Source organism: Humulus lupulus, chromosome 6 (assembly GCF_963169125.1).
Source record: "Humulus lupulus chromosome 6, drHumLupu1.1, whole genome shotgun sequence".
NCBI lineage: Eukaryota > Viridiplantae > Streptophyta > Magnoliopsida > Rosales > Cannabaceae > Humulus > Humulus lupulus.
The window spans coordinates 6,158,971-6,231,059 of record NC_084798.1 but is presented as its reverse complement, the minus strand read 5'-3'; the positions used below and the strand labels follow the sequence as shown (position 1 = coordinate 6,231,059).

The 72,089-nt window shown below is 33.0% G+C and overlaps 4 protein-coding genes and 1 pseudogene across 5 annotated transcripts; 3 read left to right on the top strand and 2 right to left on the bottom strand.

Annotated features, from left to right (window-relative positions):
* Window positions 1-12,035: 12,035 nt before the first annotated feature.
* On the top strand, window positions 12,036-14,759 carry LOC133784583 (receptor-like protein EIX1). The gene has a single exon (XM_062223878.1). The coding sequence runs from the start codon at window positions 12,036-12,038 to the stop codon at window positions 14,757-14,759; it is 2,724 nt and encodes a 907-aa protein (XP_062079862.1).
* A 9,555-nt stretch (window positions 14,760-24,314) lies between these two features.
* On the top strand, window positions 24,315-26,364 carry LOC133783744 (uncharacterized). Its single transcript, XM_062223382.1, has one exon. It carries the CDS (start codon window positions 24,722-24,724, stop codon window positions 26,132-26,134), a length of 1,413 nt encoding a protein of 470 aa, XP_062079366.1. The 5' UTR covers window positions 24,315-24,721; the 3' UTR covers window positions 26,135-26,364.
* A 4,580-nt stretch (window positions 26,365-30,944) lies between these two features.
* Window positions 30,945-34,551, bottom strand: LOC133781530 (receptor-like protein EIX2). 2 transcript variants are annotated; one of them, XR_009870144.1, is made up of 3 exons: window positions 34,104-34,551; window positions 31,435-33,885; window positions 30,945-31,217 (listed from the first exon to the last, which is right to left on the bottom strand). XR_009870144.1 is itself a non-coding variant. In XM_062220564.1 (2 exons), exons 1-2 carry the CDS (start codon window positions 34,291-34,293, stop codon window positions 32,312-32,314), a joined length of 1,764 nt encoding a protein of 587 aa, XP_062076548.1. In that variant the 5' UTR covers window positions 34,294-34,551; the 3' UTR covers window positions 30,945-32,311. The 2 variants fall into 2 exon arrangements, 1 of the variants encoding a protein (XP_062076548.1); XM_062220564.1 differs by having other exon boundaries at window positions 30,945-33,885.
* A 9,248-nt stretch (window positions 34,552-43,799) lies between these two features.
* Window positions 43,800-46,940, top strand: LOC133784582 (receptor-like protein EIX2). The gene is made up of 2 exons (XM_062223877.1): window positions 43,800-46,618; window positions 46,928-46,940. The coding sequence occupies exons 1-2, from the start codon at window positions 43,800-43,802 to the stop codon at window positions 46,938-46,940; spliced, it is 2,832 nt and encodes a 943-aa protein (XP_062079861.1).
* A 1,184-nt stretch (window positions 46,941-48,124) lies between these two features.
* LOC133783743 (beta-fructofuranosidase, insoluble isoenzyme 1-like) lies at window positions 48,125-71,065 on the bottom strand (annotated as a pseudogene).
* Window positions 71,066-72,089: the final 1,024 nt, after the last annotated feature.

Below are 72,089 nucleotides of genomic sequence, written 5' to 3'. Positions count from 1 at the left end.
ACAGTACGTTGTTCAGAGTCAGCTCATTTCCAGAAGTCATTTTTAGGATCACACTTCCTTGACCCGCAATTTTAGATGTGGCAGAATTTCCCATGAAAATCTTCTCGCCATTATCTACCTGTTCAAAAGATTTGAACAGACTCTTGTCTGAGCATACATGCCGAGTGGCACCAGTATCAATCCACCACTCCATTGGGTTGGAATTGACTATGTTTATCTCAGACACCATGGCTGATAGATTTATTAGATCAAACTTAAAGAAATTTCTTAGGTTAGCCTGGAAGGGTAAAAAAACCCAACCATTCGTGGTCTAGCCTCTCGTAGAATATTTCTATTAAGTATTTATCCAGCCTCAAATATCTCTACTAGATAATTTCCAAAGAACACTAGAAGAAGGGTCTAGCCCCTGCCTCAGCAGTCTAGTTTCATTTGAAAATATTCAGTTCCCAGAACTTCTCTAGTGAGATTTAAGTTCAAACGAACTTTTCACAATAACAATATCTTTCAATATATAGATATAGAAATATCACTGATTTATTCAAATATTATATTTAAATAATAATCTGTTTTAAGATTGTAGGAAAAACATAACTTATATAATACTTGAATAAACGCAATATGATAAATACAATATTTATATCTACTAAATTAAAGATACATAAATATTATAATTATAAATAATACAATATAAATAACTTATAATATATATAACAATATTATAATTATAAATAACTTATAATATATATATAACAATATAATATTATAATTATAAATAACAATATATAAATAACTATAATATAAATAACAATATTATAATTATAAATAACTTATAATATATATAACAATATAATATTATAATTATAAATAACTTATAATATATATAACAATATAATATTATAATTATAAATAACAATATATAAATAACTATAATATAAATAGCAATTATAATTAATTTATACAATAATTATAAAGAATATATATAACAATATAATATTATAATTATAAATAACAATATATAAATAACTATAATATAAATAGCAATTATAATTAATTTATACAATAATTATAAAGAACAAAATTAAAAGCCAAGGCCTGTGTAACACACAGTTTCCTTAAAACAGATTCGCCGCCTCTACGAGGTTTCGACGTCTATCTCCCAGGATACAACGGTGAACAACAAGTAACTCAATTACTTCGCCGAACCAAATATGCTCGAACTCTATCACACTAGAACAAATCTAAGAACTCTAAAGAGTAAAAAGGAAAAAACAATATTGAAAATATATATATCACAATCTTCAAAGGAAGACAAATATATATAAGTAAATATGTTTTGGTGTAAATAAAACTAAGGTCTCTAATCTCTATATATAGGCTATTCTATGAGACACTTTTATTCACAAAAGATGTGGGACAAAAACCAATTGGTTTTTTCATTCAAAAAAAAAAATATCCAACAATAATTCCTTATTTTGTGATATTTAGAAATGTTAGCTCGAAAACTAAGCATAACACTATTATATGACACTTTCTTTCTCCAGCCATACACGTCCAGCACAACATATTATTCTATTATATCTAGATATTCTATTTTAAATAAACAATTTCAACATTAATCTATTAATTTCTTTCTTAAATTTCAATACTTATTAAAATATTATTCGTTATATTCTAAATTAAAAAAAGAAAAAAGGGACACTAAATTTGACTGGTATATAATATAATCACACTTTTTTCCTATTGAGGCCGATCACGTAATCTATCAAAATTGTTTGTTAGTGGGCAGTGGTCATTATCAAGGCCACCAACAACTTTTCATAGAAATTTAACAATGAATACTTTCTTTTCTTTTCTTTGAAATTTATATATATATATAATTTTTTGGATATGGGCTTTGCTTTAAGCTTTACCGGTGGGGTTCTAAGTGTTCTAGACTTTCGAACAGTTTTCAGCGCGATTTTTTTTTATGACCGTGTATATTGTAATAACTATTTAGAGCATCGGCTCGATTTCTAGAAAATTCTGAATAATTTACAGTACTGAAAACTAAGTTCAATTATGTTGTTGTACGCGTGACTAATTTTTTTTTATGCGCGTGGAAAACAACATGTTTGAATCTAGTTTTCGGTACTGTTAACTATTCGGAATTTTCTGAAAATTTGTAGATGCTCTAAACAACTACAATATACACGGTCATAAAAAAAATCGCGCCGAAAACTGTTCACGAGTCGAGAACACTGAAGAGCCCCACCAAATAAGAAAGTTGTCCTATGTATATATGAATGTTATTATTTTACTTCTTAAAGTGTTCAACACGGTGACACCTCTAGTTAGTCATAACCTTCTTGTGGTGTTGGACATCAGTAATACTCTTTACAATTCTCTATATATATGTACTGAGTTGGATGCACAACTCATTCATTGCTGATAAACAATTCAAATTCTCAATATGATGGTTGTTGTGATTGTGTTCTTGCTAGCCACTACTCATGTTCTGGGTAGTAGTGATGATGATGAGGGACTGTATAATGGAGCTTCTGAGGTGCAATACTTGTGTATAGAAAGAGAGAGACAAACTCTTCTCACCTTCAAATTGACTTCAAATTCAAACTTTTCATGAAAAAATTGACTTTTCTTGATGGTTGCTCGAAAGTGGTTCAATGGTTGCTCGATACTACTCGATGGTGCTCGATGCGATTTTTACAAGAGATATAATTATTCATTCTCATGTCCATTTGGGGTAATTTGTTTTTTGATTTTGGGTATTTTTTTTCGAGATCTACACATTAGAGATATTTATATACACATTTGAGAAGTTTAAAACTTCAAAACATACCAAAATATGTCTTAAACATGAAGTATGTTTGTATTTTTTTCAAGCTTTACACTTCTCAAATGTGTATATAAACACTTTAGACATGTAAATCTCAAAAAATACCAAAATTAAAAAAAAATCACCCCAAATAGACACCCGAGTGAAAAGTTATGTCTCTTGCAAAAATCGCATCGAGCACCATCGAGCAATTATCGAGAAAAATATATTTTTTCATTAATATCTTGATTTTGAAGGTCTCATCGAGCAAAGTCGATTTTCTGTAGATTTCAGGTCTAAAAAAATAGCAAAAACTCCCAAAAATTGTGCCCAGATTTGTTCGAAATGTAGTATTTAGTGTTTTTAATGAAAGAAACACCACTATATTTAAGAAAATAAATTACTTACCCATATACTTATACTCTAAGATTTCTCAAATGTATGTTGGTTTGGTATTATGTTGATTTTTGCAAGATTACCGAAGTTATGGAGGCATGGGGATGGCGTGGTGGTGGCTGCTGTGGGAGAATAGAGGTTTGATGGTGGCTGCCTTGAGAGTGAACCGAGAGAGAGAAGAGAGAAGAGGAAATGAGAGGGGTATTTTGGGGAAGTTGAGAAAGTTTAACATCATTTTTTAATTTACATAATGGCTAGCATAATTTTTAATTAGTTAGAGCCATTAAGCATGTAAAAGGAAATTTTCCTTTATTATCATATAAAAAAACCCAAAATTAACTCCTTTACTTTACGTAGTGGCTTCTCTTTATTTATTTGTTCACTCTCTTAATTCGGAGAATAATGATATATGCACTAAAATATTACACCAACTGATGTGATACTGTATTTCAAAATAGTGGGCCTGTAGAAAATAAATGTATTTTCAACAAAGTGTCGATATTATACTTAGAAGTTTTAGAATTTTCGAACCAAATTAACTGTTCTATACACGGCCTTATTAATTTTAATATGGGAAGAGATGATAAATAATATATATATACTAGGTAGAAGCAACGTGCAATGTACGTCTGCTTAATTTTAAAGTTGTAAATATGCTTATTCAAACATGTATTTATTTTTATTATTATTTTTAATTATCATATAAATTTTTAAATAAATAAAATATATTTAATATAATACATGACATAAATGTATTAAAAAAAATTAGGCAAAAACACTATCTATTATTTTAATAAAAACTGGTTTATTTTTTTTAAGAAAAAATATATATAATAGAATGAATTACGATTCTATAGTATACATAAATATTTATATTAATAATATCTACATATATGACATCAAAACACAACACTAACAAATATATAGATATATATATTACAATAATATTTAAAAAGAAATTAATAATAGAATAAAATAAGAATAGTACAAGTCATAGTTTAGAGTAGTATACATGAGTAAACTATTTTTAGTTTCTAATGTATCTTGCAATGTCCTTTGATAAATTTGATAACAAAAATAGCTTCAATAAATATGATTTAATTATTTAAATTATCATAAAATATCTTAAAAATATCATATTTTAATTAATTTATTTTTGTTTAAGTTTATGTTTGTTATATTTTTTGAATTTGGCGGTGACAAGAGATTGTATATTATTATATGTTTAATATATAATATTAATATTATATATGGATTTTAAATTTTTGTTGGTTGCTAGTTTTTTTTAAAGAAGTTTGTTGCTAGTTAGTTGATAGTAGATTATATTATAATATATGTTCAAAATAATATTATTTTAATAGGTAAAGTTTAAGTTTAATTAAATTTTATTTAAGTTATAATTAATACGTATGATTTTATTATTTTTAAATAATAATTATTGTAAAATATCTAAAAAATATCCTAGATTAATTTGTTTAATTATTTATTTATTGAGTTTTAAGTCATGTTTACAATCTAGCGTTAAATATAAGAATATTTTGTTAAATATAAGAATATTTCGTTAAAGTTAAAAAAAAAAATACTATTAAAACAAAAAATTTCCGTTGTCTACACACTTTTTATATAGAAGAGATATATATTAGTGATTTATTATTTATTAAATTTCTCTAGTGTATTTGTATTTAATGTAACAAATTAGGACAGGGAAGATGACATAGTTCATTTGCTTATTTGTATAATCTATTTTCCTTGCCTATATATTTACTATATACATCATGAATGCATCTTCTTCTACACATTATTCTACATTTTCAACATAATATTCTGAATCCTTTTATTATTCTAAAGAATTAGTGAGTCACTTACAATATAACAATTCAAAATTAGAAATTATGTTCAACAGAGATGTTACTGTATATTGCGTATACAATTATTTATCATAAGAACATTAGTTACTCCGCTTCACCATTATTACTTTTACTTTTATCAATAAAATTGATTTATTATGTAATTTTTGTTATTTTTCAAAAATAGTAAAACTTTATATGTCGACAAATCAATAATAGTGGATTATTCCACATTTCAACTTCTATCCGTATAAAAACAAAAATGTTTCAATAATGAGAATTTTACATGAAGTTACAAAAATGACACAATTTTAACTTTTATACTGTTTACTTTTTTTGTTTATACGATACATTAAGTTTACATAATACAATTATACTACGCTGTCTAATCTGTGTACTTTGTAATGATTATTTGTATTTTTTTAATATTTTAAATTTCAAAACACTCTTCCCACTTTTCTTGTACACTCTTCTCTCTATTCTTTCTTTTCTCATAAATGATCACACTTTAAACTCTTCATTTTTTTTATTTTTCCCTAAAAACTTGTGTTGCTTTATTGGTTGTACTACATATTTGATCATTATCTTCTTTTATTGCTTTTAATTTGTTTGGGTTGCTTTTCATTAAAAGAAAAAAAATGTCAGTGGTATGATTTTTTTTTTATATATATTTTCTATAATTCTTATTCATAAAAGTGGATGTGGATCTTTATGGTCATTCTTGCATTGAAAATACCAAAAGTTCACATTTTTTTTTATATCTTTCTCTTTTTTATTGAACCACCAAAATTTCATAAATGCCCATGTATATATCATCTTTCATGGAAAACTTATTGGTTCCAAAAAGAAATCATAAACACGAATAGGCTTCAAGGAAGCAAGGAGCTAATGCGACCAAAACTAATGTCTTATTTTCTGATATGTTGTTTGGACTGTTGTTGTGTTGTTTATGTATGATTGTTGTGTAATTTCTTATTTTCCTTTCTGTTGTTGGACTGTTGTTGTTTTGGTGTTATTTATGTTGATCTGAGTTTTATGACTCAATGAGTTTTTCTCTAGATCTTTAATGGTTATGTTGATCCTTAGTTGTTTATAAGTTGTTTTGTTGATGCTTTCATCTTTTGATTTATTTTTGTTATTGTTGTTGCATTTGATTTCATTTATTTTGTTATTTTTGAGTTTTCCTATTGTTTTCGTTCTCATCTCATGTTGATGATTCCTTTTATGTGTTTTGTTTTGTTGCTTAAGTCTTGTTTTATGATTTATGTTGAGTTGTTTGATCATTTCTCTAACGTTTTGATAGTATTGTCCCATATTTCAATTTCGGCAATACTATCTCAACAGCAAAACAACTCAATATATACTATTAAAAAAAAACTTTCATCAACACAAAGCAAAATAAACTCTCTCTCGCTCTCCATGTCTTTTTTTCATTATTTCTTCTTCTCATTCTTCTTCAAATTTTCACAGCAACAACACCATCACCATTAGAGACCGTTGTTGACTTGATGTTGATTTTGTGTTGATCTTGCATTGTCTACTTGTCTGTGCATGTTGTATGTTAGGATCATTGACAATGCAACGTCAACACAACATGCCAACAACTCGAAAGCAACAATGTTTTAGATTTTGCTGTTGTTGCTGTCAGATCCAGATTGTCGGTCGCTATAGTGTTTTGATGTTGCTCCTTTTCTCAGATCGAGATCGGGTTGTAGTTGTGATTCTTTTTTCAGATCGAGATTTGTTGTCGTTGTGGTGTTGCTTTTCAGATCTAGATCGTCTGTAGTTGAGATGTTGTTTCAGATCGAAATGCTATTTAATTTTTTTGTTGTTTCAGGTCGAGTTTGGCTGTTGTTTGAAATTGAAATCGTCGAGGGTCACCTGAGGGAGGTCTAGTCTGTGGTTTTGTTGTTGTTTGAGGTTGAGTTTGAATGTTGTTTCAGGTGAAAATCACCATGGGTGCCACCTGAGAGAGGACGGATTGCAGCCTGCGAGAGAGAAAAAGAGCAAGTAATATTTATGTAATTTTGAAGTTTTGTTCCATGCAAATATAAAAACATCTGTGCTACAGTAAAAATGATATTTTTTTATTACTTTTTGGTTATTTAAAAAAAATCTCTTCAATAATTGAACTAGAGAGTACTCCACCGCACTAGTAATTGTCCTACTCAATAAGGACCTTTATTTTGGTCCCCTGTCACATTCAACATATTATATATATTAGTTACAAGCAATATTTGTTTACTTAATTTTAAAATTATAAATATTATTTATAATTTTATTAAAATTTGAGTCATTATTTTTTAAATATATATATAATAGATTAAATTATAGTTCTATAGTATATATAAATATTTGTATCAATAATCTCTACATATATGACATATAAACACAACATTGACATAAATATATATTTACATGGCTACATGACATATATATAAAATACAATAATATTTAAAAAGAAATTAATAATAGAAATAAAATAAGAATAGAAAAAGTCATAGTAGTATACATGCATAAACTATTTTTAGTTTCTAATGTATCTCACAATGTCATTTGGTGAATTTGATGAAGAAAAATAGTTCCAATCATTTGATAAAAAACAAACTATTTCACAAATTTATAAGAATAAAAAATGATGTATACTTTTATTATTTTTAAATAAATATAATTTAATTATTTAAATTATCATAAAATATCTTAAAAATATCATATTTTAATTAATTAATTAATTTTTTTAAGTTTATATTTGTTCTAGTTTTTGAATTTGATAGTGACAACAAAAGATTATATATTATATGTTTAATATAATATTAAGTTTAAGTTTAATTCAATTTTATTTAAGTTATAAAATATATAATTTTATTATTTTTAAATAATTATCATTGTAAAATATCTCAAAAATATCTTATTTTATTTTTTTTTAATTATTTAGTTATTTAATTTTATTCAAAATTAAATCATGTTTACAATATACAATTAAATATAAAAATATTTTGTTAAAGTTAACAGTATAAAAACCTACTGAAATCAAGAATTTCTGTTATTTATATATTTTTTATATAGAAAAGATATATATATATATATATTTATATATAGTCTATAAGAGAAATAAATGCATTCCAACTTAATTAATTATTAATAATTATTGTAAGCATTTATGTTAATTATTTCTATTAGCCTAGAGTTTAGTGGACGCTGACGGTGAAGAAAAATCTTCAAAGAACATTATAAATTGAACTTAGAATATCTAATATAAAATAAATAAATTAACAAGCCGGCAATGAAATTTCCTCAAAAAAAAAGACCAAGACAATTAAGGAAAATAAAAAGTCTTTATCCAGTAAGACAAAAACAACAAGACCACCAAATTCAAATAAAAAAAAATTAACCTTCTTTGTCATAGTATGAGTGATCCTTGTCAATTTAGGGATTTTGTGACCAATTTTTTTATTTTTATAAAGTGTTGATTTTAAGATGCTTTAATTTTTTTACTTAGAATAATACTCGAGTAATTAAGGATTTACCACTTAATCTATATAGAATCACCCATTATAAAAAATAAAACAAAAACAAAAACAAATACCACCAAATTAAAAAATAAAACAAATTAATTAACCTTCTTTTGCTTTATCTTAATTTTTTTTAAAAAATAAACAGTATTATTATTTGTCATGTTTTCGTCAAGCATAGAAAAAGAGCTATTAAGCAAATTTTTATGTAGTTGAATAATTAATAAATTATTGCACTATTAGTACTCAAATAATTTTATTTTATAGAGCTTTTGGTTATGTTTATTCCAACCAGAATTACTTTCCGAGCTGCTAATTCCTTATCTTGTGATATTTAGAAATGTTAGCTCGAAAACTAAGCATAACACTATTATATGACACTTTCTTTCTCCAGCCATACGCGTCCAGCACAACATATTATTCTATAATATATCTAGATATATTCTATTTAAATAAACAATTTCAACATTAATCTATTATAGTTTCTTTCTTAAATTTCAATACTTATTAAAATATTATCCGTTGTATTCTAAACTAAGACAGAAAAAAGGGGCACTAAATTTGACTGGTATAATATAATCACACTTTTTTTGCAATTGAGGCAGATCACCTAATCCATCAAAATTGTTTGTTAGTGGGCAGTGGTCATTATCAAGGCGACCAACTACTTTTCATGGAAATTTAACAATGAATACTTTATTTTCTTTTCTTTAGGGAGTTTCTCACATAGAGACTTCACTTTAAGTTCTACCGGTGAGATTTTCAGTATTCTCGATTGTTGAACAGTTTTCGACGCGATTTTTTTATGACCGTGCATATTGTAGCTATTTAGAGCATCGACGCGATTTAAATTTTTTTTTGAATGATTTATAGTACCGAAAACTAGATTCGAACATGTTGTTGCATGTGTGGCTAATTTTTGTATGCACGTGGAAAACAACATGTTTGAAACTAGTTTTCGGTACTGTAAACTATTCAGAATTTTCTGAAAATTTGCAAGATGTTCTAAACAACTACAATATACACGGTCATAAAAAAAATCGCACCAAAAACTATTTATGAGTCGAGAATACTGAAGAGCCCCACCAGTAGGACTTAAAGTGAAGTCCCTATAAGAGAATCGTCCTATATATATTTATGAGTGTTATTATTTGACTTCTTAAAGTGTTCAACACCTCTAGTTAGTAATACCTCATAATAGTAATCTTTTTGTGGTGTTGGACACCAATAATGTTCTTTAACAATTCTCTCTCTACACTACAACAAAAGAGAGTATTAGAGGCGGAGGCTTCCGCCGGTAATAATAGGGCATTCCGCCGGTAATGCATATTAGGGGCGGGGGTCCGCCGGTAATACTCCGCCGGTAATACTCGGTCGGTGATTAGGGGTATTACTGGCGGACTGACACTCCGCCGGTATTATATTAATACCGGCGGATTAATAGGGGCGGGACTTCGTCGGTGTAAAAAAATAGTCAACTTGTTTGGCTCATTTAATACCGGCAGGTCCCGCCCCTATTAATCCGCCGGTAATAAATTAATAATATTAAAATATAATAATTCGTTTGATTTTATTTAATAATAAATATACATATAATACTTATTTAAAGATAATAAAATTTAACATAAATTAAAATTAATTATTAATAACACAATTAATATTCATCAAACCAAATTACATATAAACTAATCATAAAATTAACATAATAAAAATATCAATTGTCTTAATTTAATTACATATAAACTAATAATAAAATAAACATAATAAAATATCAATTGTCTTAATTTAATTAAAAAACGTAAACTAATTATTATTGTTTGGATCAGGCCAACCAGACGAGAAATATTCATTATCATTCATGTCAATATCTTGATCACCAATGTTAGGGCGCGACAATAGTGGTGAAGCAAAGTGTGGTGCTGGTGGCAAAGGGCAATAAGCTTGTGGAGGCTGCTGTTGCGAAGATGATCCAAATAATTAAAACTTTTATTAAATAAAATTATCAATTACTATATTCAAATAATTTAATGCTATTTAATATTAGATAATGTTATTTAATAAAAAAATTAAATAAAATTATTTAATTAGATAATGTTATATCAAACTTTTATTATTTAATTAAAAGCTCAATTCCAATTCGAAGATATGTTCATTTGAACAATAGAGCCGATAAAAATAATTTTACAAACAAATTTTTTTAATTTCTTTTTTTTTTTTATTGAGGCAAAAATTTCAAGTTTCTTTTAAATCCAAAGTCTTTCAATACATTAAGGTACACTAAGATACATATGAGTTACGCTAAAATTAGATTTTAAAGCAATTTAATAACAAACACAACAAAACGTTAAAATGGGCGAATCAGCTAATCAAATATCATACCAGTGGATGCACCACTTGGAACAACAACTCTAGCTAAATAACCATTAGACAATGTCACATCGACCTGCCATAACGAAAATCCATTAATATAATCAAACATTTCAGATTACATAAAAAAAAAACACATTTATAAAAATCTACACATAAATAGCCAGAAACGAATCAAAGAAAAAGCATGTATAAATTTTTTCTAGCAACCAGAGCAGTAAATTTCTTAAGAAGCGATTGAAAAAGAACCAATTTTGCAATCACAATTGGATCTGGGAGTTACCAAAGTAAGTTTAGAGAAACCAAATCCAAAAAATGACCTAAAACACGAAAAAGCCAAATAAAAGAGTGATGAATATTAAGATTTGAACCTCCACGGTTGGGTTGCCACGACTGTCGAAGATCTGCCTTGCCTTGACGGCTTGAATGGTAGCCATGAGAAGAGGTTGAGGTTGAGGTTGAAGATGAAGTTAAATCGAGAGAGAGAGAGAGAGAGTGTGTCTGAGAGAAGGAGAGAAGAGAAATGAGAGTCGGATGAAAGGATATGCAAAATTTTCAATGTGTAAGATTATTAGAGGCGGAGACCCGCCGCTATTAATATAATCCCGCCGGTAATAAACTATTAACGGCGGGACCCGCCGCTATTAATATATTCCGCCGGTAATAGTCTTATTACCGACGGATATTTACCCGCCGCTATTAATATAATCCCGCTGGTAATAAACTATTAGCGGCGGGACCCGCCGCTATTAATATATCCCGCCGGTAATAGTCTTATTACCGGCGGATAGTCCGCCTCTACTAAGAGAAAATATCCGCCGCTAATAATTTTGAAACTAAACACTCTTTCGTTTCCCGGGCATTGTATTAGCGGCGGACTATCCGCCGCTAATAAAAAAATTAATTTTTTTTTATTAATTTCCACATTATTAGCAGCGGACCCAGTAATCCGCCGCTAATAACTCATACATTACCGGCGGATTAAGTCCGCCTCTAATTGTTCCGCCTCTAATTTAAGAAATTCTTGTAGTGCTATATATATATACTGAATTGGATGCACAACTCATTCATTGCTGATAAACAATTCGAATTCTCAATATGATGGTTGTTGTGCTTGTGTTCTTGCTAGCCACTACTCATGTTTTGGGTAGTAGTGATGATGACGAGGGACATCATAATGGAGCTTCTCAGGTGCAATACTCGTGTATAGAAAGAGAGAGACAAGCTCTTCTCACCTTCAAACAAGGCCTTGATGATATGGATAACATCTTATCATCTTGGACAAGGAACAACAAAGAATGCTGCTCATGGAGAGGTATCAGGTGCGATAACTTAACTAATCATATTGTCATGCTTGATCTTCGCCCTAATTTGATCCCTACTTATGACGATGATTTCGATTGGCTTCCTATGGGTGGTGAAATCGGTTTCTCTTTGGTTCAACTCCATTACTTGGAGCATTTGGATCTTAGTTACAATGATTTCACTACAATTCCAAAGTTTATCGATGCTTTCACAAATCTCAGATATCTCAACTTGTCAAAAAATCCTTTAGTTGGAACTATTCCTCCACAACTTGGAAATCTCACCAAGTTGAGTGTTCTTGATCTTACTGGCTATTTCAGCAAGTTGACTACTAAGAGTTTCAAATGGCTTTCTCATCTTTCTTATCTCAAAATCTTTAGATTGAGAAGTACCAATTTTACCCAAGCTTTGGATTGGTTTGATTCCTTTAAAACAACTCCATCCTTGTCGTACTTACACCTACATGATTGTCAATTTCCTGAGTTGGATGATTCTTCTTTTTCTCATACAAAAAACTCCTCAAATTCAATCACAACCCTTCATGTCTCTGGTAGCACGTTTGGAACTTCAACAATTTCACACTTGCTTAACTTGAGCAATAACCTTATTGATCTCTCTCTACAACTCAATTTCCTCATCAAAGGTAGTTCTATTCCAGATTCTTTTGAAAATCTAAGATCTCTAAGGCGTTGTTACTTGTTCTCTAATCAGTTTGAAGGAGAAGTACCAAAATCAATGAAGAATCTTTGCCATCTTCGAGAATTAGTCATGGTTCGCAATAGTTTCACTTCCACCCTACTTGGTATCCTAGAAAGCCTCAAACATTGTAATAACAATTTTTTCACTGGAGTTGTCTCTGAACCACATCTTGGGAACCTCTCCAAATTGCACTATCTTGACTTGTCTTCCAACTCTTTAACTTTGAAATTGCCATTCAACTGGATCCCCCCTTTTCAACTCCAATATATAAGTTTGAGATCATGCATGTTAGGTCCTCATTTTCCTTCTTGGCTCCAAACACAATCAAATGTTTCATATCTTGATTTATCTAGTTCTGGGATAATATCTAATACCATTCCCAAATGGTTTTTCAATCTAACTTTCAATTTATATTATTTGGATCTATCTTTCAACCTTATCAATAGTACCTTACCAAACATTCCACTAAACTCCAATAATTTCCCTTATGTTGATTTAAGCTCTAACAAGTTTCATGGCCATATCTCACCTAATTCTCTTTTCAAAGCAAGTGTGTTGAATCTTTCCAATAATACCCTCACAAAATTTGTGCATCACTTTTGCACCACTCTACATGATAGGGAAATGATAATTCTTGACCTTTCCAATAATCATTTATTGGGAAGCATTCCTGATTGTTGGTTTCATCTACAACATTTGCAAGTTCTTAATTTGCACAATAATAGATTGTCAGGAGTGATCCCAAACTCAATTTCTTCTCTACATGAACTTGAAACATTGCATTTGAGGAATAATAGCTTGTCAGGAACTTTACCATCAACCTTGAAGAATTGCAACCAATTGACTTTTCTAGATGTTGGAGAGAATAAAATGGAAGGAACTATACCGCCATGGATTGGAGAAACAATGAAGTTTTTGGTTGTCCTTCAACTAAAATCTAATAACTTTTATGGAACAATACCATCAAATCTGTGTCATCTTCATTTTATTCAAATATTTGACATTTCTCAAAATAATATACATGGAGCTATCCCATCTTGCATCAACAATTTCACATCAATGGTTGAGATTCTAATGCCTGAAGAGGAATTTAGATCAATTTCAGTATACTATACTTTTGGTCGATTATTTTATGGATTATATGACAATAATGCATTTGTTAGATGGAAAGGAAAAGAATATGAGTATGAAAATATTTTGGGATTACTGAGAGTCATTGATCTTTCGAGCAATAGATTAGTTGGAGAGATTCCCAAAGGATTGACAAATCTTGTGGAACTAACTCAATTGAACTTGTCAAGGAATAATTTGAGTGGAGTCATTCCTGCGAATATTGGGAACTTGAGTAAGCTAGAATCACTAGATTTGTCCCATAACAATTTTTATGGTAACATTTCTATGGGATTGGCCAAACTCTCCTCTCTGGCATATTTGGACCTATCATATAATCACTTTTCTGGAAGAATCCCTACTGGCACTCAATTGCAAAGCTTCAACGATTCTTCATATTTTGGGAATTTTGGACTATGTGGACCTCCACTTTTGACTGCATGTCCTGGAGATGAGGGAAAAATCAAAGATCATTTTCCAGAAAATAAAAACTATGTTGAACATGATCAAGAAATGTTTGACATGTCATGGTTTTACATCGGACTAGAAGTTGGATTTGCTCTTGGTTTTATTGGAGTTTGTGGAACTTTGTTCTTAGGCTCTAAGTGGAGAATTATTGCCTATTTTTGGTGCTTAAATAGCTTTGAAGATTGGCTTTACCGTATGATTCGCATTAGAATATCTAAATTAAGAAGACACCTTCAAAGCTAGATGCATGGTTAGTAGTTTTTCTTTTTTCTTTTTTCCTTTCATATATTAATTACCAAACATGTAATAAATTATGATTGTTTTCCCACAATTTGAAAAAACATTAATGTGTTTCATATTTATATTTACAGATTCATATTGGAAGACCACTTTAGAGAAATCTAAGTTGTTCTATTTCCTGAATGAGAGAACATATGAAGAGAAGAATAAAGATGCAGTGCTTGCCCATTAAATGCTATTTGAGGTATACTTATGATAAAGTGGCTTTTATGTTGTTTTTATATATTTTGTTTTCAACAAGTACAATAATTTTTCTTAAGTGAAGCATTTTATGATATGATATTTTTATATATAGCTTTGTTGGTATTGAGTTGTTTAAAATGTATTTGGCGAAATGTGTATGTAGTACCTGAACTTTAATGATAAAACATGAATGGGTAAGTGGTTCTATATATGTATTATTTTATTTAATTTTCTTGGATTTGTAATTTACATTCGTGATGAGAAATTACTTTGAATGTTGGAGGAGATCCAAGGGTCACAGGATAACAAGAATGTTATGTCTAAGGGCTGAAAATTAGCTAGCTACGATGCATATATAGGTATTTGGTAAAAGAGAGAGAGAGAGACTGAGACAGGTTGAGAGTGTCTCTGAAAAACAAAATGGATATTCTAATTAATTATGCTTATGTTGCTAAGAACATCTCAAATAGAGTGATCATGGTTATATTTAGCACATTTTAGTAAAATTATTGCTCTAATAATGATGTTCAAAAAACTGTGTCGAATTTGACACATGTTATAAGTTGTGCCAAATTTGGCACAAGATATAGCATGAGTCAAATTTGGCACAACTATAAATGTCACTTTTTTTATTTACCATATTGTCACTAATTTATTAATTAACAATTAATGACTATTTTTAATAACAAAAAATGAAAAAAATATTACTTTTTGTATATTATCAATAAATATTAGATGAATTGTTGACTTTTTTTTTTAACTAATTTGCATCTCTTGCACTGGAACACAATTGCAAATATTGAGCAAAATATAACATTGACTTATTTTTTGTGTCAAATTTGACACAAAATTTACATCTTGCATTGGAGATGATCTAAGTTGTTTAGAAAATTCATGTGGACGGGAGAGAGTGAATGATTAGTCAAGAGATAGAGAATTTATTCGAAAAACTTTGTGAAGCTTACCAAAAAATGTGTTCCATTGATGGACTGGGTGCTAAGTAATAATGTTATTCTCTTTACACACGAGAAATATATGTGTATATTATTTTTGCCTACGTATTTTAATCTTTTAGATTCAATATATAATAAGGTTATTTTCTTTATTCACATTGCGAATGGATAATTTTTTGCTCCATCATTGAGATGAGTCTTCAACAAGAAGCTTCACACCACAAGAAAAGCCCTTTTTGCAGCTCCAATTTGTCGCCGCTAATGAATGTATTATTTGCGTTGAAAATAGCTCACCGCCACTAATAGTGGGCCGTAGAATCTACCCAATTACCTAGTTTTACAGCAACAGAGCAAAAACTATTTGTGGCAACAAGTTCACCACAAATTAATAATGCAACGTGCAAGTATTGGTGCAAAAAATTGGCATTTTTACTGTTTATTAGCATATGATATGCATTATTAGCGAAATTTTTTAAAAATTATTTGCAGCAAAATATTCGCCGTAAAAAATAAAAATATTTTCATTTTCCTTTAAAAAAAACAAGGAAAAATTCCCACATAACTTTTCAGAATATTATTAAATGCAAAATAAGATTAAGTATCGCTGATAATACTATTTATACTTATTAAAACAATGCCGTCCAGTATTATTTGCGGTGAAATTTAAAATTTATTTGCGACGACATGTGTTGCCACAAATAAGTGACCTGATACCAGATATATATGGCTGGTCCCGTTATCCATTTACCCCAATTTTCTCTTTGGTTTTCTCTGCCTAGCCACCTTCAATAGTCGACACTACAAGAAAAATGGTCTTTAGTCGACACTACAAGTTGCTGCTAATACCAGACTAGTTAAACATTTTTTATTAAAAATATTATTAATGGCGACATTTTAATATTATCGGCGACATGTGTTTCCGCTAATAAATTCGAAAATACCAAGAAAAAATGTGAGAAATTTCTCTCCAACGTGAATATCTAAGTCTATTAGCAGTGACACGTGTCGCTGCTAATAGTCGACATGTCAATAAAAAATATTCGCGACGACTATCAGCGGCGACACCTGTCGCCACTAATAGTCACCGAGATATCCATAGCATGCCTTGACTTCTCCTTCGCCTTTCTCATTTCTTTTTCTGCAAAATCCCCAGCCACCCTATCCCTCTCCCCCAACCCTTCCGCCTTCAAGCCCGAGTTCGCCCCTTCGCCCCCATCCCGTGTGCCCGCCCCTCTGCCCCCTAGCCTTCCCCTCCGCCCCCACTCCACCCCGACCTGCACCTCCATCCCCACCCTGACTTGTTGTTTGCCAATGTTTGGAGCAGTTGGCTTGTTGGAAAAATTTGCAGATGGAGGTTAAATATCCTTCAACAGTTTGTTAGATGGAGTTAGAGTGTTGAGTCTCTCAAGCTTGTTGTCATCACTGAGCAATATATCTTAGAGCTCCTGCCATGTGATGTTTGGCTTTGCTTTGATTTGCACCAAAATGGACAGGTAATCTATATCCAAACCATTCAAAACATTAGTAATAAAATGAGATTCAGGGTATGGGTTACCTGCTAAAGCCAAGACATCAGCCCACACTCTCATTTGTTGAATGTACTCCACCATGGTCACATTCCCTTTTCTAGTCGTCTGCAGCTTGGTTCATGTTTCATCGATCTTGTCTTTGGAGTGGGCACTGTATAACAACTCAAAGGCTCTCCAAAGTTCAACTGCCAAGTTGCAACCCATAACTTATGTTGCAATCTGCCCTATGATCGACCCATACAACCATCCCATTAGAAGCTGATCGTTCACAATCCATTGTTTGAAGGCTAGATTACTCCGAGGTTCCCAATTACCTGCTCTTTCGCTTGCTGTTAAGAGCTCCAGTGGCCTGGCTTTAGTTCTGTCAACATAACCCGACAGTTGATGGCCACAGATGATGGTTGAGATCATGGTTCTCCATAGCGAGAAGTTGTTCTTGTCAAGCTTCAATGGGAATGGTTGATTCAGAGTGCTGTAGAAGGGTGGAATGGTCACCTACTGAGGTGTAGCAACAAGTGCTTCCTGAGTTGCAACCGTGGTTGCTTTGATTGTCAGTTGAGCTCTCTCTCCTTGCGTCCGAGATGCTTGGCTCCCAAGACTGTCTTCAATGGACATGGTTGGCATAGGCTGTGAGCGTATGCTCTGATACCAAATTTAGAAATCACATGGAGTAAAGTAATTGGAAAAATCTCAACTCTATGGAGGCCGAAGAATAGTGTTGTATTTATATGCAGGTCAAATATACAATAGAGGATGAACACCTCTATGATGTTTACAAGTGGCACAATATCAGTATATCACAGAAAGAAAAAATAATTACACTGAGCAATAACATAATTTGTATTCTAGTGCCAAGAATATTCTAGAGAAGAATTAGTTATAGAACATGTACTATTCGGTGTGTGTATGTGCAGAGATGTTAGTGTGCACGACTATAGGCATAGTACTATCTTTCTTAACACATTTCTTGTCACATAGTTCGAGAAAGAATTCAAAGTAGCCAGCTGAAACTCATCGATCCATGTTTCCTCCCAAGATAATTTAGTTGATATATTAACAAAACATCTATTTCCAACACATTTCCAATAGTTATTATCCAAGAAGTCTCATCAACATGTACTCCTCATCTTGAGGAGAAGTATTAGATTCCATAGTGTATTTTGTTTCTGTTAGTTTTAGTTGTAACCACTACAAAAAAATGTAGTATTACCGGCGGAGGGTTCCGCTTGTAATAAGAGATGTATCCGCCGGTAATAATCGGTCGGTATTAGCAGAATTACCAATTGACTCACACACCCGCCGGTATTGTATTAATACCGGTAGATTAATAGAGGCGGGGCTCCGTCGGTAATGTATAACACTGTCAACTCGTTTGACTCATTTAATACCAGCGGGTCCCGCCTCTATTAATCCGTCGGTAATAAAATACTAATATTAAAATATAATATTTTATTTTATTTTATTTAATAATAAATATACATATAATACTTATTTAAAAATAATAATATTTAACATAAATTATAATTAATAACACAATTAATATTCATCAAACAAAAATAACATTATAATTAATCATAAAATTAACATAATAAAAATATAAATTGTCTCATTTTAATTACATATGAACTAATTATAAAATAAACATAATAAAATTTCAATTGTCTTAATATAATTAAAAAACGTAATCTAATTATTATTGTTTTGATCGGGCCAACCAGGTGTAAAATATTCATTAAGGTCAATATCTTGATCACCAGTATTAGGGCGCGGCAATGGTGGTGAAGCAAACTGTGGTGCTTGTGAAGAGTGTTGCTGCGAAGATGATCGAAATTATCGAGTATGTGGTCGCGGCGAGGGAGATTGATGCAATAAACTCTCAAACTGACCATACCTCTGTACTGCGACGAACTCACAAATTGACCATACATCTGCTGTGGATGTTGCTGCTGCGATGAATCCCCAAAGTCACGACGCCTAGGATATGACGTCTGAGATCCTGCAGGGACGTCGTGGTAATAAAAAGGAGGGGACTGGGAGGAGCGTCCATACATGTTTGGATAATTATGTTGAAGTGGATAAAAATGTTGTTGTTGTGGCATCGACCATGGAGGTGGACTTTGAGAAGATATACCACCTTCAGGTTGTGATGGTAAATATCGTTGCAGAAGGCTTTCAAACCGCGACTTAGTTATCGTACTGGTATGCTGAGGATTACCATATGGACCTTGATGAGATTTCAACATCCGGATCTCTTCACGCATTGACTTCATCATTTCCGCCATAGTAGCCATGTCTTCCTGAGGTGTATGAGCAGGTTGGGCCTGTGACTGACTTTGACTTGTAGAGTTGGAAGTTGATTTTTTCCCTTTGCTTTTGCTGTAATTTAATACTAGTTAATATTAGATAATAATATTTAATAAACAAATCAAAATAATTTCTTAAAATAAATTATTATTTATTTAATTAATCATTATTAATTTTTAACACTTTTATTAAATTAAATTATTCAATTAGATAATGTTATTTAATAAAAAAAATTAAATTAAATTATTTAATTAAATAATGTTGAATCAAACTTTTATTATTTAATTTATTAAAAAATTAAAAAATAAATTATTACCAGATATGTAGTAATTTTTAATTAATCATTATTAATTGTAAAAACTTTTATTAAATAAAGTTTTCAATTTCTATATTAAAATAATTTTATACTAATCAAAAATCATAATCTACAAGTAAGCAAGATTAAAACAAGAAAATATCTACAAGATTCAACTTACTTTTTTTTTCACTTAAATTATAAAATTAATTTTAGTCTATAATAATTGTTTTGTTTTAATTCAATTTTGAGCATGCAAAAAGTTAAACATACAACATGACATAATATTAGCAACCAAAAAAATCCCAGAGCACACAATATAATATAAATAAAAATCCCAAATCACACAAAAATCCAACATCCAGCACACTAATTTTAAAGCATAGCATAATAATGTACTTTAACTTATTAAGTAAAAATTGTAGTAAAAAAACTAACCAAAACAATATTAGTAAAGTCCAATAGCCACTTCGAACAAAGGAACGAGACACTCCAAAATATTGAGATATACCTGAAAAGTTAAATAAGAAACCAATATCAGTGGTTAGTTTGATAATTTGAGAACAGAAAATGTAAAAAAAACTTAGATGATGAGAGAAAATTGAGCACGAACCAGACCACCGTGGTGAACGCGTGGCGTGGGGTCCGAAACTCCGGCGTGGCGTGGTGGTGGTGCTCGGACGGAGGGGCGGACGGTGGTGATGCTCGGACTGAGAGGAAAAAAAATGTAGAGAGAAGAGGAGAAATGGCAGGGACGAACAATTCAATTGAATATATAGCATTATCACCGGCGGATCCCCGCCAGTATTAAAATCCTCCCGCCGATAATACATTATTACCGGAGGGGCCAGTGCAATCCGCCGGTACTAACACTTACCGGCGGTTAATCCCGCCAGTAATAACAAAAAACCTGCCTCTTCCGATTCTGAAACGGCCCCTTCTTCGTTTCCCGGGCATTTTACTAGCGGTGGACTACCCGCCGCTAATAATGGGTAAGTCTGCCACTAATAAAATAAATTAATTTTTTAATTTAATTTCCCTATTATTAGCGGCGGACCCAGTACTCCGCCGCTAATAATCTGTAAATTACCGGCGGGCCGCCTCTAAAAACGTTTTTTCTTGAAGTGAACTATTTTGTAACTAACTCTTATATCACCTCTTATATATATAGTCCACACAGAGGACATTTATTTTGTATCTGTGTTTTTGCCTTTTATTCAATATAGAAAAGCATTCCTTTCCTCTAATATATAAATATATATATATATATATTAAAAATTATTATTTAGTTACAATATGAAATTTTTATGATTAATTCTTTTAGTTATGGTGTTTTAGTGACCACTATTGTATCATGATTTTTTTAGTTATAATTTTTTTTATACTTAATCGCAATTTTTTTACAATATGTATGTTATAATAAGAATACTTAATATTTTTGGAAATGATACAAATATAATATATTAATTGTAGAAAAACCAGTTGTAATTTATATTATGATATTTACCAAAGCAGTAGTGAATGTGATTCCCTAAAAAAAAAAAAAGTAAATGTGACAGTATTGTTTCATATTTGGGTGCACATTCTTTAAAAACAAAATTTACTTGATTTTATTTGTTCCCCTGGTGGTGAGATTTTTACATATGTATAACGTTTCAGTGATAAATACACAATACATTTGGCTTTAATTTAGAGAAAAATACAGTTATATTAATTTTTATTTTTACTTCCCATTTAGAAGACTCCTACTCATGCTTTATCAAAACAGTCGACAACATGATTTTTATCAAATAAAAACAAAATACTGTATGGATTGTCTAAATATCACACATCAAACTAATTAATTAGAACCAAAAACTATAAATTGCCTGAATTTGTCTTGTTTATATAAATATATATCATGTTTCTTTATTTATTATTCATATGCTATATATCTGTTTTCTTATTTTGTCATATATAAATGAGTAGATATAGATTTTTAACTCCTAAAATAAGTGATTGATGTCTTAAGTTACATATATCTATATAACTAGGTAAAAGTAATAATGTGCAATGTGCTATTGGTTTAGTTTTATTTAGAAAATATATTAATTTATTTTTATTATATTTTTTAATTATCATTTAAAATTTTAAAAAAATAAATAATGTTATATATTATAAAAGAATGATATAAATATATTTGAAATATTTGAAGGGGCCTCGCTAAGTGAAGTGAGCGAAGTACCTCACTGAATTTAAAATGGGCAAGGCTATACTCATTGAAGCGAGGTGCTTCGTTAGGTTGAAGTTGGACCAAGCTCCTTGCTAGGGCGAGGTGCCTCGCGGAAGTTGGCAGGCGACCCTCGCTGAGTGAATCAGGCAAGGTACCTCGCTGACTTGGAGTGGGTGAGACTCCTTGCCAAGGTTAGATGTCTTCATCAGGGTAGCAACTCATCGATCTAAAGTGGGCAAACACATCATTCTTTGAAAGCAGCGATGGTCGCCTCCATTGTATATAGCGAGGGCCCTCTCTTTTACAATGACAATAAGGCCCTCTTCCTTGGGGAAGTTGGTGACATAGGTATGGTTAGCTAGGTGGCGTCACTTGGTTGCCAAAGCACCTGGCGAGATGAACCTACTTTACACTGCTGTCACTTGTCACGTCATTGGGTATAATATAAATATATTTTTATATATATATATATTTGTGAGTCAACTTTTTCACACAATAAATACATTTATATAGATATTTACAAGCAATGTGTATAGACACACAATATAAACTGGAAAAATTGACAAGAAGCAATAAATTTTGGCTAAAAAGAATTCATCCATATATGTTAAAAAAATGAAATGAAAATTCATCAAATAAAGAGAAACAAAAAATAAAATTTGTAATGGTCTATTTAAGTCACAAAAATAATATTAAATGTTTCCAATTATATATTTTAATTTTCTGAGGTCACCGGTTACCTATTTTCTTCTAATAAGCTACATTCAGATAGTGGGATTAGATTAAAATATATAAAAAAAAAATTAGAAAAACTAAAAATCGAGTTGATCATTTACCAACACTAAATTAGAAAAAAACATAAGCTTAATGCAAAGTAACAATTCTTTTTTTTTTTTATATGTAAAGAAAATACATGAAAATGAGGATTGAATAGGGATAAAATTATCTCAAGTTTTTCAATATAGTATTGAGTTATCCCAAACTAAAGGGATTATATAAATAGTTCGATTTATTCAGTTCTACCGTAGTTGGAGTTCGTAGTTAATTTGTAAAGTTTCAAACATTTTTTCTTACCACGAATCAAATTTTGTTATTTATTTGTCACATATATATATTTGGACATGTAACAATGTAGATAAAATTATATATATATATATATTATAATTTCCCGTAAAACTTTTTTTTCTTTAAAAAAGGTGGTATCATATATAGAACAATACATATGTTACAATAAAAATACTTATTATTTTTAGAACAAAACCAAATATAATAAATTATAGAGAAACCAGTTGTAATTTAGTATGATATTTACGATAACACAAGTAAATGTGTGAGAGTGTGTTGTTTCATATTGTGCAGATTCTTTAATTAATTAAAACCAAATTAACTTAATTAAATTGGCTCCCCGTAATGAGGTCTACATACTATTGTTTTAATTTAGAGAAAATTGCGTACAGTTACATATTAATTTATTTTTTACTTTTCAAAGCAGTGGAAAACACGATTTATTATCAAATAAAAACAAAATACTATATAAATTTTGTATGAATCATACATTAATTTTCTTAATTAAAACTAAACAATAAATTGTCTAAATTTGTCTTGTTATATATATATGTTTATATATATATATATAAATGACTAGATGCTGATATCTTTTTAACTCCTCTTAATTAAGTGACACATATATCACAACACAAAATTCATTTAAATTATTACACGCCTGAAAGTGTTATAATTATTTTAAGAGAAATTGGTGAAAATGACTTTTTTTTTTTAAGTGATTTTGCATTATGATATATTTTTGATAATTTTTTGCAAAATGAACTTTGTCTACTGTTTGAATTTTTGACTAAGTGTCCAAATTATGAGATGTTATTTTGCAGAAAATTATTAAAACTAGACTGGAGTACAAAATGACTTTAAAAAAAAAGGGTTATTTTGCCAAAAACAAACCATTTTACCTATATATATATACACACATATTTTTATATGAAAGTGGAATTTCTAATACAATAAATACGTACACTTTATATAGATATTTACATATACAATGTGCATAGACATAACATTGAACTGGAAATTTTCTGTAACTGAATATATACAGAGGAGGAGCAATAAATTTTGGCTAAAAAAACAAAATTCTTTCATATTTGTTAATAAAAAAAAAAAAATCCATCAAAAAGAGGAAAGAAAACCAAATGAAATCTGTAAATTCTAAACCTAGTAGGGTAATAACTTCACAAAATAAATTCATATTTATCAAAATAATTATAATAAAAATAAATAAATAAAATACACTTAACAGCAAACCCTTCCTATAAATACCACCTTATATCATAGTCATACATTCACAACCATAACCCTCTATAGTCATATATAATTATATATATATCATTCCCTTTTGTGATTATTATTCTCTTTCAGCCATGGCCATGGAGATGAACAACAACAACAACAACAATGAAAACAACGATCCAAACAGAAGGGTTAGCAGAGGAAGGCAGAAAGTGGCGATGGTGAAGATGGACAACGAGAGCAATCTTCAAGTCACCTTCTCCAAGCGCCGTTCTGGGCTTTTCAAGAAGGCCAGTGAGCTTTGCACACTCTGTGGAGCCGAGTTGGCCATAATAGTTTTCTCGCCTGGAAGGAAGGTTTTCTCGTTCGGACATCCAAGCGTGGAGTTGGTGATAGATCGGTTTCTGAACCCTCAGAATTACCGTACCACGCCCCAAGCGAACTCCGGGACACTGCAGCTAATCGAGGCTCATCGGAACGCGAATGTCCGGGAGCTGAACCAGCAGCTGAGCCATGTCACGGGGCAGTTGGACCACGAGAGGAAGCGTAATAATGAGCTGAAGAAGGCGCGTAAGGCGAGAGTGTCCCTGCACTGGTGGGAGGCTCCAGCTGAGGCTTTGAGTGATCTGAGGCATTTGGAGCAGCTCAAGTCGGCTATGGAGTTGTTGAGAAGGGCTACCACTCAACAGGCTGATCGGCTCTTGATTCAGACCACTGCTAATGCAAACTCTCTCCTACCACCTAACTTTAATACCATGAATGTTAACACGCCGTCGTTTTATGGTTCTGTGACTAATAATGCAGGTGGTGGTGGTGGTGGTGGTAATGGACAGCAACAACCTAATAATTATGACCATTATTGTGATACCAAAAATAAAAATATCAATGATGATAAGAAGAATGTTGGGTTTGATGGTGGTGTGACTAATAAGAATACTAATCCTTCTGCTAGTACTGGTAAAACTGGTACTGATACACCTCAATTGCAGGCTATAACTTCTGGTGGTGGTAGTGTCAACCACCATGTCAATATGCCTTATCTTCAAGCAGCTATAGCTTCTGGTGGTGGTAATGTCAACCATATCAATCTGGCTCAAATTCAGGCCATACCTTCTGGTGGGACTATCAATATGCAAGTAGTGAAATCTTCTTCTACTACTACTACTACTACTACTACTACTACTCCTGGTGGTGGTGGTAATGTGATGAGCCATATCAATTTCTCTCCTATGTCTCATATGTCTCCCCATATGCCGCCGGCAAACACTTGTGTTAGCAATTTCAATCATTTCAATATGTCTCCTGCTATGCCTCATATGCAGCCAAAAACTTCTTCTGCTCCTAACCTTGTCAACCATGTCAATATGTCTCCTATGCAAGCTAATAATAATACTAGTGTCAACCATGTCATGAATCAGCTGCCTATGCTGCCTCAGTCTCTGCCACAATCTTCCCAATTGCTTTTGCAACAGCCTAATTCTCAGGGGACTCATCATCATATGATGTTTAGCAACAATGGTGGATTTGGCCATGGTTTCTTCTGATTCATTATAAGATCAGAATTATTTCAAGTATACCAGCCACTCACACAGACTCTACCTCATCTGGGTATCGATCTTTATTTCATGTTCTTTTTGTTTTCGTATGGTTTAGAAGTATCATAATTCTTTGGTCTTTGTTTTCTTGTTCTTTTTAGTGAGATTTTAAGAAGAGGTTGAGGGTTTTTATTAGTTATAGGAAAAGTGGTTTGGTGGATTACATATATAAAAATATATATTATTTCACATTATCATGATATATGTAATATTTATATTTATAAATTAATAATGCATTTGTTGTTACGAAACCGACATATTTTGTAACATATTATTATAAGATGGTAATCAGAGTCAAAATTAATTTGAATAGACAGTAAGAAATAATAATACTGAATCAAAATTAATTTTTAAAAATTATCAATTTTTTTTAGATAGAATGTAAATACTCATCATTCTTATCTTTCTTAAATATATACACAATTTATAACATACAATAGATTGCAGCAATATACTTACAGTTTTAAACTTTCCTTTAACTAAAGTAATAAATTCGATATATATATATATTTATATATAGATTCTTATTACAAATAAATTGGGGTACCAACCAGCCACAATTAATTAAGAAAACCCACTATTACTAATCAATTTCATTATTCTCTAGTGAAGTCAATGTCGTCTTATTAAACCTCTCTTGTAAGAAATAATAATATTTATATATATAAATTAATATGGGATAGACATTGAGTGATCAATATATGTCAAGTCTAAATCTCTATTATATATATATATATATTTATATAATGTGATATATAATGATGATTATATTAATTGAACGCAAAGAGATTAAGATATTCATCATCATCAATATAAATATATATCTCTTTTATATATTAAGTGTGTAGATAACGAAAATTATGATTTTAATGGTTTGTTTTGAAAACCTTAACGAAATATTCTAAATATTTAACAGAATATAATTTTAAAACTAACTTAAAAATAAATATTTATCAATTATATTAATATAAATTTAAATATTATAAAATATTATTATTAAGACTACATATATAATACAAGACTAGATATTTAATACTTATATCAATATAAATTTAAATATTATAAAATATTATTATTAAGACTACATATATAATACAAGACTAGATATTTAATACTTATATCAATATAAATTTAAATATTATAAAATATTATTATAATAATAATATATAATACATAATCTTAATTTTTATTAAAAAAATTATCAAACAAGACTACATATTTAATTGCTATATTAATATAAATATAAATATTATAAAATATTATTATGATAATAATATATAATCCTATTTTTTTTACTAATTATATATTAATATGAATTTAAATATTATAATTATAATAATATTTATTACAAGACTAGATATTATAAATTTAAATATTATAAAATATTATTATAATAATATATAATACATAATCTTAATTTTTATTAAAAAATTATCTAACATATTATATATATATGAATATATATTTAAAAAAGATTATATTATATATATTTAACAAAAATCCTAAAGAGTGTTAAACCTATATGACAATACAAATTTAATAAATATAATTAATAAATTATATAAATAAAACTAAACAAAGGTAAATTATACATACATTACTTGTATCTAGTGTATATATATATATATATATTTATATAAATCTCAAAAAAAAAATTCTTTGATTCATTACATGCATAAATATAGTATTCTAATATAGAGAATTAACAGTCCACATATATTTATAACATTTTATTGTTTTATAATTTAATGTATATATATGCCCCATATTCTCATTTATTTTCTTTTATATTTGCCCCACATCATCACTTCATAGTATATGTTTATTGTTTTATGCTTCATTATAATAAACAAAAAAATTAATAAATAAAATACTAAATTTTTATTATTTTGTGCACTATTTCATTCAACATACCAATAATAAAATAAACAAATTTGTGTTATTTAATGTTTACATGTTAAAAAATAAACAAATAATTCAAAAATATGTTTATTTCTGTATCGTATATATTTTTTTATGTTGTGCACAATTTTATAGAACAGAATAATAAAATAAACAACTTTGTGTCTAATGTTTATATCTTAAAAAAAAATCAATTAGAAAATATGTTTATTTCTATATGTAAATGTGTATTGTTTTGTATTTCATTATAATAAACATACTAGTTAAATTAACTATTCATATCCACATGAATGTATATATCAAACTTGTGTCATGTTAATTATTCTATAGTAATATTTGAATTAACTAACAAAATAAATTAACCTTTATGTCTCTGTATATTACAAAAAAAAAACATTTTTTATTGATGTATATATTTCTTATATAACTCTTTGAATGGTTATAGCTCTTTTAAAATTATTTTTTTTATCAAGAAATGTATATATTTATTTCTTAATAATATGTAATTAATATGGTTGATTTTGTATTTTTAATTAATTTGATATCAGTTTATATATATATAGTATGTTCTTAATTTTATAGCATTATTAATTTTATAGCATATATCTTTATTTTATATATATGTTTGTAGATGATGTTATAATTAAGTTTTTTTTTTGTATATATATTGTATGTCCCTAGCTTTTGTTGTATATGAATAAAAATTTCCCTCAAATTTATTGAGGGCAGAGAAGTTTTATATTTATATATTTCATTTTCCTAATTTGGCTTAAATGGTCAAAGTAAATAAAATAAAAAACCGAATATAATGAAGAAAAAAAAGGAAAGGAAAGTGTGCTCATAAATAAATTGACCCAACTGTGTAATTCTGGTCGTATTGTACTCTTGACCTTTGACCTTCTTATCTCCACTTTTCTCACCAGACTTCTTTTTTCCCTTTTTATCTCTGTTCTCATCAACTAAACACAAAGGTAAACACAAAGGTAGAGCCTGAGTTATATTAGTTGTTTAACATCTCATAATTATTTAAAAATATAATTTTTTATTTTCTCTCATTCACAACAATTTTGACAACTTTTTTCATAAAAATGTTCAAATGCTAAGCCACCTAAAAAGTTACATTTATATATATATGTACAATAATAAAAAAAAAAGCCACTGTTATGCTAACAGAGTCACAACAATGCTTAAATATTAAATCTCTCCAATGTTTAAAAAAAACAAGCTACAGTGCTTGTCAGAAAATAATCAATAGACTATCTAATAAGCCATCTCATTATAGCTGCTGTTAGAGAGATTAAATGTCCACGCTAGAGGCCCCCCTTAATTTTTAATTTTTCAAAATAATCTTTCTTTTTAAAAAAAAAAATTGTATATTTGTCCCCCTCTATTTTATTTTACCTTTTGGGCCCCTTGAGACACGTTTCTCCCTTCCTCCCTAGGATCATTGGCATAATTGGAAGAGTTAGATGTTTCAATTAATAAGTTAAATGGTAATTTAGCCGAAAGTATTAATCTTAAGTTATTGGATGTTTCGCATCTTGATTTATCTAGTTGTGGAATGTATATTTATAGGGACTATTAGAGTATATGGACCTTATTTTGTACCTATTGGTATGAACTTTTTTTTTGTTTTGTTTTAGGCACATGAATGAATAAGTTGTAATCCTAATTTTTTTTATATGGCGGAGTACATTATAGTTATAAGGGATCTTCCACATAATTTTTTAAGAAATTGTCAATAATTTAGGGTGTCGAAATTAAGATTCAAATAACTTGTTGCATGCGTGTCAATTTTGTTTTTTATGCCTTCGTAAAAAATATTGTTTGAATTATAATTTCGACATCTTAAATTATTCTAAATTTTCAAAAAAAAAAAATTGTGAAAAATCTTCTATAACTATAAAATATGTCATCAAATAAAAAAAACTTAGATTACAACTTATCGGTGTACTGAAAATAGAAAAAATTCATACTCAATAGGAACTTTTTCAATGTTCATACCGTTAAAGCTCCCATATTTATATATAATGACATTTCGAAATGGTTTTCGGAACTCACTTATTAGAATAATATCATATTAAACATATAATATGATCTATTGTGAATTAGGAACAAGTTATATATATTTTTTAAAACTAGCGATAAACTTAAATTTAAAATCCACGTATAATATTTAATATTATATTAAATATATAATATATAATCTCTTGTTGTCACTCCCAAATTCAAAAATTAGAACAAACATAAACTTAAAAAAAATAAGTAAATTATTAAATTAAAATAGGATATTTATTTCAAAATTTATATGATATTAATATAAATTTAATAAAAATATTAATAAATTCTATAAATAAAATTAAATAAATGTAGATTGGACGTTACTTATATCTAATAAATATATAACATTTATACATATTTTAAAAATATATAATAATTATATATATATAATCAAGTATATATATATATATTATATTTATTCTCAAGTAATTATATATAAAGTACTTTTAGTTAGATTTAACATTTTTTAATTATTTTATAAAGCTGTAAATTTTAAAATCATCTAAATAAAGTAAATAAATAAAAAAATAAGTAAAATTATATAAATAAAGTAAATAAATTAAAAAATTAAATAAACGATAAATAAGTCATAATAATTTATGATCATGTATATTAAAATTTCATATTAAAGTAATTTCCAAAACTATAACGAAAAATTATGCTGTTATTGATTTTAGATATTGACTTATGATATATGTATGGTACTTAAACATGTTATACATACGGATCTCAATTTAATTACCATTAAATTTGAGGCACTACATAAAATTCATCAGGAAATGATTTGACCAACAGAATGGTATATTTAATTATTTCTTTTATATAACATATTTGACCATAAATGTATCTTTCACTCAAGAAAAACAGAAATACAAGTTAAAATAGTGCTGTAAATTAAATTATACTAGCTGAAAACAATCAATACCAACAAATTTATATAAATATGTAACTATATATTTTGTGAACAAGTACACTTCATCTTCATTCTTCTCTTCTTCAGCCCTCTCATTCAACAAAAGTATATAGATAGCACCACAGATTTCCAAGACTTGATCTCCATATGAAGTATCTAAATATGTTGTCATAAGTATCAATTTTTATTGGCAGAAAAGATTTAACTAGTAATTTAGAGAAACAACAATCATTATAAACAAATTTAGTAAAACAAAAATACTATCTAAATATGTTGGTATAAGTATCAATTTTTATTGGCTGAAAAGATTTAACTAGTAATTTAGAGAAACAACAATCATTATTAACAAATTTAGTAAAACAGAAATACTAACCTTTTAGCTTTGAAGGAATCTCTTCAATTTAGAAATTCTAATGCTAATCATCACATAAAGCCAATCTCCAAATGTATTTAAGCACCTCGAAGATAGGCAAGTCTCCAATAAGAATGAGTAGTTTCGGCAGAAAGCTCCACAAACTCCAATAAAACCAAAAGCAAATCCAACTTCAAGTCCAATGTAAAACCATGACATGTCCAATCGTTCTTGATCTAAGTCTGAATGAGGATTATCCTTGAAAGCTATATGATCACCAGGGCATTCAGATAGAGGAGCTCCACATAATCCATCATTTTCAACATATGAAGAAGCATTAAAGCTTTGTAATTGAGTACTTGTGGGGATTCTTCCTGACAAATGATTATATGACAAGTTGAAATATGCCAAGAATGATAATTCTCCCAAGCCAATAGGAATGTTTCCTGTAAAATTGTTATGAGACAGATCTAGTGATTCTAGTTTGCTCAAATTCCCAATTTTCTGAGGCATGGCTCCATTCAAATTATTCCATGACAAGTTCAATTGAACTAGTCCCAAAAGATTTGTCAGCTTCCTAGGAATCTCTCCAGTCAATCTATTACTTGAAAAGTCAATCACTCTCAACAAACCCAAAATATCTTCATATTCATACTCCTTTCCTTTCCAAGTTACCAATGCCTTCATGTCATAGTACCATGTAATACTACTGGAGTCACTTTGCCATAATATTGTAATTTGAAGAATTTTTTCTAAACCGTTATCTTCATTAATTATCATAGAAGTGAAGTTATTTATACATGATGGTATAGCTCCATATATATTGTTTCGGGAAATGTCTAATATCCGAATTCGTTGAAGATGGCATAGACTCGATGGAATTGTTCCATGAAAATGATTAGACTTGAGATGCAAGATAACCAAATTTGTTAGTGTTTCCCCAATCCACATTGGTATAGTTCCTTCCAATTAAGTTGTTCTCTCCAACATCAAGAAATACCAAATGAGTGCAATTCATCATCGATGATGGTAAAGTTCCCGACAAGTTATTATTTCTCAAAATAAGTGTTTGAATTTGATAAAGAGAAGCAATTGAGTTCGGGATCACTCCAGACAATCTATTATTGTTCAAATAGAGAATTTCCAAATTTTGTAGACGAAACCAACAATCTGGAAGGCTTCCAAATATTTGGTTATTAGAAAGATCTAGAATCCGCACTGTCCCATTAAATGAAGTGCAAAAGAGAGGGTCAAATTCTATGAGAGTGTTATTAGAAAGATTCAACTCATTCGCTTTGAAAAGAGAATTTAAAGGGACATGGCCATGGAATTGGTTGGAGCTTAAATCCACAGAAGCAAACTTATTAGATTCCAATAGAATGTCTGGCAAGGTGCTGTTGATAAGATTGAAAGATAAATTCAAATATTCTAAATTGGAAGTTAGATTGAAAAACCATTGATCAGGAATGACATCAGATATTCCAGAACTAGATAAATCAATATGTGAAATATTTGACTGTGTCTGAAGCGAAGAAGGAAATTGTGGTCCTATCATGCAAGATCTCAAATTGATATGTTGGAGTTGAAAAGGAGGAACCCATGTGATATTCGTTTTCAAAGTTAAAGAGTTGGAAGATAAGTCAAGGTGTTTCAATTTGGAGAGTTTCCCAAGGTGTGCTTCAGAGACAACTCCCGTGAAAGAATTCCCGAAAATGTCTAATAACTCAAGACTAGACAGCTTGCCGATACTCTCTGGTAAAGTATCACTGAAATTATTGTATGACACAACCAACTCTCTCAAGTACGAAAATCTTGACAAATCTCTAGGCAGTGGTCCAATTAGTCTATTCCCAGACAAATTAAGAATTTCTAACGAGTTGTTATTGCAATCAAGGAGGCTTTCCAAGATATCAATGATGGTGGAATTGAATTCATTACGAAACAAAACTAATTGTTGAAGCCTACAAAGACTTCCTATAGATTTCGGCACTTCCCCATCAAATCCACTCAAATATAAATGCCTTAGATATTTCAAATTGTCAAAAGAATCTGAAAGATGACTGCCTTCGATATTGAAATTATTATCATACAGAGAGAGATCAACAAGATTATTGCTCAAATTAAGCAAGCGAGAAACTGTTGTAGAGCCAAATGTACTACCATAGACATCGAGAGTTGTGATAGAATTGGTAGAGTTTGTGATATGAGAAAAAGAGGAATCATCTAGCTCTGGAAATTGACAATAAGATAGCTCTAAGGTTGATAAGGAGGGAGCTGTTTTAAATGAATGAAACCAGTCTTTGGCTTTGCTGAAGTTTGTATCACCCAGTTTAAAGATTCTTAGATAAGAGAGATGAGAAAGCCATTTGAAACTATTAGCAGTCAAACGACTACTATACTGACTAAGGTCAAGAATACGTAAGTTGGTGAGGTTTCCAAGTTCTAAAGGAATATTTCCAGTTATAGAATTCCCTGAAAAATCAAGATATTTGAGATTTGTGAAGGCTCCTATAAACTTTGGAATTTTAATGAAATTATTGCCACTAAGATCTAAATACTCCAAATATTGGAGCTGGACCAAAGAGGCACTAATTTCACCGGAAATAGGTTTCCAACTATAACCACCATCAATATTGGTAATATTAGGATCAAGATGAAGCATGATAATATGATTGGTCAAGTTATCGCACCTGATTCCTTTCCATGTGCAACAATCTTTGTTGTTGCTTGTCCAAGATGGTAGGACCTCATCACGATCACCATACGTATACATAAGGCCTCGTTTGAAGGTGAGAAGAGCTTGTCTCTCTGTTTCGATACAGTAGTTTTGAACTTGATGAGAAACCACATATGCATGCGTAGAACTACCCAAAACAACATGACTAGTAGTACTGGCTAGCAAGAGCAGAAGCATTACAATCATCATATTGAGAATTCAAAGTGATTAATAGTTATATTATAAGCAATGACTGAATGACTCACATTGATCTAACTATACATATATAATCATGTCTCTCCTTGACTGTGTTTGAAGCCAAGATCTCAAATTGATATATTGGAGTTGAAAATGAGGAACCCATGTGATATTTGTTTTCAAAGTTAAAGAGTTGGAAGATAAGTCAAGGTGTTTCCATTTGGAGAGTTTCCCAAGGTGTGTTTCAGAGACAATTCCCGTGAAACACGTTTTGTCTATTATTAGATAAATTTTTTTTTTCCCAAAGTTAAAAAAAATAGATTTTTTTTTGTCTATTATTGACCATTTTGGGCAACATCCAGCTTAGAAACACGTTTAGCTTGACTTATACATTTTCCAAAGTCATAGTGTGTGGGGTAATAAAGCACTGCCAAACTACACGAAGTTTGTTGTTTCATAATTTTTTTTGACAATTGGAATATTAAGATAAAATTACAAGATTTTGTTAGTTAATTTATTCATAAAATTGCTGTTTTGTTGTTATTGTTGTTGATATTTTGGTAATTTAAATGCCCACGACAATGAATTAAAAAACCAATTAAGGGAATAAATATTTATATTTTGGTATAATTTAAATGTCCAAGACAATGAATAGTATTTGTTCATTATAGGAAGGCCAACTATTTTGGTATAATTGGAAGAGTTAGATGTTTCAATTAATAAGTTAAATGGTAATTTAGCTGAAAGTATTAATCTTAAGTTATTGGATGTTTCGCATCTTGATTTATCTAGTTGTGGAATGTATATTTATAGGGGCTATTAGAGTATATGGACCTTATTTTGTACCTATTGGTAGGAACTTTTTTGTTTTGTTTTAGGTACATGAATAAGTTGTAAATTTAATTTTTTTATATGGCGGAGTACATTGTAGTTATAAGAGATCTCCTACATAATTTTTTAAGAAATTGTCAATAATTTAGAGTGTCGAAATTAAGATTCAAATAACTTGTTCCATGCATGCCTGTTTTGTTTTTTATGCCTTCATGAAAAATGTTGTTTGAATTATGATTTCGACATCTTAAATTATTCTAAATTTTCAAAAAAAAAAATCATGAAAAATCCTCTATAACTATAATGTTATCCCCATTTCCTAACGTGGGCCCGGGACGATGGTCCAGGCCCATGGTCTGGGCATTCAAATGTGGGCCTGGCCCAAGCCCGCTTGGTACGGGAATATCCAAGGGGCACGACTCTAGTGCGATTCTAGGCCCGGACGATGTCCTGGATGGTGATCCAGGACAGTTGTCCGGGAGACGTACAGACAGCTTGGATCCCCGCTGAAGTATACGTAAACGGTCCCGGGGCCTGTGGTAAACGAAGAGGGACAAAGGTAAACGAACCCGAATCAGGTCCTCCCCGTTTGGCAAGGAAAAGCATCCGTGACCCTGAAGCCGCCCCACGACGCGTGGGGGTTGTTCCCACTTTTCACCTGCGGAAAAGGCCACCTCGGGATTGCACGCCGTTGTTTCAGACCTGCACCGACAAGTACTCTGACTGGTTTGGTCCCCTGAATCAGCCTCGTAACTCGAAGTGTCCAGACCAAAAGCACCGTTTTGTCGGGCGAAACATAGTTCTTGGGCCGCCCTACTGGGCCTTAATTAGTCTTGAATTTATGTATGCTTTATCTTTTATATTGGGCTTCCACGAGAGAAGCCAAGAGAATTCACATTTTTGATGGGCCCGGGTCATACCCGGCCCATACCCAGTGTTCCAATGGGCCTATAAATGCAGGCGACAGAACACTGGAAAAGAGATCTCTCTGGGACTTGTATACAGTCACTCTGTCAAAAAAATAGAGAGAAACTCCATTGTAAAAGACTTTCCAAGCTCTAATACAACTGACTCGTTGACTAAGGCTCATTAATGCCCCAACCACGTAAAAACCCTGTGTTAATCTTCTGCATTCTATATCATTATTCTTAGCTAATATTCATTAGTGTGGTTTCCAAAAATCTCGATAAACATTTTGGTGCTTTCATTGAGAGCTGAAGAAAGCTAGTGCCGACATCAAAGCCCTCACTACAATGGTGAACACACGGCACACAACCTTCGACCCTAGCAATCCAGAGCAGGGCAATGGAGATCCGTTGCCTTCTCAGCATCTTCCTCAGAATCTGCCCGAGAACGCGCCTCCTCAAACATCTCACCATGACGAGTCACAAGACTATGAGGGTGGGACAGAATACGAAGAAGAGAATGAGGAGGAGTATTATGAAGAGGAAAATGAGGGGGAGTACCACGACGAAGCCGCAGATCCCGAGATCCCCGAAGGAGAGCCCAACCAGCAGGACCTGGAGGTGACTAGACTGAGGCAGCAAGTCCTGGACCAGGAGGCCAGGATCGCTGAGCAAGCGGAGGCGCATCGACGGATGCAAGAGTCTCTCCAAGCCCTGCAGGCATTCATAGCTGCGCAAGGTCCGACAACCAATCCTACAACTGGCCCACTCCCGGGAGTGCAGCAGCCCGCTCCGCAAGCCCAAGCCGGGGCCCTCGAAGAAGCAAGGCCGGCCCCTCCCCCGGAGCAGTTTACATTATTTGGATATATGTGAAATATCCAAACATGTAACATATTTGGTGTTACAAATTCATCACAAATTTGTAACTCCTAAATATCACCCATTATTGTGTAGATTTGTTGTTACACAATATTGAGATGAATTTCTTAAAGCCATATGAGAAATGGCTGATAGAGATGTGATTTTAACTCCCATATTGTGTATGGAAGTTACAAAATCAAGTGGGAATAAATTGGAACGTTTTGGAAAAAAACTGAAAAATGTGTTGCTGAAATTGACTGAGGGCCGCGGCGCCTGGAACTAGCGCCGCGGCCCTAATGCCTGACAGCTTCTATAATTTCAGTTTTTTATCCAACTTTGAACGATTCCAACAGCTTAGTAACTCCCAATTCTCTATTTTAATTCCATAAAACACCCAATTAATCATTGGTAACAGCCATGGGGGTTGGTGGAATTTGAAATTCAAAGAGTGTCTCTAAACTCTATAAATAGGAGCCTAATGCTCACTTGTAAGACACACCATTTCTATCCACTAGAGCACTTGGCTAGAAACACCTTGAGGCTTGATTATTCCAGAAAGCATTTCCAAAATCTGAGAAAGATCCCTTAGTGCTTGAGTTAGGGGGAAATAAGCTTTTGGACAAAGGTTTTAAACCTTGTTCAAGTTGGTGATCCCCAATCCTCTTCACTTAGGTTGTGTAAGTGAGAGTTTGTTTGTGGTTTATGTTCTTCCTTTTATTCTATTGTTCTTCTTCTTATTTTCTTGTTTTATTTACTTGTATATTTTGTTTAAGAGTTGTAATCTCTTCATTTGGTTCAAACACTTTATTTTATTTGTAACTTTTGTTTTGAGTTGTACTTTACTATTCTCTTCTTCTTCATCATCTTCTTCATTTCCTTTGTTTTATTTGTATTTTCAGTTATAGAGTTGTAACACTTTATTTAATCAATCTTGTCCATTGTAATATTTTGCATAGAGTTGTAACATTATCTTACCATTTCCATTGAGGCAATATTATTTTTCCTAACACTGGATAGCCAAGACCGTTACACTGTGTACTTGTAAAGGTGCAGGACTTGCTAATCAAGTCATTAATTTGAAAACGTGTCTCTAAACATGCAAGATCTATGGTTAAAAAGGTTTTGGTCTCAAAAGACTCATTTCATATGTTTAAACTATAGTAAACAAGGGATCCCATAAACACAAAGTTAAAATAAGTTTACAGACTCCCAAAAGTATGTGAATATCCACTAGCCATACTAAGGCAAAACAGACAGTCTTTAGGTTCCATGTCCTTGGCTAGACCTCAACCGTGGCGGCCGAGCACCTGCCTATGTACATTCCGCTCGCTGAGCTCTCCAGTCAGGGCTGATCTAACTTGCCCTTGCCTTTACCTGCACCACGTAGCACCCGTGAGCCAAGGCCCAGCAAGAAAACATCACAGATAACTCAAACAATAATAACAGACAAATAGCTCAATAAACACGTATACTCATTAGACAGTCCACAACAGATAATCAACATATACAATCCAATACAAGATACATTCTATCACATATACTGCTCATATCACATAATAATCAGGGCCGACGACTTAGGCCGTGCCCTTTGTTTAACCCACTGACTCTGGCCCGCTTAAACCAAGCTCAGTGCATAATAAGCTGTCCTCGGCTACCAGTGGCCGAGCCGCGCCCTGTGCGCTAGTGAGACCCTTGGCACCCTTAGGTCATTGGTTCACTAAATGGCTTGCATGGCTTAATACCATCCTTTCAAGCTTTTACAATAGGGAGCCCTTAGTCTCGTTACATATAATCAACCGGGTGCAGTTTTCTTACCTTTAGCTTTCAAATGAGTTAGTTACGGGCGGTACTCCTTGAGCGCGATCCGATCCGATCCTCGAGCCCTAGCTTAACACCTAGTCACAACCATGAAGAAAGACACCATTAACAACCTTGAATGAGCTTCCAAGCCAAGTTCTAGTACTCGAAACATTGAATTTCACCAAATATAGTAAAAGACTCAACCCCGAGCACCCTAGGTTAAATTCCCAAGCCTAAAATCTCAAAATCCCAAAATCCCTTAAGCGCCGCGGCATAGGCCACCCATGCCGCGGCATGGCCCCCAAACAGAGCCATCCAAGGCACAAAAACAGGTAAGGGCCGCGGCATTGCTTGGGCCATGCCGCGGCCCGCCCTTCTTCCTCAGCATGCAACACCCTTGAAGGGCCGCGGCTCACCAAGAACCATGCCGCGACCCGACCCTTCGAACCCAGAAAAAACCACCATTTTCAATCTCCAAACCTCACCTAAAGCTATCCCAAAGCCCCCAAACCAAAACCAATTAATTCCCAACTTCTTTAACATGATCTAAGCAACATAATTCCCAAGACAACACAGCCCAACACACTTCAATCTCTTCCCTTCAACTTCTGAAATCCAAATGCTACAAACACACAAACCAGTCACTGAAACACAATCTAGAACCTCTAAACTTGGAGTTAGAACTCACCTTTGCTGTAGAATCACTTCACCAAGCTGTGGCCAAGCTAGGTCCCCAAGTTCCCTTCTTAATTCTGCCTTAGAACATCACAACTAAACATGTTTCAACACTTAACTAAAACCCAGCTAAAACTCATAATTCAACCACAGAAAACAGAGTTAAATGCTTACCTTAATCCTGTTCTAGTGCTTGATAAATCCCTGAGCTAGACCTTCAGTTCCTCACCTCAAATCACAGAATCCAGCTTGTTTCCCCTTTGATTTTCTGTGTTTTTTCCTTCCTTTGGTTTTTCTCCTTAAGCGTGAGAGAGAGAGAGAAAGAGATAAAGCTAAGTTAGGTCGGTTTGTGTTTTTCTTCTAAAGGCTTCTTTAAGTCTAACTTATCCATTAAGTTAATCCCAAGGCTCGGGGTACCGGAACCGTCCCCGAGGCCAAAATGGTAAAATCCCCCAATATTCCCGCCTAGACATCCTAACCTCAAATATATCTCCAATTATTTATTTTCATCAAGTCTAAATCACTACCTGATACCTAAAATACCCCTGACTTGCCCAAAGTCAATTATAATACCCCGTTGTGACTTTTCCCGCTATCTAGCCCTAGGATCGCCTCGAGTCGCCGGCTGCAGATTTATCCACATCATAATGTGGTTCTCGCATATAACACATATCATATTACCACGTAATATAATCAATTATCATACAAGCATCATTAAACATATAATTACTCATTAAATCACAATTATTCCAGTAATGCCCTCCTGGCACACTAATCAAGGCCCTTAAGCCTTATTAGTGAATTTGGGTCGTTACAACTTTATCACAACTCTAAGGAGCCAATATATTTATTGACTATTAATGTGTCGTTTACGGACCATGCACTGCTATTTGTCACCTCTATTGCCACGTCATCGATCTCTAATTTTTGGGGATAACAATAGTAGAAGATAATAATAAAATAATAAGATTAAAAGTATAGTATTTAATGCTAGTATATAAAGATAATACTAAAATAATAAAAATGACATTAAATAAAAAGTTTAGTATTTATGGTTATGCAAAATATGCACCATAATATATTGTGTGTTTAATTTGGCCCAACTTTTAGCATGTGTCAAATTTAGTAAAGTGAGTTATATTTTAGCAATGCATCACTAATTTGACACTCCATTGAAAATACTTTTATTGAGAGAGCTAATTTAGCAAGTGAAAATGAGCCACACTATTAGATCATATTTAATGGATGGGATAAATTTTATATCCAATTTGACATAAAAAAAAATGAGCCAATATTATACTTGGCCCAAATTTTGTAATTTTATTCCATTACACAAAGTGTAAATTAACTTACTTTAAATGATTAAATAAAAAGTAAAAAAGATTTTGATTAAAAAATTGTATTAATTAGTAGCAAAATAACAAATAAAAAAATGTAATGTTCATTGTGTATCAAAGTTTAACTATATATAGTTGAAGTCTTCGAAGTACTGCCTTTTCTTCTGCTCTTGATTCTTCTGCCTTTTCTTCTTTTCCTTGCAGATTTGATAAAGATGAAGATGCCAAGCACTTGAAGAAGCTAAAATGCCTAGAAGATGAAGAACCATCAAGAAAAAGAAAATATATATTTAGTTTTTAATTATTTTAAGACTTTTTATTATTTCTATATTGAATTGGTTTAAATATATATATTTTCTTTTGTTAAATTTTAAATGTATTTTAATTAATTTTTTATTTTTTAAAATAAATTTAAATAACTTTTTAAAAAATATTATGAATAAACCAATTACATTACTCAATCAACAGTTAACAACTTTAGTAGAGTGGGTACTAATGGAACCCAACGAAAGCATGGGTACTAATGGAACCCAACGAAAGCAAGCATTGGTTATTTTTCTCACCAAAAAAAGACTGGATATTTTTAGAAAGATTAAGGAAGATTTACACTCACACACCTTATAATATAAATAATTATTAATTTGAAACTGATATTTTAATATACTCATATTATAATATTAATTAACCGAAACAACAAACAATCAAATTTTATTTACCTATTTATTATACCAGCTTTTTTTTTTATCATAATATATCACATTCAATATATTTCCTTATATGTCATCATATTTTTATAATTATATACTTACTAGAATCAAACATTACTAATTTAAACAAGCATATCATTATAATTATTCAACTATCGAGTATCAAACGATATTGATGTATAAACATATTCTAATTAAAGATGACACCAAATAAGTTTGATGGTTTAGCCACTAATAGCCACTATTCATATAACAAATGTTATCATTAAAACTAATTTCAAGAAATATAAAAAATAGGTAAGGTCTGTAATTTTCGTATTAGATTGGATGAAAAATAAAAAATAAAAGTAATAGAAATAGAAATATTAAAAAGCTATCAAATGGTACCCAAATTGATTGTTTTGCTCAATATTGGACTACTTGGTGGCAGCTTATGATCTTTAGTCTTTATATTACTCTTCAAGTTTGTTACTATAGTACAACAATGGAGTTGTGTTGTTAATAGCCAAACTATATATATTAGCAACAATAAAATTACCTATTAGTATCCAACATTTAAATACGTTGCAGTATAAATCCAATAATAAATTTATATTTATTTACTCAGTGATATATATTACATAAAAAAAACTACTTATTAGTATCCAACATTTAAACATTATAAACTACCATTTGTTATCATACTTACAAGAGATGTTGTTAGGTATCCAACAGAGTCTCAAAGACTACTTTTTGGTATCAAAAAATAATAATAGCATAAACATATTCTTAATAAAAATGAGACCAAATAAGTTATATGTTATATCCATTATAACAAATAGGATATGCTTAGAATAAACAATAAACAACTACCAAACAGTATCCAAAATGTTTGTTCTTCACCTCCTTGGATTATACAGTCGATGACTACTTGTTTTTTAATTTTCCACTAATCTTGCAGTATAACCATAGTGTTTCTTTATTAATAATAAAACCAAATAAAGTAAATAATTAGTTATATGAATTAATAATAAGTTGGTTAACTATGTTATTTTAATAAAGTTGGTATGTTAGTGAGTATTTTAAGGAATTAATCATGGTATCATAGTCGGTTATATATAAAAATAATTAATACGTTTTGGGTATATATTTTTATCTCTAACAAAGTTGTAATTATTTAATTTAATGTGCATAGATGTGTAAAGTCCCCAATATCTTTTTTCTTTATTTTACATTTATGGTATTTATATACTTATTAGGATAGCTATATATATTACACTCCCATCAGTAAATATATATTTATTGTTTTTTTAATATACGTTTTATTACAGTATACATACATATAAAAATTGGTAAGCTTAGTCACGTTTACAGTGAATATATTTATACATATATATGTTACATTATTATCTTATTCTCTTAAACTTAGAAATTGTTATTTTTTAAAAGAATAATTTAAAATCCAATTAAGAAAAGTTATCGTCCATATATTTTTTTAACTTTCTCAAAAAAAAAAATTAACAATTTAACCTGTGACCCATTTTTATAAAATTAGAAATATAGATGCATTTAAATTCATTTTACAGTCCCATATTAATATAGATAAATTGGTTAAAAAAAAGTCAAATATATTAATATAATTAGACATACAACTTTTGACAGCTGAATTGAATCAATTTATTAAGAGAGAATGATATTTTTTTTTAAATAATTTTGCACTCTATCTTACTTTTAATAATATTTTGCAAAATAGTATTTGTCTAAAATTCGATCAGTTATTTAAATTTTTCAATTAATTGTCTAAAATTTTTAATTAGATATCTAAATTATGAGAGATCATTTCACAAAAAATTATTAAAATTAAACTAAAATGTAAAATAACTTTTAAAATATATGTTATTTTGCAAAGAGAGACATTTATTAAATTAGAATAATGTGTAACACGAGTGTCCATTGAAAAATTGAAGGCATCACATTATGTTCAAGCATTAAATGAACGTTGAATTAATTTTCCTTTTTTGAATTTTCTCACTCATGTGAGTGAACCAAAATAGTACGTTGTTTGGTGCGTGGTGGGCGTTGTCAGTCAAGGAGAACCACAAATAGACAATGATTTTCTTTTTGTTAGTTATTTGCTTTTTTCTATAAATATATATGAATGCATCACATTATTTGTAAGCCTTAAATAAACGCTGAACCAAATAACACGTTGTTATTTAATGTGTGTGGTTGGGCAGTTATAAATCAAGGAGAGACATGAATATAAATTTGTATTTATTTATTTTCTATATATATATAGTTAGATCAATGTGAGGCATTCAGTCATTGCTTATAATATAACTATTAATCACTTTAAATTCTCAATATGATGATAATAATGCTTCTGCTCTTGCTAGCCAGTACTACGCATGCATATGGGGTTTCTCATCAAAGACAGCCCTATTGTACAGAAACAGAGAGACAAGCTCTTCTCACCTTCAAGCAAGGCCTTGTTAATCCTGATGAGATCTTACCATCTTGGACAAGCAACAACAAAGACTGCTGCACATGGAAAGGAATCAGGTGCGATAACTTGACCAATCATATTATCATGCTTCATCTTCTTCCTAATATTATCCACAATATTGATGGTAGTTATAGTTGGATACCTATTTCTGGTGAAATTAGTGCCTCTTTGGTCCAGCTCCAATATTTGGAGTATTTGGATCTTAGTGACAATGATTTCACTAAAATTCCAAAGTTTATAGGAGCCTTCACAAATCTCAAATATCTTAACTTTTCAAGGAATTCTATAAGTGGAAATATTCCTTCAGAACTTGGAAACCTCACCAAGTTACGTTATCTTGACCTTAAGGGCTCTAGTAGTTTGACTGCTAATAGTTTCAAATGGCTTTCTCACCTCTCTTATCTGAGAATCTTTTATCTAGGTAGTACAAACTTCAGTAAAGCCAAAGACTGGTTTCATTCATTTAAAACAGCTCCCTCCTTATCAACCTTACACCTATCTCATTGTCAATTTCCAGACCTAGATGATTCCTCTTTTTCTCATATCACAAACTCTACCAATTCTATCACAACTCTTGCTGTCTATCGTAGTACATTTGGGTCTACAACAGTTTCTCGCTTGCTTAATTTGACCAATAATCTTGTTGATCTCTCTCTGGTAGATAATAATTTCAATATCAAAGGCAGTCATCTTCCAGATGCTTTTGACAATTTGAAATATCTAAGGCATTTAAAGTTGGTTGGATTTGATGGGGAAGTGCTGAAATCTATAGGGAGTCTTTGCAGGCTTCAAGAATTAGATTTATTCTATAATGAATTCAATTCCACCATCATTGATATCTTGGAAAGACTCCTTGATTGCAATAACAACTCGTTAGAAATTCTTAATTTGTCTCAGACTAGACAAAATGGACCACTGCCTAGAGATTTGTCAAGATTTTTGCACTTGAGAGAGTTGGATGTATCAAACAATAAGTTCAATGATACTTTACCAGAGAGTATCGGCAAGCTCATGAGTCTTGAGTTATTAGACATTTCCAATAATTCTTTCATTGGATTTGTCTCTGAAACACACCTTGAGAAACTCTCCAAATTGAAATACCTTGACTTATCTTCCAACTCTTTAACTTTGAAAAGGAACATCACATGGGTTCCTCCTTTTCAACTCCAATATATCAATTTGAGATCTTGCATGATAGGTCCACAATTTCCTTCTTGGCTTCAAACACAGTCAAATATTTCACAAATTGATTTATCTAGTTCTGGAATAGCTGGTGTCATTCCTGAATGGTTTTTCAATATGACTTCCAATTTAGAAAATTTGGATTTATCTTCCAATCTTATCAACAGCACCTTGCCAAATAGTCTATTGGAATCTAATAATAAGTCTCCATACGTGAATTTAAGCTCTAACAACTTTCATGGATGTATCCCACCAAATCTTCTTCTCAAAGCAAGTGGATTAGATCTTTCCAATAATAATCTCACATGTTTTGAGCCTCTCTTTTGCGATCAAATTGATGGAACAATGAGGTATCTTGATCTTTCTAATAACCAGTTATTTGGAAGCATTCCAAACTGTTTGTTCCATTTATTACGAAATTTGTTATATCTCAATTTGAACAACAATAGGTTGTCTGGTGTGATACCAAGCTCAATAGCTTCCTTGTATAGAATTCAAGCACTAGGTTTGGGGAAAAATAACTTGTCAGGAACTTTACCATCATCCATGAAGAATTGTACACAATTGTCAGTTCTAGATGTTGGAGAGAACAGCTTGGGAGGAACTATACCAAAGTGGATTGGGGAAATACTAACAGATTTGGTTGTTTTGCAACTAAAGTCTAATCATTTTTATGGAGCAATACCATCAACTCTATGCCATCTACAATACATTCAGATTTTGGACATTTCCCATAATAGGATATATGGAGCTATCCCATCTTGTATGAATAATTTCACATCCATGGCAGAGAAATCTGAAGAATCTTTCGGAAGTATTTCAATTGGATCAATTGGATCATTTGAGACGTCGGTAGTATGGAAAGGAAAGGAATATGAGAATATACAAAATTTGGATTTATTTAGAATCATTGACCTTTCAAGTAATAAATTGATCGGAGAGATTCCTATGGAGTTGACTTATCTTGTGGGACTAAATCAGTTGAACTTGTCAAGAAATAGTTTGGGTGGAGCCATACCTCAGAACATTGGGAATTTAAGTGGACTAGAATCACTAGATTTGTCTCATAACAATTTTAGTGGAAAAATTCCTACGGGCTTGGCAGAAATATCTTTCTTGGCATACTTAAATTTATCATTTAATCATTTGTCAGGAAAGATCCCCACAGGTACTCAATTGCAAAGTTTCAGTGCTTCTTCATATGTTAAAAATTTTGGATTATGTGGACTTCCTCTTTTGACTAAATGCCCTGGAGATCATTCAACTTCTAGAAATCATGACATTAAAATCTACAATGAACTTGATCAAGAATGGTTTGATATGTCATGGTTTTTCATTGGTCTTGAATTTGGATTTGCTCTTGGTTTTATTGGAATTTGTGGAGCTTCGTTCCTAAACTTTTATCGGAGACTTGCTTATTTTCGATGCTTGAATACATTTGAAGATTGGCTTTATGTGATGATAAGCATTAGAGTTTCTAAATTGAAGAGATACTTCAATGCTAAATGGTTAGTACTTTTGTTTTCTTCTTTTTATTATAAAATATGTAAATAATGATTCCTCTAACTATTTAAATCTACTATATATTCTACTTATTATTTAGATAATGATTCTAATTCTCTTGTATTTTCTTAAAATATAATTAATTGGTGAAATATTAAAGTATTTCATCTTCATTATCATAGATTCATTTTCGGAGATCTCATCTTGGAGAACTGTTCCCTTAAATGAGAGAACTAGAAAAGAAGAATAAAGATTTAGTGATTGCTCACTAAATTTTCTTTCAGATTTATGTGTACTAGCTAGTCTATTTTCAGCTATAGCATGTGATCATTTGAATTTGCCAAGCTATATATATATATTCTCTTTTGTATTTCTTTTTTTTTTTCTTTCTAGTAAAACACTTGATATGATATTTTATGTAAGAAATAAATAAATGTATCTTTTTGTTAGTTGAGTTTTTTTTACATTGATTTGGCTAAATGTGTACCTTGAACTTTAAAGATAAATTGAGATTAATGAGATCAAAAGTGTATAGAGTACTAGCTACTAAGCATGCATATATAAATTTGCAGATATTCTAAATATCTACAATGTATACCGCCATTTAAAAAAAAAATTGATTATATATATCAAGGTGTCAAAATAGAAAAAAAATGCACTGGTGTTGCAAAAAAAGATGCATTGTAGTCGTTTCCTATATATTTATACCATTTGAACCGAACACGGTGAAGGTTATTACACTGCTGACACATTCCTCTTTAGAAAATAGACTAAAGTGTTGCCATGTCTTATTGAAAGTAGCTTGAGGGAGTTTTACTAGATAAAGACATCAATGACTTTGTGAGACGGTTTGGAAATTTTCTTAAATTCATATAATATTAATAATAATAATAATAAACAATCAATATATCTAAAAAATTCATTTCAATTAAATATTTCATAAAATAAGGTACAATGCATATGCTTTAAAGGATATTAATCGCTGCCTTATCTGAAGTTGTAAAAGAAAGGAACTTGGCTTAAAGGGTTGGCTAGTGAACTTGGATTTGAGCACGGTAAGACTGTTGTATTTATGAAAGGACGAAATATGTAGATGTTAGACTTCATTTTATAAATAAAAAAATGAATATTAATTAACAATTTTAAAATTTTAAGGAAAAATAAAAGATAATAACTAAATTTGGGTACTACATGCAACGTTTTGAACAAAAGCCTTTCATCTATTCAATGAATCATTGAAAAGTATATAACAATGATGATACAAAACTAGTTCCTAATATCTTAAACCATTCTATTATTTATATATATATATTTATATATATATATATATATATATTACATTAGACACCAACTGAGTCAATTAACTCAGCCAATTATGACAACTTTTTTTTATAAATTTTATGAACAATGAAGAGCAATATTTAGCTAATTAATGACCATTCTCTGGACCATGATAAAGTTTTAAGATATGGATTTATCGTCTCTGGTATTAAAGATAAAAAAGTAAAAAATTTGCTAATTATTGTGTAACGAAATATATTTGAGAAAATGAAATCAAACTGTTTATTAACTAAAGCTAGCCACTATTAATGGATACAAATTCACCAAAAATCAATAGTAAATCTAAAGCTAAAAAAATAGAAATAAACATCTGAAACTGCTAAAATCCGAAAAAGAAAAAAATTAAGACTAAAACTAAATTTTCTAATAAAATACTTATTTCTAAATTTTAGTTCATGACAATTGGTCGTTTCATACTCCATGCATGAAGATTCTCTATAGTCACAATCTCACTTCCATTGTTAAACACATACAAATGTGCATCATTTTCAATTGCCAAACTTGGATAAACTCTGGATGTGATACATGTTTTTCCCTTTTCTCCAAAGCTTTCAACAACAGAATGATCAATCTGCATACACACAATTCAAAAATATACAACAATTAAAGAGAAATTGGTGAAAATAGCATCTTTTTTAAGTGATTTTGCACTCTCATCTACTTCTGATATTTTTTTTGTAAAATGACATCTGTCTAAAATTCGACCAGTTGTCTAAATTTTTTGATTAGATGTCTAAAATATTCAACCGGCTGTCTAAATTATGAGAGGTCATTTTGCAAAAAATTATTAAAACTAGGCTAAAGTGCAAAATAACTTTAAAAAATAAGTCATTATTTTGCAAAGAAACCCTAACTAATGTATTAAAATTAAGCTAATTAAAACAATCTCACTAAAATATATTGGTGTAACTAGTAACTTACCAAACTTCTAAGAGAAAGTTTATTATCAGTTATGTCAACATCTACAAATCCAGCAAATGATGGCTTATATAAGCCAGGTGATAAAGTGTAGAGTCCAAGAACTTTACTTAGCTAATTGTTTAGTAGTATTATAGTATGTTTAGTGTTATCATTGTTACTTTGGATTTTTGGTTTAGACCAGGAGTTATTTGGACACTCATAGTAGTACTTATAGATTTTCTAAGTTTAACCTATAGTTTAAAAATATTAAGTATAACCTAAGGTTTGATTAATGTGTCTGATATTAAGGATTATATTATTATATTATAAGGTTTAGACATCAACCAATAGGATTTTAAGCACATGTTTTGAATGGTAATTAAGGATTAAGTATTTTTGAGGATTAAATTAAATAAGGGTAAAAGTTTGAATGTATGGGGTCAGTCAGCAGCTTTGAGCACGTTGAGGGCTTAGTCAAGGCTGTTTACTCCATTCAAACTCAGCTAAAAATGTGTAAATTCGTGTTTAAATATTCAGCGTATGCCGATATATCGCAGCTATAGGGGGCGATATGTCGCAGCACGTAGATACGGAAAACACGAATCGATGCACGGTCGCCTCGGGAACAAAGGTCCAGGCGATATATCGCCTATAGGGGGCGATATATCGCCTCCACCAGCATGAATTCAAATACTTTTGAATTCCTTTCCCTTCAGCCATTCAAACTCCTTCAACAGTCCAGCATCTTCTGAACGAGTCTTCAGCCTCTGCTGAACGATTATTCAAATAATTTTCACTTAAAAAGCCATTATTTTTATTCAAGTAAAATCAAGATATTTTCATTCCCAAACTCTATAAATAGGACCTAGTACCCAGCCTTTATTCACCATTTGCTCTAAGTTCAGAGGCTGCTAGTGTTAAGTGAGTGTGAGAGTGTAAACACTTGGTTTGGGGAAAAACTATAAGCTTAAACATCATAAGCTTATCAAACACTTTGGGAAGTAAGTGAGTGCTATAGTATTTCGGTGGATGTTAGATTGATCTTGCAATCTTTGAGGTAAACCCAAAACTCTAGTTCTTTTCTGTATTTTTATGTTATTTCCTTTCTCAAAACCTTCTACTCAGTCCCCTAACCTTATTCTTATTTTGGTTAGGAATCCAAGCTTTTAAGCATATAAGTTGGTAAGTATGTTTTCTATGGTTTAGTCTTTCCATCTCTTTCATTTCATCTCCTTTCTTTAGACTTACTCTTTCTTATGGTTTTAGGAGTGTTCCAACAATCCCAACTCAGTCCATAATCTCGGTAACTTTGGTAAGGAAAATAGGCTAGAATTAATATGTTATGTGCTTATGTTATCTATATGTTTATGTTATTAAAAGTGTTATGATATGTATATGTGTATGTTGTAGGCTTGGGCATATGACCCATATGACTAACAAGACCCCAAATGGGTTATGGGCATATGACCTACTTAGCTAGTAGGACCCCATTAATCCCATGGGCATATGCTTGTTTAGTCTATGGGACCCCAAGTAATAATGGCCATTATAATAAGTGTATGTGTATTATGTTAAGTCTTTATGTTTTCTTATGAAATTATGTATGTGACTTTGTGTTAGATTTTCCTTACTGGGCATTAGGCTCACTCCTTTCTGTTTATGTGCAGGAAAATAAGTTTAGAGGCGGAAAGATTCGTGACGCTTGGAGAATGTGTATCGATGATGAATGGAGTCAAGGGGCCGAGCGTTATTCGATTCGAGGATATAGTCTCCTTTTATGTTTTTTTATGGTTTTTATGTGTATTTTCCGCATTATTATGTAATGTCTTTTATTTTAAATCTTGTTTTGTTTTAAAGACAATGGGATCCCAAAATCCTTCTTAGTATTCTGTTTATTTGTAAATAACTCTTATTTTCAAGTTACTCAATAAATTATGGTATTTTCGTAAAAATGTAAGTTTTATGTATAGTTTCGATAATGGTCCAATTAGTCTAGATTAGTGGGTCGTTTCAGTTGGTATCAGAGCAACGGTTCCTTCGCATGAAGTTCTCCTCGATACACATGCTCAAAGCTCCGAATCGGACCGCCAAGTAAGTGTTTAAGTTACAAGTTACAAGTTACTTTGTCTATGTGTATAGCTAACAACTTTAGTGTTTATGTTTCAGTTAAAAATGAATGGAGCTTTAACCTACCAAGATATCCGAGCCATTAAGGCCTTCAAAAGAATAAGGGAGCCAAGAAACACCGTAGGAGCCTTAGAAAGGATTACACGAAGGTTGCTTTTGTTTCACCAAGCAATAGGTGGCCTTCAAGAGGCTAAACAAATAATGCTAAGATCAACAGAACAATATGTATTAGTGATTAGGTTGTTTAAAGATTTCCATCCTATAATAGCAGCCTTAGAAGAAATATGGGAAGAAATGAATGATGAGGATGAATCACCATTAGCAATGAGATACTATTTCCTCTTAGTTAGGTTCACCGCAAAATTTGAATTTCAATTCACCAAGGAGCAAAAGAATAGGATTCTCACAAACCTTCCGAGAGGGCATTTTGATGCTCATGATAATGATGACTATGAGGTAATAGATGATGATATGTTAGATGACGGATCGGATGTAGAAGATCCCGATTTTTAGATTAGTAGTTTTTATTTGTTTTATTTATTTTTATGTTATGATTGTAATAAGTGAAATTGTTTTTTCCAAATGAATAAACATGCTATTTGAATATCATGTGTGAGTTTGAATTTTTTTTCACAATCATAATAAATACTAAATAAAATGAATAATGACTGAGTTCGGTGAGGGTGGATACAAATCAATGAACCTGGTTTCCTTATTGAGAGTTAGGGGGCCTTAGTAGTGGGAACGATTTTACTAATCCCAGCCCTCCCTCAATATGGTTAACTTTGGAACAAAGATAAGTTTCGAGCCTGAGAATTAAGTCATATAGGATGATTAGAAACACACTTAGAAAATAAAGATGACTTGTTTTTCTAAGTATAGAAATCCACTCTAATAATAAATAAAGACCTATATAATTTTTTCATAAAAAGTCATAATAAATAGGTCCGAGATATGTTTGTCTTAGAATAAGTTTTTGCCTTAGAGCCTATTAGGAAAAGTTCTAACATGTTTCTTTTAACTGTTAGAACTCTGCTACGATGTCTCTCCGAAGATCTGCTCGCACCAACGGGAACGCTTCCAACGATGTTCCAGCGACCAATGCGGTCCCTACCGTTCGCCGAAGGAGAGTGCGTGTTACTGCTCGCCGCAACGCGCCGGCACAGCCAGCTGACAACACTGCAGAGATTGCCAGACTGCGACAACAAGTTGAGGAACTTCTGCAGCAACAACGCCAACAGGCTCAATCTCAGCCTCAGCCTCCGCCACAGCCGCAGCCGCAGCCACAGCCAATGGCCCCAGCACCCCAACAAGTTGGTCCGTATGGGGGATGGCCTATGACGAACTACGCTCCTTATCCTGTACAGCATATGGAGCCAGTGTACGAGAGGTTCCGCAAGCAGCACGCTCCGAACTTCGAAGGGACTACGGACCCCTTTGAAGCAGAAGAATGGCTAAGGAATGTGGAGCCGATCCTAGCCCACATGAACCTCAATAATGCTGACCGCATATCCTGCGTCTCATCTTTACTCAAGAAAGATGCCAGGATATGGTGGGATTTGGTCCAGCAATCCCACGATGCTGCCACTATGACGTGGACCCGATTTGTGGAGCTCTTCCACAAGAAGTACTACAATTCAGCAGTGCTTGCTACGAGAGTTGAAGAGTTCACCAATCTGAAGCAAGGGAACTTAACAGTGGCGGAATATGCTCGTCAGTTCGATCGCTTAGCAAAGTTCGCAGCAGAGTTGGTTCCAACCGATTATCTAAGGGTGAACAAATTCGTGAGAGGACTCCGACCAAAGATTGAGATGGGGGTGAAGCTAGCAAACCCAGGAAACACTTCATATGCCGACGTTCTTGAGACGGCAATTGAAGTAGAGAGGTTGCAGACCAACGTAAGCAAAGAAGAAGCTAGCAAGCCTGAACCCAAACAACAGAGCCAACCTCAGGCCAGTCGGAACAGCAATCAGTCTACCAATAGCGGCAACAGTCAGTCCAACAACAACGGCAACGGACATAAGAGAAGGCATCCTGACAACAGGCAAGTTGACAACAACAAAAGGGCACGACCAAATAATGGGGGAAACAAGTCGGGGTACGTGGAATACCCACCATGTGCCAAATGTCAGAAGAAGCACCCCGGAGAATGTCGTGCCAACACCAAGGAGTGTTTCAACTGTGGTCAAGAAGGGCATCGTAAAAGAGACTGTCCTCAGCAAAAGCCGGAAGGAAAGAAGGACGAAAAGATGGTTCCTGCTCGGGTTTTTGCTTTAACCCAAGGAGAGGCGGATGCTAGCAACAAGGTGGTCACAGGTCAGGTTTCCATCCTCAATAAATTATGTCATGTATTATTTGATTCGGGAGCCACCCATTCGTATATTTCGTTAGGAATGATAGATAAACTAGACAAACCTAGTGAAAGATTTAGAACTAGGTTTGCAACCGAGTTGCCTTCGGGCAAAGTAGTTCTATCATCACGAATTGTACGAGGCGTACCAATCAAGATTGAGGACAAGGAACTAGAAGGAGACCTGATAGAGCTGGTGATCAAAGACTTCGACGTCATACTAGGCATGGATTGGCTAGCACGGCATGGCGCAACGATCGACTGCAGACGCAAGAAGGTGACATTCGATACTCCTGACGGCCAGAAACTGTGCTTCATGGGACAAGCTTCAGGACTACGCACACCGTTAGTGTCATCTCTCAAAGCTCAGAGAATGATGGAGAAAGGATGCCAAGCATTCTTAGCCAACATCACGAATGTGGAGAAGGAGACATCACTCAAAGTTGGAGATGTTCGGGTTATACAAGAATTTCCAGAAGTTTTCCCCGATGACTTGCCAGGATTGCCGCCAACTAGAGAAATAGACTTCATGATAGAATTAGTACCGGGCACCGAGCCTATCTCTAAGGCACCATACCGGATGGCACCTACGGAACTCAAGGAGTTAAAAACGCAGCTACAAGAACTCCTAGACTTGGGTTTCATTAGGCCAAGCCATTCACCATGGGGAGCTCCGGTACTATTCGTGAAGAAGAAGGACGGAAGTATGCGCATGTGCATAGACTACCGAGAGCTGAATAAAGTAACAATTAAGAACAAATACCCGCTACCTCGGATTGATGATTTGTTTGATCAACTCCGAGGCGCGACTGTATTTTCTAAGATCGATCTACGGTCCGGGTATCATCAGCTCAAGGTAAAGGGAGAAGATATCCCCAAGACAGCCTTTAGGACTCGTTATGGACATTACGAGTTCTTGGTTATGTCTTTTGGTCTTACTAACGCGCCAGCCGCGTTTATGGACTTAATGAATAGGGTCTTCAAGGACTACTTGGATAAATTCGTCGTTGTGTTCATCGACGACATTTTAATTTACTCCAAGGATGAAGTGGAGCACGAGGAACACTTGAGGATAATTTTGACGCGATTGAAGGAGCACCAACTCTACGCGAAGTTCAAGAAATGCGAGTTTTGGCTCTCACAAGTGGCGTTCCTCGGGCACATCATATCGAAAGACGGAGTTGCAGTAGATCCATCGAAGGTAGAGGCCGTGAAGGATTGGCCTAGACCAAGGAACGCGTCGGAAGTAAGAAGCTTCTTAGGGCTGGCAGGTTATTATAGAAAGTTTGTAGAGGGCTTTTCTAAGATAGCCACTCCACTCACCAACCTGACCCGGAAGCAACAAAAGTTTAACTGGAGTGATAAGTGTGAGGAAAGCTTCCAGTTGCTTAAGGATAAGCTTTGCTCAACACCAGTACTTAGTGTCCCAACACCCAACGACAAGTTCGTTGTTTACTGTGATGCATCAAAGTTAGGATTGGGATGCGTACTGATGCAAAATGACAAGGTGATAGCCTACGCCTCACGTCAGTTAAAGGAGTATGAACAACGCTATCCAACTCATGATATGGAGTTGGCAGCGGTGGTCTTTGCGTTAAAAATCTGGCGCCATTATCTTTACGGAGAACGGTGCGAGATTTATACGGACCACAAAAGTTTAAAATACTTCTTTACTCAGAAGGAGCTTAACATGAGGCAGCGCCGGTGGTTGGAATTAGTAAAGGATTACGACTGCGAAATCCTGTACCACCCAGGGAAGGCAAACGTAGTTGCCGATGCCCTTAGCCGAAAAAGTTATGGGAACTTAGCAGCCTTATCCGGAATAGAAAAGCCACTGCAACAGGAGCTTATCAGTGCCGGAATAGAAGTGGTTGTAGGCAAGCTGGCTAACTTGTCTATCCAATCGAATCTGCTAGAAGACATACGGAATGGTCAGAGACATGATGATTCACTAGCAACGCACATGGATGCAGTCAGAGAAGGCAAGACTACAGATTTCTCAATATCCAGTCAAGGTTTATTGAGATATAAGGATCGAGTATGCGTGCCAGACAATCAGAGTATTAAGAAGACGATCCTAGAAGAAGCGCACAATACTCCGTACTCAGTTCATCCAGGGTCTACCAAGATGACTCATGACATCAAGGCAGTCTATTGGTGGCCAGGGATGAAGAAGGACATAGCGGAGTATGTATCTAAGTGTCTGGTATGCCAGCAAGTGAAGGCGGAGCATCAGCGGCCTGCAGGATTATTGCAACCGCTTAGCATACCGGAGTGGAAGTGGGACGATATAGCCATGGACTTCGTGACGGGTCTGCCAAAGACAAATAAGCAGCATGATTCTGCTTGGATAGTCATAGATAGACTAACCAAGTCGGCTCATTTTCTGCCTGTTAAGACTTCTTATACGGCAGACCAATATGCAGACATCTACATCCAAGAGATTGTACGATTGCATGGAATCCCCAAGACGATAGTATCAGATAGAGGATCAGTGTTTACGTCAAGATTTTGGAGAAGCTTACAGCAAGCCATGGGTACTAAGTTAAGTCTTAGTACAGCTTTCCATCCTCAGACAGATGGGCAGTCAGAGCGCACGATTCAGATCTTAGAGGATATGCTACGTGCATGTGTACTTGACTTTGGAGGATCGTGGAACAAGTACTTACCGCTGATCGAGTTCTCGTACAATAACAGCTACCAGTCGACGATCGAGATGGCACCTTATGAGTTGTTATATGGAAGAAGGTGCCGATCACCGTTGCACTGGGACGAGGTAGGAGAAAGGCAGCTTCTAGGGCCCGAAGCTGTTAGGCAAGCTCAAGAAGCAGTAACGCATATTAGACAGCGTATGCTTACTGCTCAAAGCCGTCAGAAAAGCTATGCGGATACCAAGCGACGCGATGTGGAGTTCCAAGTTGGAGATCAAGTCTTCCTGAAGATATCTCCTATGAAGGGTGTCAAGCGGTTCGGGAAGAAAGGCAAGCTCAGTCCCCGATTCATAGGTCCTTTTGAGATATTGGACAAAGTGGGACCAGTTGCGTATAGACTAGCCCTACCGCCAGCACTAGCCGATAGTCACAACGTCTTCCACATCTCGATGTTACGCAAGTATGTGTCAGACCCATCTCACGTCCTCAAGTACGATACCATAGCGCTCCAGAAAGACTTAAGTTACGAGGAACGACCGGTTAGCATCCTAGATAGGGGGATGAAGCAGTTACGGTCCAACAGCTTTCCTTTAGTTAAAGTCCTATGGAGCAATAGTTCTGAACGCGAGGCAACGTGGGAGTTGGAAGAGGACATGCAGAGCCGGTATCCGGAGTTATTTGGTAAGTAAATTTCGAGGACGAAATTCTTTTTAGTAGGGGAGAATTGTAGAGTCCAAGAACTTTACTTAGCTAATTGTTTAGTAGTATTATAGTATGTTTAGTGTTATCATTGTTACTTTGGATTTTTGGTTTAGACCGGGAGTTATTTGGACACTCATAGTAGTACTTATAGATTTTCTAAGTTTAACCTATAGTTTAAAAATATTAAGTATAACCTAAGGTTTGATTAATGTGTCTGATATTAAGGATTATATTATTATATTATAAGGTTTAGACATCAACCAATAGGATTTTAAGCACATGTTTTGAATGGTAATTAAGGATTAAGTATTTTTGAGGATTAAATTAAATAAGGGTAAAAGTTTGAATGTATGGGGTCAGTCAGCAGCTTTGAGCACGTTGAGGGCTTAGTCAAGGCTGTTTACTCCATTCAAACTCAGCTAAAAATGTGTAAATTCGTGTTTAAATATTCAGCGTATGCCGATATATCGCAGCTATAGGGGGCGATATGTCGCAGCACGTAGATACGGAAAACACGAATCGATGCACGGTCGCCTCGGGAACAAAGGTCCAGGCGATATATCGCCTATAGGGGGCGATATATCGCCTCCACCAGCATGAATTCAAATACTTTTGAATTCCTTTCCCTTCAGCCATTCAAACTCCTTCAACAGTCCAGCATCTTCTGAACGAGTCTTCAGCCTCTGCTGAACGATTATTCAAATAATTTTCACTTAAAAAGCCATTATTTTTATTCAAGTAAAATCAAGATATTTTCATTCCCAAACTCTATAAATAGGACCTAGTACCCAGCCTTTATTCACCATTTGCTCTAAGTTCAGAGGCTGCTAGTGTTAAGTGAGTGTGAGAGTGTAAACACTTGGTTTGGGGAAAAACTATAAGCTTAAACATCATAAGCTTATCAAACACTTTGGGAAGTAAGTGAGTGCTATAGTATTTCGGTGGATGTTAGATTGATCTTGCAATCTTTGAGGTAAACCCAAAACTCTAGTTCTTTTCTGTATTTTTATGTTATTTCCTTTCTCAAAACCTTCTACTCAGTCCCCTAACCTTATTCTTATTTTGGTTAGGAATCCAAGCTTTTAAGCATATAAGTTGGTAAGTATGTTTTCTATGGTTTAGTCTTTCCATCTCTTTCATTTCATCTCCTTTCTTTAGACTTACTCTTTCTTATGGTTTTAGGAGTGTTCCAACAATCCCAACTCAGTCCATAATCTCGGTAACTTTGGTAAGGAAAATAGGCTAGAATTAATATGTTATGTGCTTATGTTATCTATATGTTTATGTTATTAAAAGTGTTATGATATGTATATGTGTATGTTGTAGGCTTGGGCATATGACCCATATGACTAACAAGACCCCAAATGGGTTATGGGCATATGACCTACTTAGCTAGTAGGACCCCATTAATCCCATGGGCATATGCTTGTTTAGTCTATGGGACCCCAAGTAATAATGGCCATTATAATAAGTGTATGTGTATTATGTTAAGTCTTTATGTTTTCTTATGAAATTATGTATGTGACTTTGTGTTAGATTTTCCTTACTGGGCATTAGGCTCACTCCTTTCTGTTTATGTGCAGGAAAATAAGTTTAGAGGCGGAAAGATTCGTGACGCTTGGAGAATGTGTATCGATGATGAATGGAGTCAAGGGGCCGAGCGTTATTCGATTCGAGGATATAGTCTCCTTTTATGATATTTTATGGTTTTTATGTGTATTTTCCGCATTATTATGTAATGTCTTTTATTTTAAATCTTGTTTTGTTTTAAAGACAATGGGATCCCAAAATCCTTCTTAGTATTCTGTTTATTTGTAAATAACTCTTATTTTCAAGTTACTCAATAAATTATGGTATTTTCGTAAAAATGTAAGTTTTATGTATAGTTTCGATAATGGTCCAATTAGTCTAGATTAGTGGGTCGTTTCATAAAGAAGAGCTGCACACCAAAATTAACCAAAACAAATATTAAAATAATTATATGCATAATTATTATAATTAATAATAAATGTGATTTGAAAAACAAACCTTGATGCATCAGAACACATAAGAACTACATTTTTTTCTGGTCCTCTAAATATTCTGAAGAACACAGGAGTATATTCCTCTAGGTTTTCAGAAGCTAATGTAAGTAGTCCAAATGGTCCAATACCACCTTCAACTTGTGATCCTTTTTGTGCACAGAGATCTTCTGCATTATCCCAACTTAAGTCTAATTTCTCAGCTTTGGCCAAACTTGGGAATGAAAATACAACATCTACATCAGCCTGTAACAAACAAATATATATAATTAATGAGAAATTTGTGAAAATTACATTTTTTTATGATTTTGCACTTTGATCTATTTTTTTGCAAAATGGCTTGTCTAAAATTCGACCTTGTCTAAATTTTTCGACTAACTATTTAAATTTTTGACTAGCTATATCTAAATCATGAAAGGTTATTTTGTAAATAATTATTAAAACTAGGCTAGAATGCAAAATGATTTTAAAAAATAGGTCATTTTGCCGATAGAGAAAAAACTCTAAAATTTTCACAAAATTATGAAATAATAATAACAATGATTTTTGTCATACTTGGGCCGCAGTTACTCCTTTGATTTCATAAACATCTCCTTTCTGAAGTTTCATATTGTTTATTTCAACCTTTTGATCTCTTAAGGATTCAATCTCTTCAATAGGCCATTGTAACAATTGTTTTCCATTAGGATCAAGCCACACTGTCCTTGGGATTAACTGGTGAAAAGAAAAAATATATATTAATAGCACAAGATAAAAAGGTATAAATGAACTCTTATATAACTAGTGAGATTCAATATGTAAATACTTATATATATATATACCTGGATTCCAGCCCATCCTTTAGCTACATCATCTTCCCTAGCATCAGACTCATTGGCCCAACCCACAAAATCCTTCTCATTTTAAGAGGATCATAAAATGTCTTTGAGGCATAGAAATTTCCATAATCATATCTCAAACCAGCCCAACCATCAATAGAGGTATTATCAGGGACATACCTATCTTTATTAGGAAGATAAGTACCAATGGTATAATACTCATACCTGGTAAGGTCAAGACTAACTTTGAATACATGTTTAATATTTTGTCCCATAGCAGAAGTGTCCAAACCAGTTTTGCTGCCAGAGAGTGAAACTGGGTAAAAATCAGGACATTCCCACATGCCAGTATGTGGGACTGAGTGCAGAGGGTGTCTAGCTTTGATCCAATTCTTAAAGTCTTTGCTTCTATACAAATGTGCCATCCCTCTATGATTTCTTTTGCCTCCAACCACTATTCTCCAGTGACCATCTCCACCTTTCCAAGCAGTTGTTGGGTCACGAAAAGCACTAGCGTTTTCACTTTTGTCTGGCACTGCTATTGGGTTGTTGTCTGGTTTGATCCATTCTCGAAGGTATGGATCAGACACATTTTTAGGTATGGCATAGTTTTGGAGTTGTCTAATAGTAAGATCAATACCTGCAATAGTGACAATTTCATGACTAGTGTTATGATATACTAATTAGTACATATTATGTATATTAATTAGTGACAATACATAGTGGACCATGTAAACTCGTGCATATTAACTGCTAATCCATGAGCAACATTATTACAAGAACGCAATATACATAAACAAATACACCAAAATAGATAGCTAACAAGTTTCCCATGTATCGAAAAAAAAATTCTACTAAAATAAAACCAAGTGTTGAAACAAAATGGATATCGACACTATCACATAATCACTTTCTACTATTTTTTATTGATATAATTATAAATAGGATAAATATTTATTTGATACTCTCTGTTTTATCGAAATAAAGACTCGGTTGTAAATTAAAATTGTACATATATTTAGTATATGTATTTTGATTTGTACTAGGTAAAACAGTATTTCGATAAAACGCAAAGTACCAAATGGCTATTTACTCGTATATATTGTAGAAAAATACCTGTGTACATGATGACAGGCTTGTTACCAGGAAGAACAGTGGCAGATCCTGACCAACACCCATTTATGTCATAATTCTCTTAAGGGAAAATTGCAGGTTCAAGAGATTCCCAGTTGATCATATCTTTGGATACTGAATGTGCCCAAACAATATTGCCCCATACTGCTCCCCATGGATTGTATTGATAAAATAGATGATAAATTCCACTGAAGTACATAGGACCTGTTCATAGACATATATGTAAATTAAAAAATGAATAATTCTTAAATAAATAAATAAAAATTAATTATTATTGAATTGTAAAGAAAATACTTACCATTTGGGTCTAGTTAATTTTGCCCCATTCCATAAGAAGCAAGGAAAAAACAGTCAGAATTCATAGTGAAACATTGTACAAATAATGAATATATAAAAAAACAAATATATTAAATAGAAAATTTTTACCATTTTTAATTGTATAGTAGTATAATAAACTATAAAGCATTAACTAGTCTAACATTTTTAGTGATTGGATTAAAGGATAAATTAATCTAACTAATGAAACGAAATTAGTTTATAGTAAAAGAAATTATGTTATAGCCAATATGTTAATTAAAAAAATTGGCCTTGGGATTTGGAAATTGTCAACAAAAACCTACTTGTGGAAAATGTTGATTGAATTATAAAAAAAAAATTAATGTGTTTATAAAACAATTAAAATTTTATTAATTATAAAAAAATTAGTTTATTGAAAAAAAAAATGTTTCCCCAAAAACAGAGGCTAAATATAATGAATTTTATAAAATTAAAGCCATAATATATGATAATTAATTAAAATAGTATTTTAACTTAATATAAAACTCTTTGTAGTATCAAATAAATAAATAAAATATTCTATTTTTCACATTGAAATATGATTTGTAGGTCAATCTGCTGAAGACATAATAATTTTAGATAACATATTAATTTTGTGTTAGTATCTTTTAATCGAACTAGCCCTTATATTTTGGCATAATAACAAATTCACAACAACCTGGTCATATCTAAATGCTTGAAATTTTTCAACAAAAAAAAAGCTGAATTTTTATTAATCAATATTAAATATAATACATAACTTTACATTTATATATATATATAAACTTGGATACAAAATTGTTTTAAACAACTCCCCTTAAGACTAAAAGGGAAAATTCTCTCTCAAAAAAAAAAAAAAAAAAAGACAAACAGAAAAACTCATACTTTCAAATTACAAATTCAAACTTATTCTTTTATATATATATATATATATATATAGAAACTTATTCCATAAACTACAATTATTAGAACAAATCGGAGTTGAACATACATATATTTTCAGTAAAAAGCATAACAAATCATATCCTTCTACGATTAATAATGTTATAGAATATTCATTATAATAAGGATATATATATATATATATACTTTGAGTAGTCTAAACTTAAAATATATGTAATTTATGGTTAATTATATTTATTAAAATTAATCATAGAAGGTATCGAAATGCATTAATTAAATAACCAATTTATCCAAAAATGAACATTATTTTACAATCATCATATATATAAATATATTTAAAAAATACATATATATATATAAACCATATCATACAATTTCTAGGGAACTCATAATCAGTTTTCAACACTAAATATATTACTTTGAAGAGTTAATGATATATATATATATATATGTATATGGTAAAGAAAATCTATAATGAAAAAAAATTTAGAAAAAATAAATTTTGAAGACAATAAAAGATAAAACTCAGTTACCATTGATCCAATGCTTCTGAGGTTGGAAATGGTATCTAGTTCTATGGATTGGATTCACTTCATTAATAACCAGAGACTGATATACTGGATATATATTATGAGAAGCTTCCACACCAACACTATGAATATGGCTATGAAAACCATAACAAAATATCAGAGAAAATAATAATAAGAGTTTCAAAATCTCCATAACAAAAAACCAAAGATTCGATCTTTATAATTAATAGAATGAGAATTGAAGATGTTTTGACAAGATATTAGGATAGTGAGAGTATTTATCAAGGAGAGTGATGATGAAACTGATGTAACTAATTTATCAAAATATTAGGATATTTAGATAGATTTTTCAGCACTATTATCTCCCTAATTATCATTATTATTATTTTATTATGTATGTGAAGAGGTTAATTGGTTATATTTTTTCTAACTGATTTCTTTTTGTTTATTTTATAATATTTTTGTTATCGATATTAGAAAAATGCAATAGAGAACTAATATCATGGTCAAATACATATCTTCTAGGCCAACAGATTTTGGTTATGTAAGTTCTAATTTGGCATTTTTGACAAAATTACAAAAGTTGTTTGGCATCAATGAACCAATTAACTCCAAAATTAATATCTTGGGGTTATATTATTTTCTTAAAATATTCCCACAAAATGGGTTAATATTTATGACCAAATAATAGAGTTTTAATGATCGAAATTTATTTAAGTGTAACCTTATGGATATTCTTTGTGAAATCATATTAACTAGTCCACTATTTTATCCAAGTAATAAAAAATTTATTTTGTTTTTATGATAACAATATACCTTATACATATGAATTAATACTAGATCCAAGCAACGTGCAATATGCACGTTTGCTTAATTTTATTTATAGAATTTATTAATTATTTTTATTAAATTTATATCAATGTCATATAAATTTCAAATAAATATCATATTTTAATTAAATAATTTATTTATTTTTGTTTAAGTTTATGTTTGTTCTAGTTTTTGAATTTCGGAGGGACAATAAGAGATTATATATTACATGTTTACTATAATATTAAATATTATGCGTGGAATTTAAATTTAAGTTTCTTGCAACTTTTTAAAAAAAAAAACAATTTGTTGCTAATTTACAGTAGATTATATTATATATTTAATATGATATTATTTTAATACGTGAGTTTAAGTTTAACTAAATTATATTTAAGTTATAAAACATATGATCTTATTATTTTTAAATAATTATCATTGGAAAATATTTCAAAAATATCATATATTAATTTGTTTAATTATTATTATTTTTAAATAATTATTATTGTATAATATCTCAAAAATATCTTTTTTTAATTTTTTAATTATTTATTTTATTTAAGTTTAAGTATTTACAAACTATCGTTAAATATATTCTGTTAAATATAAGAATATTCCGTTAAAGTTAACCTTAAAAAAATAAAAAACTGTTAAAATCAATAATTTCTGTTATCTACACACTTATTATATAGAAGAGATATTATGTCACCTAATTCTAAAATTCGAGATTGATTCAACTCAAAATCAAATGGGAAAATGGGAGAGCCATGCTGAAGTAAAATTTCAGATCTCCAATACCAATTATTTTTTATTTTAGTAAATATAAAAGTGATATTTTTCTAAAATATATGTAAATAGTGCTATTTAAAAAAATTGTGACCCTTATTCAGTTGGGGGTCCATAGTCTTAGGCTTTGCCTGCCAATAGCCCATTCTAATTCTGTACTTTCACACAAAGTGGGCTCTTAAGTAAGGTGGGTTAAGCTAAGATGAAATTACACATGTTATATGAGAATTTTAATAGATTGTGCAAAAATATGGCTTTTTTTCAAGAAAAGTTAATCTATGGCTTTTTTTTTTAATTTCACTTTTATGGGTTTAGTTTCCCATATTTGTGTATAAAAGTTTGTTTATGCCATATTTTCACTCTTAATCAAGTTTTATGAATCTAGAAGGGTATGTTTGTAATTTGATTAATTTTTTAGCTTATTTGATTATTTTTTTATATTAATTTTATATTAAATTTTTCCATAGTTGTTTTGCAAATTTTTTTTTTTGGTAATATGAATTGTGTTTATTATTTTTTTTAGTTATTGTAAACATTTCTTTTCCTTTTTTTTAGGTTGCACGTTTTTTTTCAAAACCTGGGTAAGGTAACCAGTTACTTAATTAATTTTTCAAAGTTATGTAAAAAAAATCCTACAACTAGCTTAAATAACATTTATCCAGAGGGGTAATCAGTTACTTGTTTGTGTTTTTCACATTTATGTAAAAAATAGTCTTGGAGGTTAAATAACATGTATCAGGAGGGGTAACCAGTTACAGTGAGATTAGTAACTTACTGCCATAAGAGGGGTAACCAGTTATCATAAGAGGGTGACGAGTCACTCATATTAGAAATGAAAAAAAAAACATCACATTTGAAGGAAAAAAAAAGAAGAGTAAGTATGATTTAGTAACCTAGGTAACCAGTTACCATATAGAACCCAGAAATATACACACACATCAGAATGTGAAGGTAACCAGTTACCTCCTAAAATATACAAACAAACAACATGAAGGTAACCAGTTACCACAGATCTCAAGACAAAAAAAAAACCATATCTGACCATGAACCAACCTCCGACCACCACCTGAAACCCCCATCCCTTGCGCGCAAAACCCCGTCGCAAACCCAGCCATCCTCGTTGTTTTGCACAGCTCCGAGCACCACAAATCGCACACAGCCCAAGCGCCACCCTTCTTCCTCACCTCTGACCACCACCAGCACATCCCTCACCTCAGCCTATCCCCATCGTTTGGATTTGGGGGCTCGCGAATGGAATCGCGCAGAGATGCGCTGATTGAGTTTGTGTTCGTTGATGGTGCGGCTGGGGTGTTCTTGGCTGAGTTTCATGGAGGTGCGCGCCTAAGGTGGTGAAGGTGGCTGGGTTCACAGAGGTGTGGCTGGGGTGTTCTTGGCAGGTGGTAAGGGGGTGGCCGGAGATGATGGTGGAGATGGTGAGGCAGCCGAGTGGAGGAGTGGCTGGGTTTCACGGAGGTGCGGTTGGGGTGTTCTTGGCAGGTGGTGAGGGTGGGTGGCCGAAGATGATGGTGGAGATGGTGAGGCAGCCGAGTGGAGGAGTTTTGGCTATGGTGGAGATGGTGAGGCGGCTAGGGAAAAATGAAAGAGAAGATGGACTTGGCTGAAGGAGTTTTGGCTATGTTAATTACCATAATACCCCTCATTTTGCTCATTTGTTTCGAGCGTCCCGTACTATGCCAGGTCATATCATTTTGTAACGACCTCCTTTCTTAACATACATATATAGTGTAAAAACAAAGTTTAACCTGAATACGACAATACTGAAATTCTGAATTTACAAAAAAACTTTATTAAACAATACATAAACTAATGTTCATAACTTCAAACCATACAATACCCACAACTAAATAAAAAATTTATCTTACATACAAATCTTAATACTTTTATAAATAATTTCCGTGGCATTACTACACATTAATGTAGAATTAGAGATATATCCAATCGATAAATTGAAAAGCTTTATGTAAATTACAAAGTTGATGAAATACTTTTAAAGCTTTATGTAAATTATAAAGTTCACAAAATACTTTTTATGAAATATAAATATAAAATCAAGTTTCTCGTTTATTTATAAAATAGCATAGCAGAACTCCACTCCCTTCAGGTCAGCCCCATATGTACAGTCATGTTGGCTCCATGTATACTCATCAACGATTTATATTTGATGCATCTTACCTACAATACAAAACATTATCTGATGAGCTAAGGCTCAGTAAGCAGAATAACTACCTCATATGCATTAACGTGCAACATGTTATATGTATTTTCTTTCTTTCTTTCACTTTCCTTTCTTTTGGGCCCTAGAGGATGCTGCTGCCGGCATTACATAGGGAATCACATTCCCACCTGAACATAAACATGATAATAGGGAATTTCTCCCTCATAAACATTCATTATATAGGGAAATACATCTCCCTCCTTACATTTTTGGGACTTAGGTCTCCCAAGAAGCACCTCTACTTTAACGCTTTCAATAACTTGTTTGTGAACATTATGCATGCTTATGCATAATAAATATAACATTCTTGAAAATAACTGTTACACCCAGATTTTGAGCTTAAGAATTGTGATCTCGAAAGCTGGATTCGTCAGGAATGGGCTCGTAATGTCTGGAACACGTGTCCGCAACCTAGGCATCGAACCTACAAAGCAGGGGCAACCTCGAATATGGTAGCCTCGAAATCCTTACAAGCTCGAAAGGCAGACATCGAAGTACGTCTGTTCTCGGATGACCTCAGATCAGGGGCTCCGAGCCTGACATAAGTATGAGCTTGAAGCCACATAGTCTCGGGGAAATACCACAGCTCGAAAGTCATTAAGAGACCTGGGTGGACACATCACTGACAATGTAGATTGATAACTTTGAATATCCCAGTGAGTCACTTTGGAGAGACGCGGTCTACATTGATTGTTGTAAATCCCCTATAATAAAGGGGTATTTATTATTCAGTTATACGCCCCCTGATCTTCAGGGGACGTTTCCTTGTATATAGGATTACAGGCTTTTAATGCCATTAAATTTATTTACATATATAGAATAACTTCCCGAAATGTGTAGGATAGTATTCTGAAATCTTCTCTATAAATAGAGAAGTCATGCACCATTGTAAAAGAGGGATTTTTTTTTATCTTGGGAGAAACTGTAACGCCCTGGATAGCCAAGATCGTTACACTGTGTGTTTATAAAGTGCCAGACTTGCTAATCAAGTCATTAAAGTAAAAGCGTGTTAATGAAACAGTAGAGGAACTAGGGTTAAAAGTGTTTTGGTCTCAAAAGTCACGTTTTCATTAAGAAACATTATCCGGTTACACGGGATCCCAATTTAAAAATCAGTTTAAAGAATCGTTTATAAAAGTTGTAAGACTCAGATACAATAACCAACCATACTAAGGCAAAACAAGCAATTAGGTAGTCCCTGTCCTGGTCCACTCCTCGATCGTGGAGATCGAACGGCTAGCTATGTACATTTCACCTTGGAGCTCTCCACCTCAGGCTAGGTCCAGCTTGCCCTTGCCTTTACCTGCACCACGTAGCACCCGTGAGCCAAGGCCCAGCAAGAAAGCATAATAACATAGCAAGATCAGCAACACTTATCAAATATTTCACAATGCTCAACTAAGAATTCAACATTTCATAACATTTATCCAATCAGTAATAACAGTTTGTCATCCAGACAGTCAATCAACTATATTCATAGCACAATATTCACGTTCATAACCAATAGATTGTCATATCCATCAAATAACATTCAGGGTTGGCGCCCGTAGTCGCACCCTCTATTTAACACACTGTCTTCGGCTCATTAGGGCCGCCCCCAGTGTAATACTCACTGACTCTGGCTAGCTTAACCAAGCTCAATGATAAATAAGCTGCCTCAGCTCCCAGTGGCCGAGCCGCGCCTCAATGCGCAAATATTGATTCCGACACCCCTAGGCCGGTAATCGCATGTCCTATGGCATAATAATACCATCACACGACATGATATACAAATATAGGGAGCTCTTAGTCCCATCGTGTCCACATGATTATTCATATTCACATAACAGTGCATACATACATAGGGAGCACTTAGTCCCAACCTAACCACATACTCAGGTGCAGCTTTCTTACCTTTCAATTCATTGGTTTCCGATGCCACGAAGCCGCGAGCACGGTCCTCTACCCCGAGCCTCTCCAAAGTCCTAATCACAACACAAATGAAACATCCTTTGTCACTAATCAATCCAAAGCTACCTTCCCGGAACCTAATCCACACTCTCGGGACCCCCAAAACCTTAAAACCATACCCCGGAGACATCCCCCGAACCCCCGGAGCAAAGGCCTAAAATTGCCAAAATTGATGTCCTGAAATTGGCCTTGTGCCGCGGCACGCAGCAAGTCAGGGGCCCCACGCCGCGGCACGCAAAAACTGTGCCGCGGCACACCTTCGCAGGCCCAGAATTCTGGGTTTTCCTTCGCGTTTTTCCCGAGCCTAACTCACTCCAAATCACCCCAAACTCCATCCTAAGTCCCAAAACCAACTCTAAATCCTTAATAAACCCCACGGCAACCTAGAAACATCATACTCAAGCCCATTCACACAATTATTCCCAAGATTCACTCTTGAATTTCATACTTAGTAACTCAAACCAGAAAATTAAGAACAACTTGAACTCAAACACAAACCACACTCCAAACTCCCTAAACCTTAACAGAAACAAGCCTAATAATCACACAGAAACCTTACCTTGAGTGGTGAGTCCAACCTCTAGCTTTAAACCTCCTTCCCCCTTGATTTCCCAATTCTGAATCCATACAAAACCAGCCACCAACTTGCTTCAAATCACATTCATTGTCTAAAATTTCAGATTTAAAACTTAGATATACCATAATCAAAATCTTACCTCTGAGTATTCTTGGTCTAAGCTTGCTTGACAACTTCGATCACTCCTTAATTCTCCTACCAAAAGCTAAATTCAGCCTTTCCCTTCCATCTTAGTTTTGTTCTTCCTCTAGGTCTCCCACATTCAGCATAAAGCCCCTTTCTCCAAGTGTTATACGTATTGTATTTTCCTTCAGCTCTTACTCATCTATTCCCTGCCAAAAGACTAGTTTAACCCTCCATTTATATCCCTTACTAACTAGACCTCAAGGGCTTACTTGTCCTTTTCCTAACTTTACAATTCTACCACTTTCCCAATAAAACCTGTTACTCTCTATGGTTACTAACAGTTACGCAGGTTACCAAATCACCAGTTACCATCATCTAGTTTTCTAGGACTGTCCCGGCACGTGCATCACATTGGTATCGCAGCACCCACGTGGTACAATTCACACATCATAATTATCACATAACATAATTCACATAGTCATATAACATGCTTAAAATCATAATCATGCATCTTAATCATAAAAATCATACATAATTCCCATTATGCCCTCCAGGCACACTAGTCAAGGCCCTTAAGCCTTACTAGCGAATTTGGGTCGTTACAGAAACTCTGGGGAATTCATTCTTATATAATTTCCAGAAATCATCTTAAGTTCTAATAACAAAGACTCGTGGACTAGGCAGAGTTAACTGCTGAACCACGTAAAAAATCCCATTTGTTTTATCGTATTTTTCTGGCCATAACTACTTATTGTTTTCGTGCTCTTATTTCACTGTTGACGAAAAACGGCGTCAACAATTTGGTGCTTTCATTTAGAGGCTTAAGCATTCAGTCCATGAACAAGTTATGGCCGCTAACGATCAAAACGTTCCTGAAGAAAATTATCCGAGACGCCCCGGGAAACAGCCAATGGTAAACCCAGATGCTAAAGAGAGAAGTGAATCCTCCGATTCTCGGGGACCACCTGCACCACCAAGGGATGAGGATATGTATTAAAATCCTGAGCGGTACATTCCCATTGTGGAACTTGAAAACCGGCAGCTGAAACAGCAGTTGGCAGAAGCCAACAAGCGGAATGAGGAGTTAGCAAGGATAGCCGCAGAGGCGCAGGCGGCTCAGCCACCGCCTCCGCGTGAAAACCAAGCTCCCCCTCCGAGGGACGTGCATGTTCCTCCCTGTAGGCCTCATGGGCGTCCACGAAAGAATGCTTCCACAAGAAGTCCGGAACAACCTCCGGCACCAGCAGAGCCATCCGCTCCCTAGAGACCCCAGAGAAGTACCCGAGCTAGGGCCCCGGTCAATCCACCTGCGGGGGTACCTGCGGGAACTGAGAACAACCGAGCCCCTGCAGAGGCTCGGACTCAAGTCCCTGGGAACACACAAAATGTAACCAACCCATCTCGGGCAAACTCCGGACCGTCCAGACCACGAAATGGGTGGCAGCCACCGTCACCCATATGGTTCCCTCCATCGCCTATAAGATATCCTTCACCTCCTCACAGGAATGCTCAACCAGTTCGAGATGAGGACGACAGACATGTGGGGAGGAGACAAGGGAACAGGGAGGCTTTTCGGGAGCGGAGAGGTGCCCTATCTGAAAAAAGTCAAACGTCCCGATCTTGCACTGCAGAAATGAGGCGGCATGAAAGAGACCCATCTCGAAATAATCATGCCACAAGTTTTACTAGTGACGACTCTGGAGATACCAGATCGGTCAGCATGCATGATCGAGGTCGAAAGAATACTGGAAGCCGCAGGAATCGCTCCGACCTACGGGAACACTTGAATCAGAGTCGGGGTAATGTTAACCCGATAAACCCAGACCTGAGGGATCGCTTAAATAGGTGTAAAGACCCCCTGCGGAGGTGCGAACCTAGGATTGTGATCTACGACAGCCAATTCCAGACAAGACCCCTCGCGGACCCAGTCCAGGAAAGAATTGATCAGTTAGAAAAAGCCTTCAGGATTTTTAAAAATGAGCAAGGTCAGGATCGATATGAAGATTCTGATGAGGAGCTTGAACCGTTTGCTCCCCATATTTCCAACACTCCATTTCCCCAAGGATTTCGGATCCCTCACGTCCCAACGTTTGAGTGAAAGTCTGACCCGTACAGCCATTTGAGTACATTCAATACCATAATGAGAGCAAGTAACGTAGGTTACGAGCTCAGATGCATGTTATTTCCAGCATCACTGACAGGACCAGCCAAAAGTTGGTTCGAAAAATATAGAAGACACTCAATAACTTCTTGGGATTAGCTGTCTAAAGACTTCAAGAAGTAGTTCAAAGCCATGATGGGGGTTAGACCTGAGGCGTCAACCCTGACTAACGTTCAGCAGCAGCCAGGTGATACATTGAAAAGTTACCTTACAAGGTTTAACTTGGAAGTTTCCCGAGCTCGGAATGTGGATGACAGCGGTCACCTAATGGCTGTCCAAGCTGGAGTAATGCCAGGAAGTGCTCACTGGGATGACATGCAGAGAAAACCGCTAAGGTCCCTAACCGAGTTTAACAAACGGGCACAGAGGTTTGTCAATGTAGAGGAAGCGAGGTCGACACTTAATGTGACTTCCCAGCCCGTAACTACAACAATAAACGTAAACTCTGCCTCGATCTCGGCGAACCCACCAGCTTCAAAGCCTGCTGCGGAAAACCCTTCCAAGAGAAAAAAGAACGAAGGGAGTAACCCCGAGGCCGAGGGAGGAAAGAAAAAGAAGGGGGAGAGATATTTCTCCGTGTACATAGTGTACATCGAGCTCAATGAGTCTCGAGAGAACATATACCTGGCAAATGAAAACCATGTCCCCTTCAGGCGTCCAGACCCAATGAGAAATCAGAAGTCCAAGAGGGACTCCAGCAAATATTGCCGATTTCACAGAGACACCCGGGCATACTACTGATGAATGTCGACAGATGAAAGACGAGATCGAAGGATTGATCTTGAGAGGTTATTTCAGACAATATGTCAAGAACCAGAGTACTAATCAAGCGTCCACAAGCCAGAGAGCAGCTGCGCCACAGCCCACACAAAACAACAATTCCTGAGCTAGGGAAGAAGATAGGCCCCCTCCAATTGATGGAGAAGACGTGATAACCATCTCGGGAGGGCCTCATCTCGCGAGAGTAGGCAGAAATGCCCAAAAGAGATATGTGAACGAGCTAAAAACTGGGGGCAGGTCTCCTTATGAACCCGAACCTAG

What these genes read in the sequence shown, in the direction of transcription:
- LOC133784582 (XM_062223877.1), top strand. Translation starts at nt 43,800, where the DNA reads ATGCTTCTGCTCTTGCTAGCCAGTACTACGCATGCATATGGGGTTTCT.
- LOC133781530 (XM_062220564.1), bottom strand. Translation starts at nt 34,293, where the DNA reads ATGTTGTTTTGGGTAGTTCTACGCATGCATATGTGGTTTCTCATCAAG. An exon ending in TGCACATGGAAAGGAATCAG is followed by an intron (nt 33,886 to 34,103) that starts GTGCGATAACTT and finishes TTGATTTTTCAG; the next exon opens with GGAATTCTATAACTGGAAAT.
- LOC133783744 (XM_062223382.1), top strand. Translation starts at nt 24,722, where the DNA reads ATGGCCATGGAGATGAACAACAACAACAACAACAATGAAAACAACGAT.
- LOC133784583 (XM_062223878.1), top strand. Translation starts at nt 12,036, where the DNA reads ATGGTTGTTGTGCTTGTGTTCTTGCTAGCCACTACTCATGTTTTGGGT.